The sequence below is a fragment of the Oncorhynchus keta genome, unplaced genomic scaffold (genome assembly GCF_023373465.1).
Source record: "Oncorhynchus keta strain PuntledgeMale-10-30-2019 unplaced genomic scaffold, Oket_V2 Un_contig_1414_pilon_pilon, whole genome shotgun sequence".
Taxonomy (NCBI): Eukaryota; Metazoa; Chordata; class Actinopteri; order Salmoniformes; family Salmonidae; genus Oncorhynchus; species Oncorhynchus keta.
Window position 1 is genome coordinate 1 of NW_026278573.1, and position 56,335 is coordinate 56,335.

General features: G+C 44.1%; 2 protein-coding genes and 2 non-coding genes across 10 annotated transcripts; all 4 read right to left on the reverse strand.

Annotated features, from left to right (window-relative positions):
- Window positions 1–23,320: 23,320 nt before the first annotated feature.
- Window positions 23,321–25,901, reverse strand: LOC127918418 (pleckstrin homology-like domain family A member 1). The gene is made up of 2 exons (XM_052501684.1): window positions 25,159–25,901; window positions 23,321–24,418 (listed from the first exon to the last, which is right to left on the reverse strand). Exon 1 carries the CDS (start codon window positions 25,884–25,886, stop codon window positions 25,185–25,187), a length of 702 nt encoding a protein of 233 aa, XP_052357644.1. The 5' UTR covers window positions 25,887–25,901; the 3' UTR covers window positions 23,321–24,418; window positions 25,159–25,184.
- A 3,662-nt stretch (window positions 25,902–29,563) lies between these two features.
- On the reverse strand, window positions 29,564–51,013 carry LOC127918419 (nucleosome assembly protein 1-like 1). Of its 7 annotated transcripts, XM_052501691.1 has the most exons (15): window positions 50,876–51,013; window positions 46,044–46,082; window positions 43,176–43,264; window positions 41,583–41,712; window positions 38,677–38,818; window positions 37,889–37,981; window positions 36,721–36,849; window positions 36,154–36,225; window positions 35,900–36,039; window positions 35,186–35,351; window positions 34,809–34,931; window positions 34,665–34,697; window positions 33,440–33,490; window positions 32,431–32,466; window positions 29,564–31,319 (listed from the first exon to the last, which is right to left on the reverse strand). In XM_052501691.1, exons 2-14 carry the CDS (start codon window positions 46,058–46,060, stop codon window positions 32,461–32,463), a joined length of 1,191 nt encoding a protein of 396 aa, XP_052357651.1. In that variant the 5' UTR covers window positions 46,061–46,082; window positions 50,876–51,013; the 3' UTR covers window positions 29,564–31,319; window positions 32,431–32,460. The 7 variants fall into 7 exon arrangements, with proteins under 7 accessions (XP_052357651.1, XP_052357646.1, XP_052357648.1 ...); XM_052501686.1 differs by lacking the exon at window positions 32,431–32,466 and having other exon boundaries at window positions 50,876–51,006; XM_052501688.1 differs by lacking the exon at window positions 32,431–32,466 and having other exon boundaries at window positions 37,901–37,981; window positions 50,876–51,004.
- Window positions 35,715–35,844, reverse strand: LOC127918422 (small nucleolar RNA SNORA14). Its single transcript, XR_008099936.1, has one exon. It is a non-coding gene; the product is annotated as a small nucleolar RNA SNORA14 (small nucleolar RNA).
- LOC118379090 (small nucleolar RNA SNORA57) lies at window positions 41,090–41,220 on the reverse strand. Its single transcript, XR_004824559.2, has one exon. It is a non-coding gene; the product is annotated as a small nucleolar RNA SNORA57 (small nucleolar RNA).
- Window positions 51,014–56,335: the final 5,322 nt, after the last annotated feature.

Consider the following 56,335-nt stretch of genomic DNA (forward strand, 5'->3'; position numbering starts at 1 on the left):
TGGTCCCTATGGGCCTTATTCCCCTATGGGCCTGGTCCCTAAGGGCCCTTTGTTCCCCTTGTGGTCCCTATGGGCCTGGTCCCTAGGGGGGCCTTGTTCCTATGGGCCCCTGGGCCTGTCCTATGAGCCCTGGTCCCTGGGGCCCTGGTCCAAAATGCAGTTATGTCATCTCATGGACACTGGAACATTTGAGTCACAAGCTCATTTGATTTGATGGTGTTCCCTTTATCATTTTTTACTAAAGTGGATTATAGATTTGTAATGGATCTTCATCTGACTGTGATCTGAATTCTTACTGGTATAGATCTTTGTGTACATTACGGATCCCCCTATGTAAGATACATCGACTGAATTAAAATGGTCTTTCGCGCTGAGAAGAAAGAGCTGTGTTGGTCTTACTCCGGGCGTGTAGAGAATCCTATCATGATTTATCAAGCTGCACTCATGTGACATTTCAAACTGAGAATTGATATCAGACCTTGTCTTTACCCCAGGTCATTTCCTCAAAGTAGTCAGCAGACGCTTTCTCAGATATACTTTCCTCTCTGGTCCACCAAAGCCTGCGTCCCAAATGGCACCCTTTTCCTTATTTAGTGCACTACTTTTGACCAGGATCCCATGGTGCTCAGGTAAAACGTGAGTGCACTATATAGGGAACAGGGTGCCATTTGGGACGCAGACAAAGACAAGCCCCCATCCACAAAGCAAACCTGTACTCCTGGTTAACATGATAGCCACAGACAGCTGCAGGACAAATACAATCTGCACACACACACACACACATACACACACACACACTTAAGCAAGCCATGCAGATACACACACACACACGTAACACAACCTCTAATATTTACAGAGCCAATGACCAGAGGCTGGTAGGCCTGAGTGAGGGTTCAAATTAAAGTCTTAATTTCCTAATTACCTGGTCAGCGGGGTAGGAAGTGGATCTTATAGATGTGGCGTGCCATGTTTTTGTTCTCTAATGCAATTGGGAAGCTGACATGCGCCCCGCCATGACAGCTGCCCGTAATCTGAGGACGTCACATGTTCCCTGCTCTTCCTGTACATGTTAAAGCACTTCAGAGAAAGGGTTGGTCTGTGTCCTGGGGATGGCACACTGTCAAAGCTGAGTGGATGAGACTGGTTAACAGCCGAGAGAGACAGACAGAGAGACAGAGAGAGACAGAGAGAGACAGAGAGAGACAGAGACACAGAGAGAGAGAGGGAGAGAGAAACAGAGACAGAGAGACAGGCCATGTGCAGCTCATCTGATTGACCCTACCTCCCCGGCAGAGCAAAGGTCACGTCCATTAGGAACTAAATGGGAGGAATAGTTTAAAATGGAAGAGCATTGTCCAATAAGAATTTATCTTTCCATTTTCGTTTGACAAATGCTTTTGCTCTGTTTGCATTGCTTTCAAGACCTATGCTTATAAATTTGAGCAGCTGGAAATCGGTGGCGTAGTCTCCAGTTTAGTAACAAACCACTCCCACCCAAAAAATCCAGAGCCCTTCTAAGGATCTTTGGATAGCGAGTAAATGGAAAACACATGAATAAATCTAAAAATGAAATTACAGTACCACTAAGGTTTGAGTACAGGTTTTCAACAGTGTGGGAGATATAGACTTTATGTAGAGATAAAACATGTGCTTATTATGCCTCATTCATTTCCATGTATCTCTCCCTCCCAGCCCTCTCCTTCCCCCTCTCTCTCTCACCCTCCCTCTCAGCCTCCCTCCTTCCCACTCTCTCTTTCCTCCCAGCCTCCCTACTTCCCTCTCCCTCCCAGCCTCCCTACTGCCCTCTCTCTCTCTCTCTCTCTCCCTCCCCTTCCCCTCCCTCCTTCCCTCTCTCTCTCCCTCCCAGCCTCCCTCCTGCCCCCTCTCACTCCCTCCCTCCCTCCCAGCCTCCAACCTTCCCTCTCTCTCTCCCCTTCCTTCCACTCCCTCCTTTCCTTTCCCTCCCTCCCTCCCTCCCTCCTCCCTCCCTCCCCTCCCTCCTTCCCTCCCTCCCTCCCTCCCTCCCTCCTCCTTCCCTCTCTCTCTCCCCACTCCCCTCTCAGCCTCCCTCTTTCCCTCTCTCTCCCTCCCTCCCAGCCTCCCTACTTCCCTCTCCCTCCCAGCCTCCCTACTACCCTCTCTTCCACTCTCACTTCCATCCTAGCCTCCCTACTCCCCTCCCTCTTCCTCTCAGCCTTCCTACTTCCCTCTCTCTCTCCCTCCCAACCTCCCTCCCTCCTTCCCTTCTCTCTCCCTCCCAGCCTCCCTCCTGCCCCCTCCCTCTGACCCTCCCCTCTCTCCCTCCCTCCCAGCCTCCCTCCTGCTCCCTCTCGCTCCCTCCCTCCCAGCCTCCCTCCCTCTCTTTCTCCCCAGCCTCCCCTCTCTCTCTCTCTCTCTCTCTCTCTCTCCCTCTCTCCCTCCCACCCTCCGTCCCAGCCTCCAATCCTCCCTCTCTCTTTCTCTCTCCCCTCCCTCCCTCCCTCCCAGCCTCCAACCTTCCCTCTCCCCCCTCTCTCCCTCCCTCCCACATGGGTATTCTCTCCCTCCAGCCTCCCTATCTCTCTCTCTCTCTCTCTCTCTCTCCCTCCCTCCTCCCTCCCTCTCTCTCCCCTCTCTCCCCTCCCTCCCAGCCTTCCTCCTTCCCTCTCTCTCCCTCCCAGCCTCCAGCCTCCCTCTCCCTCCCCTCCCAGCCTTCCTCCTTCCCTCTTTCTCTCCCTCCTCCAGCCTCCCTATCTCCCTCCAGTCTCCTGTCTTCCCTCTCCCCCTCTCTCCCTCCCTCCACATGGGTATTCTCTCCTCAGCCTCCCGTTATCTCCCTCAGTCTCTCCTGCCTTCCCTCTCCCCCTCTCTCCCTCCCTCCACATGGGTATTCTCTCCCTCCCAGCCTCCCTATCTCTCCCTCCCAGGTCTCTTTCCTGCCTCCCCTCTCCCCTCTCTCTCCCTCCCTCCTCCATATGGTATTCTCTCAGCCTCAGCCTCCCTATCTCCCTCCCAGTCTCCTGCCTTCCCTCCCCTTCTCTCCCTCCCTCCACATGGGTATTCTCTCCCTCCAGCCTCCCTATCTCCCTCCCAGTCTCCTGCCTTCCCTCTCCCCCTCTCTCCCTCCCTCCACATGGGTATTCTCTCCCTCCAGCCTCCCTATCTCCCTCCCAGTCTCCTGCCTTCCCCTCTCTCCCCCCTCTCTCCCTCCCTCCATGGGTATTCTCCCTCAGCCTCCTATCTCCTCCCAGTCTCCTGCCTTCCCTCTCCCCTCTCTCCCTCCCTCCACATGGGTATTCTCTCCCTCCAGCCTCCCCTATCTCCCTCCCAGTCTCCTGCCTTCCCTCTCCCCCTCTCTCCCTCCCTCCACATGGGTATTCTCTCCCTCCAGCCTCCCTATCTCCCTCCCAGTCTCCTGCCTTCCTCTCCCCCTCTCTCCCTCCCTCCACATGGGTATTCTCTCCCTCCAGCCTCCCTATCTCCCTCCCAGTCTCCTGCCTTCCCTCTCCCCCCTCTCCCTCCCTCCACATGGGTATTCTCTCCCTCCCTCCAGCCACCCCTGTGTGTGCTGCTGCCTGACAGCGCCTGTCAAACCTAGCCCTGTCTTCTTTCCTTAGTTTCATAGAAACGCCCAAGTGAACGGATAGCATGAAAAGAGCTCGGGCAACAATAATTAGTTTGGGGCTGTGCACGCCGCGATGCGAGATCTGCCAAAACGCCAGGTGGAGGAAAGGTTCTGGGGTGGTTTCACTTTACAGTGAAATGTTGTTGCGCTTTCAGACAGACTGTAACCAATGGATTATTTTGACCTTCCAGATTCAGTGATATTGTATTTAACATGGAGTTACAGCTATGAAATGACATGGTCATTTATGTCAGGGTTTTGTCTCATTCTTCATCTCAAAGACTTGGAAAAGACGGCTAAAAACAGTGCATGAGTTTACGATGTTACTATATGACTGTATTTAGGGCATCTTCAGAAGTCGGGAGGCACTAGGGACATAATCATTAATAATGAATTTCAAGGCCATATTTCAAAGCGTCCTGGAGAATTCTGATCAGACATTCACAGTGTTTATCCGCTGCCCAACTCTAAGGGATACAGGAGGCTGAATCGGTGGAGCGATACCTCTGTGATTAACTGGTTTGGTCTGGCCCTCAGCGGCCCTCTGGAACTCTGCTCGCAAATCTTCGGTGGTGCCTCGCTTGAGTGGCCGTGGCGGCAGGTGACGAAAAGCACTGTGAGGTGTGTGAGAGGCTGAATCGTGCTCCCTGGTCTCTCTGAGCGAGAGAGAGAGAGAGAGAGAGAGAGAGAGAGAGAGAGAGAGAGAGAGAGAGAGAGAGAGAGAGAGAGAGAGAGAGAGAGAGAGACATACAGAGGCACATATGGAGACTAAACGCTCCCACCCAGGGAGTGACATTGAGAGGATCTCTCTCTCTCTTCCCTCTCTCTTACTCTCTCTTACTCTGGCATCTCCCTCTCCCTTTTCTCTTATTTACTTTCTCTCCCTCTTGTATGCTCACCCCCACTCATCCCAAAGCGTCATCTCTCCATCTCTTTCCTCACCCTCCCTCTCTGTCTCTCTCCCCCTCTCCCTCCTCCTGCTGCTGTGTCCCCAACTGACAGCTCGCTCTGGGTATCACATGGGCAGCCATCAGCACTCTGAAGTCACACATTTTCCCAAAGCGGTGTGAATGAGATCATTGTCCTTCACCCCAATGCTGCAAGCGGAAGAAGACGCCTGGGAAGGGGTTGAGAGAAGAAGACAGGAAGGGGATGAGGGGATGAGAGAATAGAAAAGGAGGAGAGGGGTGCGGAGATCAGAGACGATGAGTGAAACAAAGGGAGTAGAGGACAAGGGAGAGGAGAAGGGGAGGACAGGAAAGAGAAGATAGGAAGGAAGGGATCGACAAAGAAAGAGGAGAAGGGAGGGGGAGGAAGAAGAGAGGAAGGGAGGGCACCCTGTTCACTACCTCCTGGCCACTGTTTAGAGCCCTGCTAATAGCAGACTGAATGTATTCATGAGGGAGGCTTGGACTGTAACCAATGGCATTATTGTCCCTATCTCGTGCATTACATAGGGAATAGGGTCAGTTTGTACAGCTGGTCCTCATGATAAGGTTTGCTGTGGACGTTGTTTCATGGCCCCTCATTAACAATGAGCAGTCTTATAATCTCCCAGGATTCAGACATGGTACGAGGGGACAAATACTTTATGTCCCTTTGATGAGGTCTTCACCCCACTTCCCACCCACTTCCTCTAGGCCACATGGACAGGTAACTGTAGCAATGTGTGTTTGAGAGGCAGACTGACAATGACAACTCAGAGAGAATCAAGGACAACTAGAGAGACACAAGGACAACTAGAGAGAAAAACAAGGACAACTAGGAGAAAAACAAGGCAACTAGAGAGAAACAAGGACAACTAGAGAGAAACAAGGACAACTAGAGAGAAACAAGGACAACTTCAGAAAAACAAGGACAACTAGAGAGAAACAACTAGAGAGAAACAAGGACAACTAGAGAAACAAGGACAACTAGAGAGAAACAAGGACAACTAGAGAGAAACAAGGACAACTAGAGAGAAAAAAGGCAACTAGAGAGAAACAAACAAGCGAAACAAGTAGAGAGAAACAATGGCAACTAGAGATAAACAAGACAACTAGAGAGAAACAATGACAACTAGAGAGAAACAAGGACAACTAGAGAGAAACAAGGACAACTAGAGAGAAACAAGGACAACTAGAGATAAACAAGGACAACTAGAGAAAACAAGGACAACTAGAGAGAGAAACTAGAGAGAAAACAAGGACAACTAGAGAGAAACAAGGACAACTAGAGAGAAACAAGGACAACTAGAGAGAAACAAGGGACAACTAGAGAAACAAAAACTCAAGGACAACTAGAGAGAAAACAAGGACAACTAGAGAGAAAACAAGGACAACTAGAGAGAAAAACAAGGACAACTAGAGAGAAAAAACAAGGACCAGTAGAGAACAACAAGGACAACTAGAGAGAAACAAGGACAACTAGAGAGAAACAAGGACAACTAGAGTAAAACAAGGACAACTAGAGAGAAACAAAAACTAGAGAGAAACAAGGACAACTAGAGAGAAACAAGGACAACTAGAGAGAAACAAGGACAACAGAGAGAAACAAGGACAACTAGAGAAAAACAAGAGAGAGAAACAAGGACAACTAGAGAGAAGACATACAACTAGAGAGAAACAAGGACAACTAGAGAGAAACAAGGACGCTAGAGAGAAACAAGGACACCCAGGGAGTGACACTAGAGATAAACAAGGATCAACTAGAGAGAAACAATGACAACTAGAGAGAAACTTCCTCTCTCTCTTACTCTCTCTTACTCTGGCATATCACTCTCTCCCCTTTTCTCTTATTTACTTTCTCTCCCTCTTGTATGCTCACCCCACTCATCCCAAGCGTCATGACAACTAGAGAGAAACAAGGACAACTAGAGAGAAACAAGGACAACTAGAGAGAAACAAGGACAACTAGAGAGAAACAATGACAACTAGAGAGAAACAAGGACAACTAGAGAGAAACAAGGACAACTAGAGAGAAACAAGGACAACTAGAGATAAACAAGGACAACTAGAGAGAAACAATGACAACTAGAGAGAAACAAGGACAACTAGAGAGAAACAAGGACAACTAGAGAGAAACAAGGACAACTAGAGAGAAACAAGGACAACTAGAGAGAAACAAGGACAAGTAGAGAGAAACAAGGACAACTAGAGAGAAACAAGGACAACTAGAGAGAAACAAGGACAACTAGAGAGAAAACAAGGACAACTAGAGAGAAACAAGGACAACTAGAGAGAAACAAGGACAACTAGAGAGAAACAAGGACAACTAGAGAGAAACAAGGACAACTAGAGAGAAACAAGGACAACTAGAGAGAAACAAGAACCAGTAGAGAGAAACAATGCCACACATTTTCCCAGCTTGGTGTGGAATGAGATCGTGTCCTTCACCCCAATGCTGCAGCGGACAAGGACAACAGAGAAACAAGGACAACTAGAGAGAGAAACAAGGACAACTAGGGAAGGGTTGAGAAAAACAAGGACAACTAGAAGACAAGGGAAGAAACAAGGATGGGAGGAAAAACAAGGACAACTAGAGAGAAAAAACAAAGGACAACTAGGGAGAAAAACAAGGACAACTAGAGAGGAGGAGAGAAACAATGACAACTAGAGAAAAACAATGACAACTAGGAGAAACAAGGACAACTAGAGAGAAACAAGGTGAAACAAGGACAAGTAGAGAAAAACAAGGACAAGAAAAACAAGGGAGAGAAAAACAAGGACAACTAGAGAGAAACAAAGGACAACTAGAGAGAAGGACAGAGACTAGAGAGAAACAAGGACAATAAGGAAGGACAAAGGGATCAAGGACAACAAAGAAAGAGGAGACAACTAGGGAAAAACAAGGGAAGGACAACTGAGAGAGCAAGGGAGGAAACAAGGACAACACGAGGACAACTAGAGAAACAATGACAACTAGAGAGAAAAACAATGACCTCAAGGACAACTGGCCAACTGTTTAGAGCCCTGCTAATAGAAACAGGACTGACAACTAGAGAGAAACGAGGACAACTAAGAAACAATCTCTATGAGGGACAACTAGAGAGCAAGGACCTCAGGACAATAGCAAGGACCCAAGGAAACTGAGAAACAAGGACCCTATTGTCCCTATCAATGACAACTAAGAGGAAAAACAATGACAACTAGAGAGAAACAAGGACAACTAGAGAGAAACAAGGACAACTAAGAAAAACAAGGACAACTAGAAAAACAAGGACAACTAGAGAGAAACCAAGGACAACTAGAGAAAAACAGGACAACTAGGACAACTAAGAGAAACAATGACATGAAAAATAAGGTTTGGTGGTGGACAAAGGTTGGAGCGAGGACACTGAGAAACAATGACAACTAGAGAGAAAAACATTAACAACTGAGCAGGGTCTTATAAACAATGACAACAGGAAATTCAGACTGCCAACTGACAACTGAAAAACAAGGAGGGAAACAAGGACAACTTTCAAGGACAACTAGAGAGAAACAAGGACAACTTTGACTAGAGAGTTTCAAGGACCCCAAGGACAACTAGAGAGAAACAAGGACCACGAGGACCACTTAGAGAGAAAAACCTCTAGGCAAGGACAACATGGAAACAAGGACAACTGTAGCAAGGACAACTGTGTTTGAGAAAAACAGACTAGAGAGAAAAACAAGGACAACTAGAGAGAATCAAGGACAACTAGAAACAATGACTAGAGAGAAAAACAAGGACAACTAGAGAGAAACACAAGGACAACTAGGGAGAAAAACAAAGGACAACTAGAGAAACAATGACAACAAGAAACAATGACAACAGAGAAAAACAAGGACAACTAGAGAAAAACAAGGACAACTAGAGAGAAACAAGGACAACTAGAGAAACAAGGACAAATAAAAAACAAGGACAACTAGAGAGAAACAATGACAACTAGAGAGAAACAATGACAACTAGAGAAAAGCAAGGACAACTAGAAAAACAAGGACAACTAGAAGAAACAAGGACAACTAGAAACAAGGACAAATAGAGAGAAACAATGGCAACTAGAGAGAAACAAGGACAACTAGAGAGAAAAACAAGGACAACTAGAGAAAAAAAGGACAACTAGAGAAAAACAAGGACAACTAGAGAGAAACAAGGACAACTAGAGATAAACAAGGACAACTAGAGGAAAACAATGACAACTAGAGAGAAACAAGGACAACTAGAGAAACAAGGACAACTAGAGAAACAGGACAACTAGAGAGAAACAATGACAACCAAGGACAACTAGAGAGAAACAAGGACAACTAGAAAAACAAGGACAACTAGAGAGAAACAAGGACAACTAGAAACAGGACCAAGAGAAAAACAAGGACAACTAGAGAGAAACAAGGACAACTAGAGAGAAACAAGGACCAGAGAGAAAAACAAGGACAACTAGAGAGAAAAACAAGGACAACTAGGGAGAAAACAAGGACAACTAGAAGAAACAATGACAACTAGAGAGAAAACAAGGACAACAAGGACAACTAGAGGAGAGAAAAACAAGGACAACTAGAGAGAAACAATGACAAAGAGAGAAACAAGGACAACTAGAGAGAAACAAGGACAACTAGAGAGAAACAAGGACAACTAGAGAAACAAGGACAACTAGAGAGAAACAATGAAACAAGAGAAACAAGGACAACTAGAGAGAAACAAGGACAACTAGACAACTAGAAAAACAAGGACAACTAGAGAGAAACAAGGACAAGTAGAGAGAAACAATGACAACTAGAGAGAAACAAGGACAACTAGAGAGAAACAAGGACAACTAGAGAAACAAGGACAACTAGAAGAAACAAGGACAACTAGAGAAAACAATGACAACTAGAGAGAAACAAGGACAACTAGAGAGAAACAAGGACAACTAGAGAGAAACAAGGACAACTAGAGAGAAACAAGGACAACTAGAGAAAACAAGGACAACTAGAGAGAAACAAGGACAACTAGAGAAAAACAAGGACAACTAGAGAGAAACAAGGACAAAAGAGAAACAAGGACCAGTAGAGAAAAACAAGGACAACTAAGAGAAACAAGGACAACTAGAGAGAAACAAGGACAACTAGAGAGAAAAACAAGGACAACTAGAGAGAAAAACAAGGACAACTAGAGAGAAAAAAGGACAACAGAGGACAACTAGAGAGAAAGGACAACTAGAGAGAAACAAGGACAACTAGAGAGAAACAAGGACAACTAGAGAAAAACAAGGACAACTAGAGAGAAACAAGGACAACTAGAGAGAAACAAGGACAACTAGAGAGAAAAACAAGGACAACTAGAGAGAAAAACAAGGACAACTAGAGAGAAACAAGGACAACTAGAGAAAAACAAGGACAACTAGAGAGAAACAAGGACAACTAGAGAGAAACAATGACAACTAGAGAGAAACAAGGACAACTAGAGAGAAACAAGGACAACTAGAGAGAAACAAGGACAACTAGAGAGAAACAAGGACAACTAGAGATAAACAAGGACAACTAGAGAGAAACAATGACAACTAGAGAGAAACAAGGACAACTAGAGAGAAACAAGGACAACTAGAGAGAAACAAGGACAACTAGAGAGAAACAAGGACAACTAGAGAAAATCAAGGACAACTAGAGAGAAACAAGGACAACTAGAGAGAAACAAGGACCAGTAGAGAAAAACAAGGACAACTAGAGAGAAACAAGGACAACTAGAGAGAAACAAGGACAACTAGAGAGAAACAAGGACAACTAGAGAGAAAAACAAGGACAACTAGAGAGAAACAAGGACAACTAGAGAGAAACAAGGACAACTAGAGAAAAACAAGGACAACTAGAGAGAAACAAGGACAACTAGAGAGAAACAAGGACAACTAGAGAAAACAAGGACAACTAGAGAGAAACAAGGACAACTAGAGAGAAAAACAAGGACAACTAGAGAAAAACAAGGACAACTAGAGAGAAACAAGGACAGTAGAGAAAAACAAGGACAACTAGAGAGAAACAAGGACAACTAGAGAGAAACAAGGACAACTAGAGAGAAAAACAAGGACAACTAGAGAGAAACAAGGACAACTAGAGAGAAAAACAAGGACAAGAAGAAACAATGACAACTAGAGAGAAACAAGGACAACTAGAGAGAAACAAGGACAACTAGAGAGAAACAAGGACAACTAGAGATAAACAAGGACAACTAGAGAGAAACAATGACAACAAGAAACAAGGACAACTAGAGAGAAACAAGGACAACTAGAGAGAAACAAGGACAACTAGAGAGAAACAAGGACAACTAGAGAAAAACAAGGACAACTAGAGAAAAACAAGGACAACTAGAGAGAAACAATGACAACTAGAGAGAAACAAGGACAACTAGAGAGAAACAAGGACAACTAGAGAGAAACAAGGACAACTAGAGAGAAACAAGGACAACTAGAGAGAAAAACAAGGACAACTAGAGAGAAACAAGGACAACTAGAGAGAAACAAGGACAACTAGAGAGAAACAAGGACAACTAGAGAGAAACAAGGACAACTAGAGAGAAACAAGGACAACTAGAGAGAAACAAGGACAACTAGAGAGAAACAAGGACAACTAGAGAGAAACAAGGACAACTAGAGAGAAACAAGGACAACTAGAGAGAAACAAGGACAACTAGAGAAAAACAAGGACAACTAAAGAGAAACAAGGACAACTAGAGAGAAACAAGGACAACTAGAGAAACCATGACAACTAGAGAGAAAAACAAGGACAACTAGAGAGAAACAAGGACAACTAGAGAGAAACAAGGACAACTAGAGAGAAACAAGGACAACTAGAGAGAAACAAGGACCAGTAGAGAGAAACAAGGACAACTAGAGAGAAACAAGGACCAGTAGAGAGAAACAAGGACCAGTAGAGAGAAACAAGGACCAGTAGAGAGAAACAAGGACCAGTAGAGAGAAACAAGGACCAGTAGAGAGAAACAAGGACAACTAGAGAGAAACAAGGACAACTAGAGAGAAACAAGGACCAGTAGAGAGAAACAAGGACCAGTAGAGAGAAACAAGGACAACTAGAGAGAAACAAGGACCAGTAGAGAGAAACACAAACACGTGTGTTTGAACACGGTTTAAACTCCTCTGAAATGTTTTATACGATTACATTTTTTTTTTTAAAAGCTCATTTTTGTTTTCATTCATTTTTACAATATAGTCAATTGCAGCTGTCCTTTCCAAGGGGAAATTGCTCAGTTCTGCCTTCAGGACAAGACTCAACCTGCATTCACGCTAGGCTAGCTACTAGCATCCACGCTGGGCTACATTATCTCCCACCCTATCACATACAGAGCAATATCAAACATGGCTAGCACCGCTAACCCTCTGTGCTGAGCCTCCGTTTATGACAAGCCTTCATTGTTCCCAAATGAGAGCTTATCAGATGACCGACAAAAAAGCCACATGACTCCTGTTGATTTCTGATTTCTCTGAGACGGGCTTTGAGTTTGTGTCAATGTTTCTTACTGTTACCGACTTAGCACGCCAAATAACATTAGTACTATACTTCCTCCTGATGGCATGCCTTACTTAGCAACAATCACTTTTAAGTCCCAGAACTAACCAATATCCACCCATAAATAAAACAGTATTTATTAACACTTCCTGGTATTTTTCACGAATGAAGCAGACAACAACGAAGCAAGAGGGACCAGAAGGCCTTGCCTCAGGCTGTCCTCTGTCCACTAAGTGTTTACCCTGAATACAGGACACAATGTCATTGGGAGGGACGTGTTACTCATTCCGCTATCATACACTCATAATGTATCTGTATACATTGACAAACCACAGAATTACTGTTGCATCCGCTCCTGTGCTGAGTCATAGCAGCCTAATGTTTATTGACTGTTCATTCAAATTCCTGTCCTGTGGCTCAAAAGTTCTAACACTGATTAGGGTTGATTATCTTGGGGGTCTGCAAAAGGAGAAAGCGATTACGCAGGAAAAGCAGGGCAGATTTAGCAGCAATGGGGTAGGATTACTTCCCAGCAAATACAGTATATCTGGTATTGTTCAAGGTCGAAGTTCATATATTGTCGCCGAATGTTATGAACCGTAGTTGCTAATCACAATACATGCACTGACTGTACTGGAGGTTGGTTTCGTGGTCAACACAGCCAAGCTACACCACGGGAGGTTGGTGGCACCTTATTGGGGAGGATGGGCTCGTGGTAATGGCTGGAGCGGAATAGGTGGAATGGCGTCAAATAAATTGAACATGGTTTCCAAGGGTTTGATGCCATTCCATTCACTTTGTTCCAGCCATTATTATGAGCCCTCCTCCCCTCAGCAGCCTCCTGTGGGCTACACATGCCCAAAGGCGGGGTTCGAATCCCCTATGTGCCAGTTTACAACTGTCTCCCCTACCTGACCACCTGTCCTCATTTCTGATCTGTCTAATAAAACCAAAAATACATATGCATACTGATAGATAGGGTTGAACAATTCTGGTAAATTCCCCAACATTTCCAGGTTTTCCAGAAATCCTGGTTGGAGGATTTCCTTCTTATTTCCTCAAGGACAGGTCATTTTTCTCTCAAAACCAGAAGCTGAGAGATGTGGAGGTGTATTTCCCAAGATGTTTAGGCCTACAGAGATGGGAGAGTCAATCATCTGAGAATCTGTTGATGTGGAGGACCAGTCAAGCCTGCCCTGACTGCTATCAGCACTGTCAGTAGCAACACTATGAGTTATAGCAGCTAGCTCTGTCATTAGAATTGTCAATCACAATGACAATAACTGACAGTCAATAGCTCTGACCAATCCCCGAGGTTTGTAAGACCATGGGTTTAATAATAATTAGTCAAAGACTCAGCTTATGCAAAAATATAGTAGTTTATTCATGAGAACGTTCTGAAGTCCATTACACAAAGACATCCATTTTATAGCTGCGCAAATACTTCCACACAAACAGTAGAAATCGTACCATAGGGAACCCTCTGTCTGTCTATGATGTTGATGATGTATTTCCATCATACCAAAAGACGGAACAATGAAGCATTGAGGTGCAAAACACTTGAGAGGTTTTTGAAAGGCAGTCGTGAATAAACAATCTAATTCATGCAGTTCCTGCTTCCACCACAGACACATTTTTTCCCGCAAAGTGCACAAATTTCCATATACACGCCATTGAGAGGACACAGTCATTACTCGGTCAGTGGGTGTGCTTGATAGATGTGATTTTACCACATGAATTCACAGGTGCGCTGGATTACTCTGCCGTCCCTTGCAGGTTTTCAAGTGGTTTATTAAAGCCCTCCGAAGGCTTCAATGTCAAGGATAATTTAATTGGGTATACATCCAAAATTGCACCCTATTCCCTATGTAGTACACTACTTTTGACCCTATGGGCCCTGGTCAAAAGTAGTGCACTAATAATGCTAAATTCCTGTATTTTTTCAGTTGTGACACAACCTGGGTAAGTTTAGTGTCTTTAATTACAGTGTGACTCTCCCTGCTTTAGGATGGAACAACTATTTATAATTAAAGTCAAATGTCAGCCGTGCCGAGTTATAGTGTTTGTCCCAAATGGCACCCTATTCCCTATGTAGTGCACTACTTTTGAACAGGGCCCACTAGAGATTCTGGGTTCGAGTCCAGGCTCTGTCGCAGCCGGGCCACAGCCGGGAGACCCGTGGGCGGCGTTTGTCCCATCACGCACTAGCCACTTCAATGGCGGCACAGTACACACTGACATGGTGTACAGTGTTTCCTCCGACACATTGGTACAGGTGGCTTCCGGGCTAAGTGGGTATTGTGTCAAGAAGCAGTGTGGCTCGGTTGTGTTTCGGAGGATGCACAGCTCTCGACCTTCGCCTCTCCTGAGTCCGTATGGGAGTTGCAGCGATGAGACAAGACTGTAACTACCAATTTAGATACCAAAAAAATTGGGGGTAAAAAAAATATATAATAATAATAATAATAATAATCTAATAGCTAAATGATCCATAGTATGACCATCATAAAACAACTCCATATGTTAACATAGTAACCCCTCCCCCAACAGTTTAGACCCCTAGAGGTTAAAGGAAAATCCCACCCCAAAACTATTATTCAATTGTTGACATAGTCCCAAAATGTGTTGCTTGTCAGCAATCAGGTTTTCAAGATATGTAACCTTCAAAATATAGAAATCCTCCCTGTATGATGCATTTAGCATCATATGATGCTTCGTTTTTGCATCATATAACGCAAAATGCATCGTACAGGGATGATTTCTGTATTTTGAAGGTTACATATCTTGAAATCTTGATTGCTGACAAGCAACACATTGAGACTAAATCAACAATGGAATAATGAAACAAATACCAAAAGATTGTTTTTAAGGTGGAGTTTTCCTTTAACGGGGAACAGTCAGCAGTTTGAATCCAGAAGTGACACAGTCTATATTCCACTGTGTTGTGAGCTCTTCGAGTCCCTTTTCCTTGAATGCAAATCGCAGCTAAAACGTTAGTTGCCAAAACACTCAACACATCACTGCATCATTTCCATCACAATTTGCCTTTGTGTTTCTCATTTGCTTGTTTTTAACGGATATATGGATGACAGGACAAGATAATTACAGTGTAAGGACAGCAAAAGAGGAAGTGTTTGGTTCAAAGACAGTAATTACGTCCCAAATGGCACCCTATTCCTTACACAGCGCACTACTGTTCACTAGAGCCATATGGGCCCCGGTCAAAAGCAGCACACTTTATAGGGAATAGGGTGGCATTTGGGACACAAGCTGGATCAGAGATAGGTTTGTTGGAAGCGCACTCCCAGGTGCAGCACTGACCTTGTGAGGGAAGTGAGGAGGAGGCTAAGTTTACTTTGGCAGACGAACTGAGCCACCCTACCTCTGTAATCAGAAGCAGACAGAATCCGCCAACTGCCTGTGTGTGTGTGTGTGTGTGTGTGTGTGTGTGTGTGTGTGTGTGTGTGTGTGTGTGTGTGTGTGTGTGTGTGTGTGTGTGTGTGTGTGTGTGTGTGTGTGTGTGTGTGTGTGTGTGTGTGTGTGTGTGTGTGTGTGTGTGTGTGTTGTGTCCTGATAAACCCTTATTTGTCCCCGCTTTGCTGAATCACCACTTTCCTACTTGCTGACAACAATGGAAATTTGAGGAGGAAAAAAGTCAAACATTGTCAGGTTTTCCTACGCGACCGTGGCTGTTGGTCTCCACAACAGCCTGGACAGAGCACACAAATATGCAGCCGCCACACATACAGTATATTTACACTATATATACACAAATGTATGTGGACACCTTTTCAAATTAGGGGATTCGGCTATTTCAGCCACACCGTTGCTGACAGGTGTATACAATCTCCATAGACAAACATTGGCAGAAGAATGGCCTTACTGAAGAGCTCAGTGACTTTCAACGTGGCACCGTCATTGGATGCCACTTTTCCAACAAGTCAAGTCGTCAAATTTCTGCCCTTCTAGAGCTGCACCGGTCAACTGTAAGTGTTGTTGTGAATTGGAAACGTCTAGGAGCAACAACGGCTCAACCGCAAAGTGGTAGGCCACACAAGTTCACAGAACGAGACCACCAAGTTCTGAAGGGCAGATCGCGTAAAAATTGTCTGTCCTCAGCTGCAACACTCACTACCGAATTCCAAAATACCTCTGGATGCAACGTCAGCACAATAACTGTTCTTTGGGAGAAGGAATAATGGTCTGGGGCTGTTTATCATGGTTCGGGCTAGGCCCCTTAGTTCCAGTGAAGGAACGCTACATTCTGTGCTTCCAACTTTGTGGCAACAGTTTGGGGAAGGCCCTTTCCTCTTTCAGCAGGACAATGCCCCCGTGCACAAAGCGAGGTGCATACAGAACTGGTTTGTCGAGATCGGAGTGGAAGAACAAGACTGGTCTGCACAGAGCCCTGACCTCAACCCCATGGAACACCTTTTGGAGGAATTGGACCGCGGACTGTGAGTCAGGCCTAATCGCCCAACATCAGTACCATCAGGGGGACCAACTCCGTATTAATGCCCACGATTTTGGAATGAGATGTTGGACAAGCAGATGTCCACATATTTAGGTCACGTAGTGTATATATGTTTGCACATAACATTTGAGGTTTTGTTTGACTATGGTTTGTATCACTGGTGATACTGGCACTGTTGAGTGCAGAACATGGGGGAATACAGTATTCTGTACATCACTGTGTTTATCACCATGCATCTTACATTCTAAAGAGCTCACAGGATGGAATTGAGAGAGATGTGCGGCCCCACATCAACCACATTAGGATCTCATCTCCCATGACCTACAACATAACCTGAGCCATCTTCATTGGAGAAGGATAATAAGCTGACGAGTAGAAATTCTACTATATCCTCTTGGCTCTTTGTCTCTTATCCTGTGGAGTTTCATGGAGTTGTCAGGGCAGCGGTGTATAGTCAAGGTGACATTCCTGCCCCATAGAGATAGATAGAGGACTTTTTAGTGCCCAAAATCCTGTTTTAGACGCCATAAAAGGGACAGATACAAAGATGCGATGTCTATCTAACTCTATGTCCTGCTCCTATCGCAGGCTTCCTGCCCTAATCAGTGAAAAGAGGCAACAGCTGAGCTGATTGACCTCCAGTGTTGCTGCTGCTGGGTGGTCTGGGAACAGGTGCCGGTGGGGTGGGGGGGCGGGGGGGTGACACAGGGTCAAAAGAACTCAGTTCACCCCAACATTCCTCAGGAATCCTGGGTCATGTTCATCTGGGCACATGACGGAAAAATATTTTAAAACATTTTGCAACAAATGAAAATGAGTGTTCCTTATTGGACAAGACCAAGTAGTCCCTCACTGTTTCAGTCCTTTCTTCTGTTTGGTGACTAATGAACACAACCCTGCCTTGAGATGGCAGAGGAGAAACGTTGGCTTTTTTTAAACAAGCTTTTACTCACCCTGTTAGTTAATATATATAATAATATATATATATATAATATATATATATATATATAAGACCCTTTGTACATCAGCAGTTGTCACAAAGTACTTTTGAATGATCCCAATCAAGCAGACAATGAGATGAATGACCAATCAATCAATCACACACATACACATATATATATATATATATATATATATAAGACCCTTTGTACATCAGCAGTTGTCTCAAAGTACTTTTCAGCACCCTACTTAGATCCCAGATCTCAAGCAGAAGCACAGTGGCTAGGAACAACTACCCATCAAGGAAGGAATGCACATACCCATCATTGTACAAATACACAATACCCATCTGTACAACAATGGCTAATTGTAATTCATTGGCTGAGCATTCCATCACCTGCATCTGTACCCACTGTGTCAATGGAATGATTAGTTAACATTCAGGTACAATACACTTACCCATACAATAATATGCATTACCCATCTGTACAATAATACACTCACTATTCCATCACCAATAATACACATTACCCATCTGTACAATAATACACATTACCCAGTCTAACATTACCCATCTGTACAATAATACACATTACCCATCTGTACAATACACATTACCCATCTGTACATAATACATTACCCATCTGTACTAAGCTCTACCCATCTGTACAATAATACACATTACCCATCTGTACAACAATGCACATACCCATCTGTACAATAATACAATCTGTACAATAATACACATTACCCATACACATTACCCATCTGTACAACAATACACACACCCATCTGTACAATAATACACATACCCATCTGTACAATAATACACATTACCCATCTGTACAATAATACACATTACCCATCTGTATGTACCCATCTGTACAAATACACATACCCATCTGTACAATAATACACATTACCCATCTGTACAACAATGCACATACCCATCTGTACAATAATACACATACCCATCTGTACAATTGTAACACATTACCCATCTGTACAATAATACACATTACCCATCTGTACACATTAATACACAATGCACATACCCATCTGTACAATAATATCACATAATACACATTACCCATCTGTACAATAATACACATACCCATCTGTACAATAATGCACACATGCACATACCCATCTGTACACATTACCCATCTGTACAACAATGCACATACCCATCTGTACAATAATACACATTACCCATCTGTACAATAATACACATTACCCATCTGTACAATAATACACATTACCCATCTGCACAATATAACACATTACCCATCTGCACAATACAACACATTACCCATCTGTACAATATAACACATACCCATCTGTACAATAATACACATTACCCATCTGTACAATAATAACACATTACCCATCTGCACAATGTAACACATTACCCATCTGCACAATAATACACATTACCCATCTGTACAATAATGCACATTACCCATCTGTACAATAATACACATTACCCATCTGTACAATATAACACATTACCCATCTGTACAATAATACACATTACCCATCTGTACAATAATACACATTACCCATCTGTACAATAATACACATTACCCATCTGTACAATAATACACATTACCCATCTGTACAACACATGCACCATACCCATCTGTACAATAATACACATTACCCATCTGTACAACCCAATACACATTACCCATCTGTACAATAATGCACATACCCATCTGTACAATAATACACAATATTACCCATCTGTACAATAATACACATTACCCATCTGTACAACAACAATACCCATCTGTACACATTACCCATCTGTACAATACCCATGTACAATAATACACATTACCCATCTGTACAATAATAACACATACCCATCTGTACAATAATACACATTACCCATCTGTACAATAATACACAATGCAATAATACACATTACCCATCTGTACAATACAATACCCACACATTACCCATCTGTACAATAAACACATTACCCATCTGTACAACAATGCACATTACCCATCTGTACAATAACAATAATACATCTGTACATTACCCATCTGTACAATAATACACATTACCCATCTGTACAATAATAACATCTGTACAATAATTACCCATCTGTCAATACACATTACCCATCTGCACAATATAACACATTACATCCATCATTACCCATCTGTACAATAATGCACATTACCCATCTGTACAACAATGCACAATATAACACATTACCCATCTGCACAATATAACACACATTACCCATCTGTACAACAATGCACATACCCATCTGTACAATAATACACATTACCCATCTGCACAATATAACACATTACCCATCTGCACAATATAACACATTACCCATCTGCACAATAATACACATTACCCATCTGTACAACAATGCACATTACCCATCTGTACAATAATACACATTACCCATCTGTACAATAATACACATTACCCATCTGCACAATACTACACATTACCCATCTGTACATCCATGCACATTACCCATCTGTACAATAATACACATTACCCATCTGTACAATAATACACATTACCCATCTGTACAATAATACACATTACCCATCTGCACAATATAACACATTACCCATCTGCACAATAATACACATTACCCATCTGGACAACAATGCACATACCCATCTGTACAATAATACACATTACCCATCTGCACAATATAACACATTACCCATCTGCACAATAATACACATTACCCATCTGTACATCCATGCACATTACCCATATGTACAATAATACACATTACCCATCTGTACAATAATACACATTACCCATCTGCACAATAATGCACATTACCCATCTGCACAATATAACACATTACCCATCTGTACAATAATGCACATCACCCATCTGCACAATATAACACATTACCCATCTGCACAATATAACACATTACCCATCTGCACAATATAACACATTACCCATCTGTACAATAATGCACATTACCCATCTGTACAATAATACACATTACCCATCTGCACAATATAACACATTACCCATCTGTACATCCATGCACATTACCCATCTGTACAATAATGCACATTACCCATCTGTACAATAATGCACATTACCCATCTGTACAATAATACACAGCTTGAAGACTCACTACCTCTCTCACTACTGTAAGTGGCTCTGGATAAGAGCGTCTGCTAAATGACTGGAGTAAATGTCATGTATTGATTACTGTACATATGCTATAATGGTATGTTAATGATAAATAATAGTGTAGCAACCAGAATATGTTATCCTAAACTTCCTGCTAATATGTCATTTTAATTAGCTTCTCTCCATTATATAACTGTGAGAGTTCCTGTATGGTTGAAATTCGCTTAGCAAAGTCCTTTCCTGTTTCAACACCTGTATCACCATCCACACAAAGAGAAAAGATAACGAACAAAACCCCTGAAGGTGATCTATCCCTCAGCCTCTCTAGCCACAGAGAGAGAGATAAAGAGAGAGGGATAAAGAGAGATGCTAATCTACAGTATCTACCTTCCTTCCACCTACGCAGAGCATTTCAAAGAGCAGGGAGAAAACAAAGTCATGAATAATCTGGGTTCCATTCACTAGACTGATGAGCAGGTCTATTGTCATAACGAGCACAAGGAAATTCACAGGACAGAAATTCTACATTGTATTTTTTAGATCCACATTGGGTTTTTAGGGAATCTTGAGAAGGCTAGATTTACACCGCCATTAAGTAAATATAAAATGAGACAATATGTGTTTAATCAGTGCAGAAATGAGGAAAGCTCTTTAAAAAAACTGTGTTGGCAATAACCTACATTATCCTTATTAAGAACTAAGTACTGAGTGTACTGAAAACATCACTGCAATAACCTACATTATCCTTATTAAGAACTAAGTACTGAGTGTACTGAAAACATCACTGCAATAACCTACATTATCCTTATTAAGAACTAAGTACTGAGTGTACTGAAAACATCACTGCAATAACCTACATTATCCTTATTAAGAGCTAAGTACTGAGTGTACTGAAAACATCACTGCAATAACCTACATTATCCTTATTAAGAACTAAGTACTGAGTGTACTGAAAACATCACTGCAATAACCTACATTATCCTTATTAAGAACTAAGTACTGAGTGTACTGAAAACATCACTGCAATAACCTACATTATCCTTATTAAGAACTAAGTACTGAGTGTACTGAAAACATCACTGCAGCTCATATGACAATCAATACTTATCTAGGCACCAATCTTGTTGGGAGTTATGTGAATGACATTCCAGACCTAACAAACCAATTAAAGTGAGGAAGAAGAGTGGGAGAGGGCAGAAGGGCTGGGGGAGGGGCTGTGTGAGAGGGGCTGGAGCTGGGTGAGAGGGGAGAAGGGCTGGGGGAGGGGCTGGGTGAGAGGAGCTGGAGCTGGGTGAGAGGGGCTGGAGCTGGGTGAGAGGGGAGAAGGGCTGGGGGGAGGGGCTGGGTGAGAGGGGCTGGAGCTGGGTGAGAGGGGCTGGAGCTGGGTGAGAGAGGAGAAGGGCTGGGGGTGGGGCTGTGTGAGAGGGCAGAAGGGCTGGGGGAGGGGCTGGGAGAGAGGGGCTGGAGATGGGTGAGGGGGGCTGGGGCTGGGTGAGAGGGGCTGGAGCTGGGTGAGAGGGCAGAAGGGCTGGGGGGAGGGGCTGTGTGAGAGGGGCTGGTGCTGGGTGAGAGGGGCTGGAGCTGGGTGAGAGGGGAGAAGGGCTGGGGGAGGGGCTGGGGGAGGGGAGAAAGGCTGGGGGAGGGGCTGGGGCTGGGTGGGAAGGGCGAAGGGGTGGGTGGATGGGGCTGGGGGTGGGTGGATGGGGCTGGGGATGGGTGGATGGGGCTGGGGATGGGTGGATGGGGCTGGGTGGGAGGGGCAGGGGGGTGTGGTGAAGGGTGGAGCTGGGTGGGAAGAGGAGCAGTGTAAGATGAAGTTGCCCCTTAACGCTGATCTTGGGTCAGTTTGGCATTTTCTCCACCAATGCTTGTGGTTAGGATTGGGGAGGCGAAGCTGATCCTAGATCTGTACCTAGATTAAACTTCACCTCTGAGCTGGAGGTAGGTGAGCCAAGTAAGCAAGCGGAGCTTGGAGTCAGCCAACTGTTTGTTGCTACCCAGACTTTTTAATTTTACCCAAGCTGCCCGAGTAGGGAGGAGGGTGGTATAGAGGGGAACTGTGGAATCCCAACAAAGTGCAGTGAGAGACCAAGAGTGGCCCATCGACACTCTCTTGTCTGTCAACATGACTTTATCCTCGGTGAACTCCAGCACCTGGCCCAGCCAGCGGCCACAGTGCTCAGGTGGTGTCAGCACACCATCAGAGGACGCCTGTCACAACTGGAGGCCTGCAGGGTGGATGGTGGGTGTCTTACACAGTGTCCCAGCCTAGCACCTCCTTCATGGCTTGATGTGGCTTTGAGCAGTCAAGAGGGCATGTGTGCGGTTAGTGCCGAGTGGTTATAGAGTCGTCTCCCTTTTTGGCAGCCCCCCCTTCACACCAACATGCCGTGCGGATGAGCAGAAATGGCACTGTCATCCACATTTTTCACCCCCTGTAGTATAAATGAGTTAGCTTAACCAAGAGAGGCAGGGAGACACGTGTGTTGTCGCGCCACGGATGGCAGTTTGTCTCAGTCTGAAGGCTGACGGTGAAATATTATTCTCAGAACAGCAACAGCTTCTAGATTTAGCCCAGGAAATAGGGGTGAGAAGTTCACTGGCTGTTGAAGGGTTGAGACAGGCAACACTACACACAGCTATTGAACACACATCTGCTGGTGATTTAAACGGCACATTTTCTCCCCACAAGTTGTTTCTATGCGCTACAGAGCAGGAAATCACACGAGGTGCTGTTCATTTGAAATGGAATGTATATTTCAGAAGTATGAAAATAGCTCTCACATCAAAATAAAACCCCAACTGAATAACAGTAAGTTTGTCCAAAAAAAGGACCCATGTGTTAACGTGAGGACACACTGACACACCTGGGGGTGGTGTGAGGGGCAACTCAACAGTCAGTCTCAGCATAGCTTCCTCAGGAAAGACGGTGATCAATGTTTAGCCTAATGACTTGCTCTTGGCAAAACTGGTTGAAATTATGTATTTTCAACCAGTTTTGCTCACGAGGATACCTTTCTATCAGTTGCCACTGAAAAGGACTGCAGTTTCTGATCTGTACAAATTGAAGACTCCCAAAAGAATATGCAGTGTTGACACATGTTGCTTCCTAAAGTCGAACCGTACTCCATAGTTGTAATGCAGATGTAACATGGGCACCATATCTGGCACGAGGATAATCACAAAAAGTGAGATTTATGGAGAAATCAAACAAATAAAAGATGTGTCAACATTTCCTTCATCATTGAAGCATCCTGACATGTTTACAGTCAACTATACCTTATGTCTTTGGTTCAATAAAAAAATGAGGATGTGTATCATGGCCACAGATTTACAATAGGATGTGCTACTCACAACTCTATAAATAATAGAAGTGAAAGGAAAGGACTCTAGTACATCCTTAAAGGTGTAACACAATCAACCATCCCACCAGGATCACAACGATACTGAGGCTTAGGAATCTCCAAGCATAGCTTTCAGTTTCAACTCCAGCAACAACCACACTGTACATTAGTCAATGACACTGTTATGATAAAAACATATATACACAATCTAATAAATAAGAAGGGATGGCAGAGAATCACCCATTAGAATACAGCTGTTTTCACTCGTGCTGTAGCAGAGGCCTAAGCTTTGTCCATCAGTGTCCATCTTTCTCAAATAAAGAGTCTCTAATGAAAAATAGGACTGGGAAAAGACTGCTGCTGTTGTCCGGACCGAACAACAGTTAAATTAAGAGATGTTTTCTGCTGGGTGTGACGCTCCTTTTGTGAGGCCGTGCAGATGCAGCCGGAGTCCATCGATCCCTCCTCTGAATGTCCAATTAACCTGCGGATACAATAAATTAGACCATCTCAGAGGTGGCAGTGCATGACACGAGGAGAAGAGGAACCTCTGTAGGCTACACCTGAACATAAATAGCGTTTCTTGAGCTGCGTTTAAACACGCAGCCCTATTCTGATCCTTTGCCCAATTAATGGGAAAAGATGAGAATTGGTCTGCCTGTGTAATCGCAGCCTAATGGCTCCAAAGCATGTTTAGAAGACAGTGACAGCACTGACCGTGTTTAAACCCTTACTCTAAAATTAATATAATATTAAACCATTTCATTAAATATTAGTTATTTTTAGGCTAAATTAAGTGCCGATGGTAACTGGACCATAATATGCCTGCCCATAATAATGAATTGTAGCCTAATAATAGTGAATAATAAAACATTTAAACGTAATTAGGCAAAAGTAAAGACCTATAATATTTGCAAGCTCTCTTTGTTGCATTGGCAAATGTAGTGTATTTTTATGTAAGAGACTGTAATTGAGGAGGCTACAAGCATCTGGAACAATGCATGCTGATTTAATAACAGCATCAAAGCTTCCCCTGCCGACATCGCCGCGCGTAAACCCATGTTTATGGGGTAGGTGAGCCTCATATCCTGAGCCTTGTGTCAAATATCAAACGTTGCCGGGGAGTGTATATCCAAGCAATTTCGCCCCAGAGGATGTCCACTCCTAAGCGGCTAAGTAGTAATTAGTAATCAAGCCTGCTAAGACCTCTCTCGGATGTCTTACCGCACGTCGAATGCCCGAGGCGCAGGTCACGCAACGTTTGGAGAGCTCCGAATAATTTTCTGTCCCGGGAGCTGAACAACGAGGAGCTGCTGTTTCTGTCTGGTAGACTTCACCGCCAGGATGGCCTGCCTGTTTTTGTATTGCACCATCTGCAAAGTTATCTCGGCATTCCAGCCCTCGTCCTGTGGACACCTGAAATCGATCTCCTTGCCCTCCGACATGACCACGGTGAAGTAGATGTATTTCCCTTTCCTCTCGACGCAGTCCACAGTTTTCATGTTGGAGAAGTGCAGCTCCTTGACTTTGCCAGTGTCTCCGCCGCCGTGGTGGTTGTAATGGTGCGGGTGGTCGTGCTGCTTCGGCGGGTGAAGCAGAACCCCGTCCTCCGTGAGGACGCAGTGCTTCTTCTTCCACAGCTGCAGCAAACCGTCGCTTCGCTTCTCCAGAAGCCCCTCTTTCAGCACCTTGCCGCCGTTCTCCAGCATCTTGAGAAAACGCCCCAATTTCCTCAGCAAATGCAAACACTTGTTCTTCTCCTTGCCCGTAAAGGTAAAGGCATCGGATGCTGAAATGGTCACTGCAGTGAGTGGGTTACTATGTGCTGTGGAACTCGTGGATGTGTGTGCAGGGTATTTGATACTAGTCCGTCGGCAGCGGTCGCTGGTGTGACTGATACACACAGTTTGATTGGGGTTTCTCGAGCTTGTGGACCGCCCCCTGAGTGACATCCAGCGGAAAGAGAACTCATGTGTCAGAGGGCCTCTCCAGCACAGTGCAGCGAGGATCAATGATATATTGATAGTATTTTGGAAATCAAATGGGCCTATACAATTGAATTAAGAACTCAAGGCGAGTGAATTTCTTGAGTCAAGTATACAATGCCTTCAGAAAGTTCTCCCACCCCTCGACTTAATCCACATGTTGTGTTACAGCTGAATTCAAAATGGATGAAATGTATATTTTCCCCTCACCCATCTCCACACAATACCCCATATTGACAAAGTGAAAACATGTTTTTAGCAAATACATTTATTAATAATGACCTACAGAAATATTGCATTTACATAAGTATTCACACCCCCAAGTCAATACTTTGTAATGCAGAAGCACCTTTGGCAGCGATTCCAGATTTCAGTTGTCTTGGGTATGTCTGTACCAGCTTGCACATCTGGATTTGGGGATTTTCTCCCATTCTTCCTTGCAGATTTTCACAAGCTCTTGAACTAGATAGGGGTGGCATTGAACAGCAATCTTCAAGTCTTTCCACAGATTTTCAACGGGATACAAGTCTGGGCCACTCAAGGACTTTCACATTCCTGTTCTGAAGCCGTTTCAGCATTACTTTGGCTGTATGATTGTGGTCACTGTCCTGTTGGAAAGTAAATCTTTGCCACAGTTTAAGGTCAGAGTGGTCATTGGATTTTTGGTCACCTCCCTGACCAAGGTCTTTCTTGCCCGGTTGCTCAGTTTGGTCGGGCAGCCAGCTCTAGACAGTCTGGGTAGTTCCACATTTTTTAAATTTCCTAATTATGGAGACCACTTTCCTCTTGGAAACATTCAACACTCTAGAAATTGTTTTATACTCTTCCCCAGATATATTCCTCATCACAATTCCATCTCAGAGATCTACAGACAGATCATTGGTCGGCATGGTATAGTTTCTGCTCTGATGCACTGTCAACTGTGGGACCTTATATAGACAGGTGTGTTTCAGGTTTCTTTCTAAATCATGTCCAAACTATTTAATTGGCCACAGGTGAACTCCAATCAAGTTGTGGTGACATCTCAAGGATGATCAAAGGAAATTGGATGCATCTGAGCTCAATTTAATGTCATAGCAAAGGAGCGTGAATACTTATGTAAATTCAATATTTCTGTATTTCATTTTCAATACATTTGCAAAAATGTCTACAGACATGTTTTCACTTTGTCATTATGGGATATTGTGTAGATGGGTGAGAGAAACTATTTAATCTACTTTTAATTCAGGCTAACAGGACATGTGGAATAAGCCAAGTGGTATGAATACTTTCTGAAGGCAGGAAGTAGCATAATGTATTTGTGACATGTTTCATACAACCTGTAGAATGCTTGGCTCTCACCTCTCCACGAGAAAACAATCTGTAGAACGCTTGGCTCTCACCTCTCCACGAGAATACAATCTGTAGAACGCTTGGCTCTCACCTCTCCACGAGAAAACAATCTGTAGAATGCTTGGCTCTCACCTCTCCACGAGAATACAATCTGTAGAACGCTTGGCTCTCACCTCTCCACGAGAAAACAATCTGTAGAACGCTTGGCTCTCACCTCTCCACGAGAATACAATCTGTAGAACGCTTGGCTCTCACCTCTCCACGAGAAAACAATCTGTAGAACGCTTGGCTCTCACCTCTCCACGAGAAAACAATCTGTAGAACGCTTGGCTCTCACCTCTCCACGAGAAAACAATCTGTAGAACGCTTGGCTCTCACCTCTCCACGAGAAAACAATCTGTAGAACGCTTGGCTCTCACCTCTCCACGAGAAAACAATCTGTAGAACGCTTGGCTCTCACCTCTCCACGAGAATACAATCTGTAGAACGCTTGGCTCTCACCTCTCCACGAGAAAACAATCTGTAGAACGCTTGGCTCTCACCTCTCCACGAGAAAACAATCTGTAGAACGCTTGGCTCTCACCTCTCCACGAGAAAACAATCTGTAGAACGCTTGGCTCTCACCTCTCCACGAGAATACAATCTGTAGAACGCTTGGCTCTCACCTCTCCACGAGAAAACAATCTGTAGAACGCTTGGCTCTCACCTCTCCAAGAGAAAACAATCTGTAGAACGCTTGGCTCTCACCTCTCCACGAGAAAACAATCTGTAGAACGCTTGGCTCTCACCTCTCCACGAGAATACAATCTGTAGAACGCTTGGCTCTCACCTCTCCACGAGAAAACAATCTGTAGAACGCTTGGCTCTCACCTCTCCACGAGAATACAATCTGTAGAACGCTTGGCTCTCACCTCTCCACGAGAATACAATCTGTAGAACGCTTGGCTCTCACCTCTCCACGAGAAAACAATCTGTAGAACGCTTGGCTCTCACCTCTCCACGAGAAAACAATCTGTAGAACACTTGGCTCTCACCTCTCCACGAGAAAACAATCTGTAGAACGCTTGGCTCTCACCTCTCCACGAGAAAACAATAAATGGGCACTTCCGTTGAGCTCTGTCATCTGGCCCTTCATTTCAGTGGTGAGACCGTAGATACTGTGTATGTATATGTATATGTGCTGAACAAAAATATAAACACAAAATCTAGTGTTGGTCCCATGTTTCATGAGCTGAAATAAAATAACCCAGAAATGTTCCATACTCACAAAAGCTGATTTCTCTCAAATGTTGTGAACAAATTTGTTTACATCCCTGCTAATGAACATTTCTCCTTTGCCAAGAAAATGAAATCCACCTGACAGGTGTAGCATATCAAGAAGCTGATTAAACGGCATGATCAGCACCTTGTGCTGGGGCAATAAAAGGCCCCCAAATGTGCAGTTCTGTCACAGCCACAGATGCCTCAAGTTGAGGGATCGTGCAATTGTCATGCTGACTGCATGAATGTCCAACAGAGCTGTATGTCCATTTCTCTACCGTCGTAATTTTACAGAATTTGGCAGTACGTCCAACTGGCCTCACAGACGTTGTGTAACCACATCAGCCCAGGACCTGCACATCTGGCTTCTTCACCTGCGGGATCGTCTGAGGGAAAGGGGTGCTGAGGAGTATTTATGTCTGTAATAAATCCCCTTTGTGGGGGAAAACTCAGATTGTCTCACCAGTGGGTGGTCCAATACCCCCCCCCCAGGCCCACCCATGGCTGCACCATTGCCCAGTCATGTGAGATCCATAGATTAGGGCCTAATGACTATTTCAATTTACTGATTTCCTATGAACTCTAAAATTGTTGCTTTTATATTTTTGTTCAATATACTGAGTATGATACATTAACACCTGCTCTTTCCATGACAGACTGACCAGATAAACGCTATGATCCCTTACTGATGTCACTTAAATCAGTGTAGATTAAGGGGAGGACACAGGTAAAAAGATTAAGCCTTGAGACAGTGTGAATGTGTAAGACAAAATATTTAACTGCCTTTCAGCGGGCTATGGTAGTAGGTGCACTAGTTTGAGTGTCAACTGCAACACTGCTGGGTTCTTCACTCAGTTCAGTGTGTACCAACGGTCAAATTTTAATAGATTTAATAGAGAACTTGTAATCAGTCCACTACACCTACTGTAGTCTGTACATATGACAAATGAACTGGTCACCTCAATGAGCTACACAAATGTTAGAGCTCAGTGTTTAAATATCAAGCAGCTCATGTTGAAGAGACACTGTAGAGACAAGGAACAAACGCAAAACACATTTAACCAATTTATTCATGAATATACATACAGTTATTGAGTACATTTAGTATTTGTAGCATAGCATTTAGCTTTGACAACAGCTGCTCAAGGAGTCAGACAGAATCCAGTCGTCCCTAGAACAGTCCAGACGTAATCTCCTACTGACTGCAGCAGTACTCCCTAGAGCTCCACTAGAGGCAGCAGCGAGGGCGCCACCACCCAACATACACCGACATGACTGTTTCCACTAAAGGACAAGGTGGGTGGGCTTAAGCTACTTCCTTTTATTTCCATTCCCTGACTAAGTATTGCTCTTACATGCTTCAGTGTGACCTGCTGGGTGGGGTTGGCTACAGAGGGCAGTCAGACAGGACTTCCACCAGAACTCATTGCCACCTTTCCTTCACAGTGATAAATTAGCCGTATGCTCAGGGACCAGACCGGCACGAGCTTAACCTCGAGAGTTACAAGGCTCAAAAGCCACAACCACATGCCAACACAAGCCTGAATTTGGTCGTTTTCTTCCTCCGAAGGGAACCCGTTGCGAACCTATTGCTATCAGAGTACACAAGTCAAGTGGGATTCCCAAATTAAAGAGTAATGCACTTGGGAGAATCATGTATTACAGGGAAATGTTTCATGGCGCAGGAGAAAGCCCATAGGGCATCGTATGACACGGCCACCTCCAAAGTACTGCTCACTTCGATTTGCACAAGGGCTACTGGACCGACAGCCAACCATAGAGGACACCACTGATACATGACTAAGTAGTACAAAGTGCTATAGAAAAAGACAAGTAAACTGTAGGCCTAACAAGAGCCTGAAGCAGATTGGGCATGGGGTGCCCCCTGCTGGCGAAACCTTGGAACTGTCCCGTCAAATCATCTGGAATGTTAAGGAGTGACTGGACAAGACCAAGCTGCGTGTTGGAGGAAAAACATTCCCTTAACGCAAATTAAAATTCAGAAAGAACAGTAATTATTTAATGGAAACCAATACGTTGCAGACTCGGCTCATTAAATTTAGCAGCTAACACATGGTTCTGTTTCTTTAACAAATCAGACCATGTAGTCGAGGTAATATTCATCCCAAGAGAGCATTCAAAACATCCAATGCCTGTCAGTCTGCAAACTGGAATGTTTTAGATTGACAACTTGATTCAGCCCAAACCAGTGGCCAATAAACCACTTTCCCTGCTCTAAATGGCATGCTTGAGTGACCAAATGTGCACAGCGATTCAAAGTATTTCATTAGCCATGACTAAATGCAGTGTTTTGCTCTGGCCGTGCTCTAGGCCCAGCCCACTAATACAATGACAACAAATTCCAACTCACAACCTGATCTGACCGGTAACTTAAGTAGCGCGAGGGAAAAGGAATAGGTTGACTTTCTCATCACCTGCCTCAATGCAGTCTAACCACAGCTGTTGTCCAAGAGCAATACAACAAAAACTTCACAAGAACCCAAACTAGTTTAGCAGTGAGAGAAACAAGATCATGCTTTCAGGGAGTTTGTGGCATTCTAACTATTTGTACAGGGGGGGTGGGGGTCTAGTAAAATACTATGCATATCGAGCCACTGCTCACATTATATTAGGAGGTTTTTGTAACAAAAATCTTGAAACCCTTTATTTTTTATTTCTACCAAGAAAAATACAAAACATTATAAGGCGTAAGTAAGTGTTTTATTTGAGAAGCTGTTACAGTGCAGTTGATCCTCAAAGCCACAGCCTTCACTGCTGCTTGCACTCGGCTGGGGGATTTGCGTCCTTCTGCAAGAGACCAAAAGAGAGGACGTTAGAGCTGAACTGAGATCCGAACATAACACACTAATCACCCTCTCACACACGTTTATGCTTCAGACATTTTTCTATGTCCATTTGAGACAAACATTGACAGGGTATAGGGCAATGTCATCCTGGCACTTAGGCTAGAGATTCCTGAACAGTGACCCAATAACAATCCATACTAGTATGTTCTTACAGTATGCAACTGACCAGTGTTGGGGGGGGTGAATTACTACCCATAACACCCAAATTCAAGGTCCAAAGACACCAATGGAGATGGGAATGTGGAGGTGAATATTCAAACATAACTGTATAATAACTACTTTGAGAGCCTTCACTACTGCTGCATAGAACCTCCATAGTGTAAATGCACTAACCCGTAGTGCTCGTAACAGTAATGGGGAGGGGGGGGGGGTGCACCACTGATATCCTACAGATGCCTTTCTTTCACAGGGGAGGAAAACTAATGAAGTCTATTGGCAGCAATGCAGGGAGAGGGCCATAAACAGACCTACAGGGGTCAACAGCTCTCCAGGACAGAGGGGTGAAGCTGAACTTCAACTCTAGTCAAACTTTCACTTAGTCGTGCATCGATGTCAGTGGGAGACCAAGTGAAAATACAACTGAAGTGGAAGTTTGGATTCACGCCACGCAGACAATTCAGGCATGTCCAATGGGAGAAAGACAATTAACAAGCATCCTTCCAGATGTAGACTACAGTCTCTGGAGTACAAAAGTGAAGAATGAGAGAATGAACAGAGCGATGGCTTAAGACTCAAAAACATAAAAATCCACAAAACAGGTGTGGCAAACGATCTATTCTTCTCCAAACAAATGGAAATATTGGTGCCACAATTTTTTTGTATAAAGACAAATAGGGTCAAATTGGAGGAAAGTTTAACTGGCTTCAACATACAGAAGAGAACTCAAACGCATCACCCACTACAGTTAAAGGGAAAAAGAAAAAAGCCACTATGTTAGTTGTAAGTGCAGGTGGAAGGGGGTGCAAGGAGATTGAGGAATGGAGGTGTCAAAATGAAAAGGTGCAGGAGGGAGGCGGGGTGCAGTAAGCTGACAATTCACAAGCTGTACCTACCAGGAGAGGGTTATTTTCTACAGACATCACTTAAACCTAGTGAGGAAAAATTTAAAGAGTATAGCTGACAAAAGGTGCCAAGTGATTGGAGATGAACATTAATGAATTAAAGGCAAAAAATAGGCAGAATACAGAATTCAAGAGGCTTTATACAGCAAAGAGAAGTACTGTTCCCATTCACCCAAACAAAATCAAATAAAGCTTTGGCATGCAGAGCTATGAAACTAAAAGTCAAAACCTGAATTGATTTAGTATCCGATTCCAATTTCCATGCAGTCTCAGTTTAGCAAGGATGTAGACAGCAAGTAGAAACATGCTTTCAAGGCATTCCATTGAAAAGAAAACGTGGGAAAACACATTCCCCATGACCAGACGCTCACAAAAGGGTATTTGATTATGTTCTTGAAGTGATATTTTGAGACCATTTCGAAATACCACTCTTTACTATCACTCTCATTCTAGAAGTTTCCAGGACACAGAATGAGACGAGTCCTGGACTAACGCCTCGATCACACCGATAGCATCATTGAGCAAAATGTTATGCAGCATCATTTTGATGTAACAAAAGTTCCAACATTCACCTTCTGCTACCAGTTCTGTCAAGCCATCTAACATACATTCCACAAATCCAACGTATCCACCACACAGAAAGCACTGCAACAGTGCTGCAAGGCCAATGCAGCGTGCCACTGGAAATAAAATGTACTTTGGTGTACCAAAACACAAATGTAGACTGCTTTATAGTCCAGGACAAGGCTTAATGTGCGTCTGGGAATCCAGCCCTTACACAAGAGGCAAGGGGACAGGGAAACGGTTCCGAAGGCTGTGTGTTCTGAGGCGACGTGGGATGCAGTAGTATATAGACAGAAAAATCCATCATGGCGGCTGGTGTTCATGATGCATTTGGAGTAGCGGTACACATTCAATTCTGTATGTTGAAATCTGATACTTCTGATCGTTGGTCTCACATTAGGTCATGACAACATTAACAGTAAGCTCTCCTACCCACCTTGGGGTCATAGTCAGGGTCATTCTCCTCCTCTCCCTCCTCCTCACCCTCCTAGGAGAACACAAGAGGAAACTGTTAAACACTGAGACAGACAAACTAGCTAAGGTCAATAACAGGAGTGGGTTATAGTGAGGACCAGGGCTAAGGTCAATAACAGGAGTGGGTTAGTGAGGACCAGGGCTAAGGTCAATAACAGGAGTGGGTTAGTGAGGACCAGGGCTAAGGTCAATAACAGGAGTGGGTTAGTGAGGACCAGGGCTAAGGTCAATAACAGGAGTGGGTTAGTGAGGACCAGGGCTAAGGTCAATAACAGGAGTGGGTTAGTGAGGACCAGGGCTAAGGTCAATAACAGGAGTGGGTTAGTGAGGACCAGGGCTAAGGTCAATAACAGGAGTGGGTTAGTGAGGACCAGGGCTAAGGTCAATAACAGGAGTGGGTTAGTGAGGACCAGGGCTAAGGTCAATAACAGGAGTGGGTTATGAGGACCAGGGCTAAGGTCAATAACAGGAGTGGGTTAGTGAGGACCACCAGGGCTAAGGTCAATAACAGGAGTGGGTTAGTGAGGACCAGGGCTAAGGTCAATAACAGGAGTGGGTTAGTGAGGACCACGGCTAAGGTCAATAACAGGAGTGGGTTAGTGAGGACCACGGCTAAGGTCAATAACAGGAGTGGGTTAGTGAGGACCAGGGCAGGGCTAAGGACCACGGCTAAGGTCAATAACAGGAGTGGGTTAGTGAGGACCAGGGGGCTAAGTGGGGTGAGGACCAATAACAGGAGTGGGTTAGTGAGGACCAGGGCTAAGGTCAATAACAGGAGTGGGTTAGTGAGGACCAGGGCTAAGGTCAATAACAGGAGTGGGTTAGTGAGGACCAGGGGGCTAAAGGTCAATAAGGGCACAGGAGTGGGTTAGTGAGGACCAGGGCTAAGGTCAATAACAGGAGTGGGTTAGTGAGGACCACGGCTAAGGTCAATCAATAACAAGGAGTGGGTTAGTGAGGACCACGGCTAAGGTCAATAACAGGAGTGGGTTAGTGAGGACCACTGCTAAGGTCAATAACAGGAGTGGGTTAGTGAGGACCAATAAGGTCAATAGAGTGGGTTAGTGAGGACCACTGCTAAGGTCAATAACAGGAGTGGGTTAGTGAGGACCACGGCTAAGGTCAATAACAGGCTAAGGTGGGTTAGTGAGGACCAGGTGAAGAGACCTAGTTAGCTAAGGCCTTACCTCGTCATCAGCCTCCTCTCCCTCCTCATCGTACTGCAACAAGAGGGGACACCAGTGTTAGGAACACATGTGAAGGCCAGTGGCTTGGTCAGAGGTCTAGGACAGGGATGAGGCCATTACACACAGGCTGTGGTGGGTACTCACATCATCATCGTCATCCTCGATGGCCTCCCCCGTGAAGTACAGCACAGCCCTGGGGACGATACGCTCGCGGATGAAGTGGCCGATCTCAAAGTCAGCGGCGAGGACAGCCTCAGTGTCCTCGTCCTGGAGGGGCAAGAGTCACCGGCACGTCAGTCAGAGCTACGAGACTCACCATTCGGCCACACCAACTTTAAATCGAAAGACCACACTGTACCAGTGGTTGAATTGGAACACAGCCAAAATGTTCTACTACTCGAGTTACGGCAAAATTATATTGCATAAAGAGAAATACTGAGTTACGGCAACAAAAATAAATACCTGACCTCACTTCAGTCCACTTCAAGCACTGCAGTAGACTACGGAAAGCATTTACTTACCATATCTCCACTTTCAGGGACATCAGGCGGGGTGAAGAAGTTGAAGAAAGAGTCGTTGGGGACTGTCTTGGTGACCGTCCTGACTGTGCCACGCCCCTTGTGCTTCTGCTTCTTCTTGATCGTCTTCAGGGTGATGTTCTTGCCCTTCGTCCAGTCGATCGTACAACTGTGGGGCGAGAGCGGTGGACACCAGGGTTACCAGGAGACCAGACGCAGGACTAAACACGCCAACCAATGACTACAGTGTAGATGTTGCTTTGAGCCCTAAAGGTTAAGATAAGCCAAAGGTTTTAATAGAACCCCGTGAACATGCTGCATTGTTAGAAAGGACCACTTTTGACAAACTGGGTCATTCCTCACCCATGTCTTGGTGTTAAAAAAGAAGGCATTCTGTTGTAACTGACCAAACAAGCAGACAACAGAAGAGTGCATAAACCTGAGTATCATATATTAATTTAAAAGGAGAGATTTTTTTAATAAACTCCATCTACTGACATGACCCTTACACTCCAGCGTTAGTGCCTGCAATGACTGTCCCAGAGCTGAAATAACCAAGAGACACGGACAAGACTCTCAGCTTTGGATCTCTAGTTTGATCTAGCATCCTTCCTTGTCCCAGAGGCTACGATGAGCAACTAGGGGGTTTACTAAGGATGCGCCATAGGATTAAGATCTCTATGGGACGACAAGGAGCAGTTTGACAGAGCGTCTTACCCTGTGCAGCCCATGATCTCAGGCCCATCGAAGGAGAAGGGGTCGTTCTCATCAGGCTCAGACCTCATCTTGTAGGTTTTTGTCAACAAAGTGTTTGTGAAGAACTCATTGGGCTCAAAGTTAAATTCTAAAGAAAAGCTCTGGAGAAAAAGAGCAAGAGAGAGTTGAATATTGGGAACAGTGGGAATACCCAAGATACATTGATAGAACGGTAGAGAATTGCATCAGCAGAGCAGTGCGGCGCACAGACCTACCATGGGCTGGCCAGGGTCAGAGAATTTGACTTTGACATCTTGTAACTGCTTGAGGATGGGTTCATCATGTTCCTGTAAAACATGAACAGCAGCTTGAACATTGGTATGGTATCTAGACAGAAACACTTTATCGTTGTACTGGTCTTTCTGGCACAAACACCAACTTCTCTTTTCTTACGAGTACCGATTTAGCCGACAGCTGTTCATTGAGGAACGTTTAATACCTGTGATGTGGTCTCACCTACCTCAAATACACTGACGAAGTCGCTCTGATAAGAGCGCAATTAAAATCTGTGTTTCCCAATCCACCCCCCCAAAACATCACATTCTTGCTGTCGACCGGGACAAAGTGACCTGCTTCAACTCATTGAGGGCTTGTCCAGGACTACAAGTGTGCTGTATGTACACACCATCTATTTTTAGGGGTGAAGTTGCCTCATCAAGCCTGTAGGTGGTGATGAAGCCTCATATTTAGGGAGCTGCAGCAGCTGACCTACTTTCCTCTACTGCTCTAGTCTCTTTTCCTGCTGACAGTCCTCCACTCCCTCCAACACTCTGCCCGCCTACCTGCACCATGTCGCTAAGCAAGTCAACGTTCTTGAAAACCGTTAGCCAGAACTCGGGAACGCCTTTGGGGTCCTCCTTCTCCTCATCCTTCTTCTCCTCTTCCACCTTGGCCTTCTCCTTCATCTCCTCCTGGAAGAAACAGGCAGGAGGAAGATCAACAAAAGGAGACTTAATGCACCATTTCACAGATGCCTATAAACAGAAAAGATACGAGTCCCTGGTTAAAACCTCTAAATAGTCTATATATAATAATCTAGCACATCCACCATTACTGGAACCAAAACAGTCAGAAACCAATAAGTCAATCATGGGTACACCCTCCTGGTCCTGTCATCATGACCAGACAGGTAAGACCCGCTGTCCCCAGGTTAGATTAATAAGACCCGCTGAGGCACCAGACAGGTAGAGGTCCCCAGGTTAGATTAATAAGACCTGCTGAGGCAGGTCCCCAGCACAGACAGTAGAGGTCCCCAGGTTAGATTAATAAGACCTGCTGAGGCACCAGACAGGAGAGGTCCCCAGGTTAGATTAATAAGAGAGGCACCAGACAGTAGAGGTCCCCAGGGCACCAGTAGAGGTCCCCAGGTTAGATTAATGCTGAGGCACCAGACCCAGGTTAGATTAATAAGACCTGCTGAGGCACCAGACAGTAGAGGTCCCCAGGCTAGATTAATAAGACCTGCTGAGGCACCAGACAGTAGAGGTCCCCAGGTTAGCACCAGACAGTAGAGGTCCCCAGGTTAGCACCAGACAGTAGAGGTCCCCAGGTTAGATTAATAAGACCTGCTGAGGTCCCCAGTTAGATTAATAAGACCCGCTGAGGCACCAGACAGTAGAGGTCCCCAGGTTAGATTAATAAGACCCGCTGAGGCACCAGACAGTAGAGGTCCCCAGGTTAGATTAATAAGACCTGCTGAGGCACCAGACAGTAGAGGTCCCCAGGTTAGATTAATAAGACCTGCTGAGGCACCAGACAGTAGAGGTCCCCAGGTTAGATTAATAAGACCTGCTGAGGCACCAGACAGTAGAGGTCCCCAGGTTAGATTAATAGCACCAGACAGGTTAGATTAATAAGAGTGAGGCACCAGACAGTAAGGTCCCCAGGTTAGCACCAGACAGTAGAAGTCCCCAGGTTAGATAAGACATGCAGGCATGGAGTCACCTGTACCTGCTTACTTACTGTCAACTCTTCCTCCTCATCAGCCTTCCACTCACACTCCTCCTCTGTGGGCTCATAGGCTGCTTTAACTATGTCACTTCGCTGGAGGGAGAGAGGGGGAGGAAAACAGTCAGTCCCTGTAAAGCCAACAGCCAGGAGGCCAGAGCAAAACATTTAACAAAAAGCCCAGAACAGTCATGTGTTTAAACCAAGATAATGGACTAGGGGCTGAGGTGCCAAGCCAGCGCATTATTTACACAAGACAGCAGTTTGGTCACACCGTCTGCATGTGTGAGCATCCCAGCTTGACCCCACCCCCATTTTCTCAGCTCCATCTGCATCCCTGGAACAGGCTGCAGCTCTTTAGTCAGAGGATTCTGCTAAATCCCAGTCCGCTCCAAAGAGGGGACAGGGGGGTAAAAGCAGCAGGAACCACATATGGGCAGAGGAGTGACTGATCAACACTAGATTGAGAATACTGGGGTGTATTCATTAATAACAACAATTTGGTGGGTGCTTACATTTGTACTATTTCACAAGTGAATTAATATGCGTGTGAATTGGAAATGATGTCCTTTGGAAACCCCGCCCACGGAGTCCGGTCACAGCAAATAACGTTTTGGGACGAAACATGGAGGGACCGAACTGGATTTGGTCAAAAAGAGGCTCATTTGACTAAGGTTTGCACCAATGAAAACAACCCAAGCACAAAGTGCCCAGTCAAATGCAGCTTAGTTATAAGGTACAATGAATGGGAGATCATATTGATACGAGGAACATAACAGGGGTGTTCCTACCTTGTCGAAGAGGGGTTGGTAGAGAGCGGCGTACTTTCTCTCCAGTTCATGGACCTCTTCGTAGAACTTGGCCTCAATGTGGGCGCATTTCACTTGTAGGTTCTTTAGGGCGTTGACCCGTCTCTTCACTACCTTTGGTAAGCTGGACACGGGGAGAGAAAACCGTCAGAATTCCACACGGTGAAAGAGTACATCTTGACTGTCCAAAGATGGTGGTGTATATAACAAGATACTGGAGCCCCAACTCTGACAACGGGAATAAACATCAACGAAAGACAAACACTTACGCATGCAGACTTATGCATACAGACGCTTTTATGCAGAGCAACACAGTGCCGGGGAGAATGACTGCAGGACCTAGTTTCCTCCGCTAGGAATTCAACCATAGGACCAGGAAGTAGAGGACTACTTCCACTGACATTGGAAAAACGACGTTTTACGTAATGGCCTGGTCACCTCAGCCCTGGCGTTACGCAACCACAGCCAAGCCCCTCTGGCACAGCACCCCACTGAGGGGACGCTAGGAGATCTGAAGTACTGGCATCCACTGACAGGAAAAAAAAACATTAAGGGACCAGATCCACGATAACTAAACAAAAAAAATGCAGAAGTGCGCGCTCATCACAGCCACACGCTCCAATTGTGAGGAGGGCACAATTAATCTGTTGAGGACAGAAAAACCACAGCCACTTCCATTAATCAAGATGGCAGAATATCCCGCGCGGCAATGCTTTGGTACGACATTGGGCCAAGAATCCCATGCCAAGAGCAGTTTAAAAAGGCATGTTTCTACACAGATTTTAGGGTGTCCACCCACTCTTTCCCGAGTGGGTGAAAACATGCTCTGGTGGTGATAAGATGTCCCTTATGTTATAAAATACATTGTACCAAAAAAATTATTCTTCATGTTCTGAATCCTTGTGTGGGGTATTTTTATAACGCATCATATTCAGAAAGTCAGGTGTGGAAAGCATTCCACAGGGATGCTGACATATTGACGCCAATGCTTCTCACAGTCGTCAAGTTGGTTGGATGTCTTTCAGGTGGTGGACCATCGCCGATACACAAATGGTGTGAAAAACCCAGCAGCGTTGCAGTTCTTGACAAACCGGTGCGCCTGGCACCTACCATACCCCGTGTCACCTTGTCAGGCTGTCATTTAGCCTCTGAATGGCACACAGGTGTTCTTAATGTTTTGTACTCAGAGCTCTGTTGACACTTCACAGTGTTCTTAATGTTTTTCAGAGGGGAAAAATGAAACTTCAAATAAGAGTATACTAAAATACTACATGTCATGTCTCAACATCGATCTTACCTCCATTGTTTTATGTCCTGTGGATTTGAGAAGATGGCAAGTTCAATGGGAAAGTGAGCCTGTCAAGTACTCATGTAGCCTTAATTCTTACACAGCTGAGTGCGATTCCAAGGTTTTACCCTTGGGCTTCCATTGATTTAGTCACCCTAACTCTGGCCACCCTATAAACTAAAATAACTTCAACAGGTTATGATAGACAAGGTTAGGACCACAATTAACATGTTACCCATTGGTCAAAAAGTGTGTTTTTGATTGGACAACCTACAGATTTGTTTCATCATATGAAGCGCGTGGAATGGTGGAAGGAGGGAGCCATTATACCATCTGCATTGGGTCAGATCAGGGGTATGTATCAAGCGTCTGAGTAAGAGCGCTGATTTTGGATCCGTTTTGCCTTTTAGATAAGGAATAAGAATACATGGACAGGGAGACCTGATCCTAGATCAGCAACGCTACTCCGAGAATGATACATAGGGCATCGGTTCACGTTTTAGGACGCTGGTTTGAGACTGATGCGGAGACCACTTAAAAACACATTTCACTGCAACACCAAAACAAGAGGTACACAACTGGGTCCAGAACACCTAGTGCCGAGGCATCGTGTCTGTGTGCCATAGCTCTTTCGTGAAGTCATTGGCCAAGGAGTCAACTCCAACTCACCATGGCCAAATCATTTGCATACTAAAGGACAACCCAGCACAGAGCAGACCTAGAGGACTACAGTTATGGGACATTGCTTTAAAGGGGAATGCAGCAGCTTCTCATCACTGTAGCAGTGGCCTTCTTTGAATAATGTAACTAGGCAACCTTCCTTGAGGAAATCCCTGAATGAAAAGCATTACCTTCACATACCCAATCAAGCACAGATAAGTGATTACCTCAAGGATGCGAGAACCAGAGGATGAGCCTTTATTGCATCATTTTGTCAACCTATACTATAAATAGTTGCTTTAGTTTTGGTCAGTCGACCTTAAAATCAGAGCAACGGAGTGTGCAGAAACGTTCCGTTTTCCCTCTAGCACCTTCAAAAATAGGTTTTGGGTGTAGGTTAGAGTCAGCCTAAACTACCAGTACTCATTTTCCACAGACATGTCACAGGGATGTACCAGCGAATTGAGGACAGAACCAGAAGACAAGGAACATTCTGGCACTGAAGACACAGCACTGGCCTTGTTATCCCTCCATAACATACATACACAGGTACAAAGCATGCATGCCAAGAATGGAAGTTTTGAAAGTATTATTTATAAATAACAAGACAACTACCTCAGTGAGAAGAAATTCTGTTGTGGCCTTAACATCTAAAGCAGGGCTGCATAACTAGGCTAGTCCCCCAGAGCTGCAGAGTGGGACAGAGTCAGGCTATGGCCAGTCACAGGAACACTGAGGAAATTGTTGATTGCATTCAGCCACTGTCCGTCACCTCAAGTCAACTATTTTGGACGAGTACATACAGGACCCAAAACAGAGTGGGGTTTTCTGATGGACAATCTGTTGTCCATCCAACCGTTAACACCCATTGAAAAAGGACCGTCTCCATCCAGAATCTGTATGGCTGAAGCCTGTGTCTCTCCTGGTTGGGGGTTCTCACCTCTCCATGTATCCTGACGGCGAGCCCACCAGCCCGTCCAGCCTCTCCTGCAACGCGGCCAGAATCTGTGGGTTCTGCATCATCTGCACGGTGAGCTGACGAGCTGAGGGGAGACGGACAAAGCCAGGCACTACCATCAGACAGACAACCATTCATAGTATCAGACACCATACGGACAGATACATTGACAGAAGGAGGGAGTTCTGCATAAGAAATTCTAGGGGGGCTACTCCAAGTATTTTCAGGTCAACTAAGGACAGACAAAGCTACAACAATAAATCTAAATCAAATAGAGGGCTGGGTTGCTGGTCAACAGGTTGCTCCCTTCACTTGTCTCCTTTCCTTCATCTTCACCGATCTGAGTATTGAACAGGTGGAAGAATGCTACTGCCAAAACGCTGCCACCCGTCAAGCCTCTTCAGATTGGTGCAGACGAATGAGAGGACACAAGGAAATGAAGTCACTTCACACTATTGACAGAGCCCGGTGTTTCCTCCACAGAACATCTGAGAAACTAGGATGCAATGTTCCCAGAGACGAACCAGGGAGACCGCAAAGGGCATACGGTTTCTTCCAACCCTGAACCAGTTCCAAAATAATGACATTTCTAGCCGAGAAAGACTGATAAAAATGTGCTTCGTGATAAACAGTGTCCGAGCCTCTGCTTGAAGACTCAGGTTCGACTCGAGCCCATAGAGGGAGCATTATAATCAAAGTATTCCCTTCCACCTTACAGGAGTAAACTTATTCCTAAAAGCTGTTCGAGACATTTCCAAAGCGGATAACAAATGCTTTGCCCATGGGACAAGTCAGAGGGCTGCTGCATAATTTATAATCAGCAGGTATACTCTCCCTGCATTGATTTACCTATACCACGCTTCAACTCCTTACGCCTTGGATTTGAGGGCCCTGCTGTGCCCGTCCCAATACCCACCATTTCCCTAAAGTGCTTTACTGTTGAGCAGGGTCTATAGTCAAATGTAGTGCACTATAGAGGGAATAGGGTGCCGTTAAGGACGAAATGGCCAACTCCTCAGCTGAGTGACAACTCAAAGTGCTGCAGCGGAGCGGGGACAGGGATGAGTGGGACGGCAAAATGTTCTGAATCCGTTCTAGACAAGGGACGTTTCTACTGATGACGAATGTCATTACAGATATCGGACGATAATTAGGATATTTGTTAGGCTCTGGCCGCATGAAAGCCTCTGTCAAGTGTGTGAGATCTTTGTGACATATCACTGTGGTGGGAGACGATAAGCATTGCGGGGCTATAAATACCTGGGGCAGAGAGAGACATCTAATTCAGTCTACAAAGGACTGCCAGTTAAACCTCTAAACAAAGCAGGATTCTTAAAATCATGGTCAGGTAAAAACATTCAGATTTCAAACCTAGACAGTGTGGACACAAGGATTTTAATTCAGCTGTCAACCTAACATTAACAACTGACCAGCAAGCAGAGGCTCATGACACTCATGTCAAACTGATTCAGATTTCACTGTTGGTTGTTCAGTTGAAGTCAAATCCACAGTGGGCACAGACATTAACGGTTAACAATCCCAGTCTCTTCCTCGGCGGGTGGTGCTGAGCCTTACCTTTGCTGTTGACGTCCTCTCCAGTCTCCTCCTCTTCCACGTCCTCCACGTCCTCCAAATCTGCCGGGTCCAGCTCAGCCTGGTCCTTACTGCACACACACAGAGACCAAGAAAAATCAGTCAAAACAGACACCTGGAGCTTATTCAGGAATGGAATTTTACAAAAGCAATGTACTGTTTAGACGGTATGTGATTATATCGATTGTGTAGAAAAAGGAAACTCAACTCTAATCATTACTTCGATACAAAAGGAGGGGTGTGTCAGACAATACTAATACATAGAGGCCTCCACACAGTACATCTGACAGACTAGGAGGCAATGTTCCCAGAGAGTGAACAGGGACACAGCCCAAAGGGTATACTGCTCCCCTGCCTCACTGAAGTTTCATCTAACACTGGATTTAAACACCGTTCATACTGATCCATGAACCAGGTTCCGAACCAGTGCAAAAATAATTACATTTGTATCTGAATAAGCCCCTGATCAACATAATGTCAAACATGTGGCGTCAGGCTACAATGCTAGCATCTGCCCTGCAGTTAGTCATGGAGTAAAATAGGATGATGCTACCCCTAGACACTGATCTTGGGTCAGCTTTGCATTTCTCCCCACTAGTGGTTAACTTCATTGTGATAGGGGGCAGTATTTTCACATCCGGATGAAAAGCATGCCCAAAGTAAACTGCATGTTCTCAGGCCCAGAAGCTAGGACATGCATACAATTTGGTAGATTAAGATAATTTTAACAGTTTTAGAAAACTCTTAATTTATGTCTGTGTCGATAACAGAAATTATTTGGCAGGCGAAACCCAAAGGACAAACCACCAGGGAAAAATTGAGGTCACTGTTTTCAATTTGTTTTCTATATGAAACTATATTTATGAGGAACCTGGTTGCAGTTTTTATGGCTTCCACTAGATGTCAACAGTCTTGAGAAATTGGTTGAGGTTTTCCTTTTGAGAAATGAAGTAGTGCTGTTCATTGTGAGTGTCAAGCTAAGTGGACTCTTGTGTGACGACCGTGAACTGGAGCTCACCCCACATTGTTTTTATCCGCTATTGAACACACTATATTCTGTCTTAAATTTGATCTATTATTTACGTCTTTGGATATCTAAGGTTGGATTAGGAAAGTTGTTTGAAATGTTTGGACCAAGATTACAGGTAATTTATTAGATAATGTGTAGACATGTTGGGCGAGTTGGAACCGGGGTATTTCTGAATCAAACGCACCAAATAAATGAACATTTTGGGGATACAAAGAACGACATTATCAAACAAAAGGACCATTTGTGATGTTTCTGGGGCATTTGAGTGCCAACAGAAGATCTTCAAAGGTAAGGCATGAATTATATCGTTATTTCTGACTTTTGTCGCACCCGCCTTGTTGAAATGTTTTTCATGTGTTGGTATGCGGGGCGCTGTCCTCGGATAATCTAATGGTTTACTTTCGCTGTAAAGCCGTGTAAGAATCTGACATGGTGGCTGGATTAACAACAATTTAAGCTTTATTTCGACGTATTGCACTTGTGATTTTATGAAAGTTAAATATTTATAGTAATTTAACATGAATTTGGCGCTCTGCAAATTCACCGGATGTTGTCGAGGTGGGACAATCCGAAAGAAGTTAAGGTTAAGATTGGGTGAGGGAAGTTGATGCTAGACCTGTATATAGGAAAAACTTCACCCAGAGACTCCTGCAGTCAGTCAGGACTATATATAATAAGGCAGATGAAGGGATAAACAGTTGACTGTCTGCCTGTTCCCTGTGGTTTGCGACAGCCACAGGCCTGCTGGACCAGGGTCAAGGCCCATTACTCAAACTCAGGGAGGTGTTTTGAGTGGCTGGAGGGAGCCGGCGTAACCCAAGCCCAGTCATGGCATCCCAAGCAGCCCAGGCTGAGTAAACAGCCACAGCCCAGCGAGGAAACGTCTCCACAGTGAGATCGACAGCTGGCCATCCTCCTCTGCATCAGATACCAGGGGAAGAGGACTGACTCAGCTCTGCAGACGTATGGACCAGGGATCTCAGAGTAAGAGTGCTGATCTAGGATCAGGACCCCCATGTTTTTAATATTAACTGTGCTCTAAAATGTAAACACTACTCAGACGCTTGATATATACACCCACTAGTGTCTAATATTTGACGGCTACTAGAAGCCAAATTGATAATGGCATTCCTAAACTATGTGCATTGGACTAATGTCATGATTTCACCCAACACTCCTGTGCCATTATCTAAATAGTTTTTGGTACATGGATGTCTGGGGTGAACAAATCAGACTGCTTGGCTGCAGACATAAGGGGAAATCACCAAAATTCAAACATTTATTTAAATGAGATGGGAATCAACTAAATTAATTGAAAATGAATTTGCAGAAGTTTATCATAAGACATGAACAGAATGCATCTGAACTTTCTTCAAGGCAATGAGAATTTCCCTTCTCAGTATGTGCGGTTCGCGCATCTACCACTTTGTAGCTGTTAGCAATGATGATAATTAGAAGTACTCTAGTATACAGGGAAAGGCTTCCCCAAGAATATTCTAAATTAAATGCTAACCACAAAGTAGCATATGCTGACCTGGCAGAATTATATTATATATTATATCCAGTGGGTACTTGTTTTGCGAACTACCATCACGTGTGTGACACAAACAAACACAGCTAATCAGCCTTTCGGCTCGAGGAACATTGGACTTAAAGGCTAACACCAAGATATGTAAAGAAATCAATCTGAATTGATAAGGCCCTAGGTAACGATGCAGAGGTGGGATTGTTTTAGTATAGGACACTTGTGCAATAAGTATCTTTCCTTGCTGCACAGAACTCAGGCTGCACAGCCAAGCAAATGGAGAGGATGCACTTACTTGTCCATGTCTGCCATCTTAGCCAAGTCTCGAGTGATGCTGCTGGAGGGAAGGGAAGAGAGTTAGACAATGTATGATACATGCTACTTTTGACACAATTGTTAATTCACAGCAGGAAATATGTTTATGTTCAATAAACAAAGGGCTTCTGGGAAAATAGTATTTATTGAAATAGGCACTAATGGACTTATTTACAAGACTAGCATTACATAGTCTTTACAACAGGCAAATAATATCATACCCTTAAATTCAATACAGTTGAGGACATCTCCATCCCAGTGTGTAGCAAACTGACATTAGGAGCTTGTGAACTAAAGCATCCACAGGAGGGCTGAACATCTGATTCCAAGCACTCTGCTTGCTTAGAGCAAAATGGCCACCAACCGTAATCCTACCCCAGTTTCTCCTCCCACTCCCAGATAAAACAAAAAAGGGCTGCTTTTGGCTCCCTGTCATGTTGGTTAGTGAAATGTGCATGAAAGAACTCCCAAGCGCCCAGCTCACTGACAGCCCTGTTTGCTGTGCTGAGGCATTAAGTAACATAAGCCTTAGTTAAATCGTCCTACATATCTTAACCTCTTGCCCATCTCATTTGGTTTGGGCAGAGATAATCTGTGCTCCGCAGTGTGCCATGGGTTGGGGCTTTGGATGCCAGCGACACTGGGGCTGCCATCTGATAACAGCACCAAAGCAAGGCCCTGTTTAGACATGTACCCCCCTATAGACCTCCTGGCATGGAGGAGAGCGCAGAGGGGGACTGGAGCTATGTAAAGCACCTAATCCTAGAGGGGGCAGAGACCGCAGCTAGTAGTTCACCCATCGGTCCAACAGGACTTTCACACAGGGCCAGTGACCCTTGACACAATTGAAGAGGTACACAGCTGGACCCACTCAGACTTGCACTTTGACCATACAGGCTGTTATAGAGGCTATCACATGAAGGTTGACAATTGAAAGCCATTAGTCACATCACATTAGGCATTGAATTAGGCTCCAGACCCCCCCAGGGTTACCACAGGGTTAGTACACAGGAGAAACACAGGAGCCAGACACCTCACACCAGTGTCTGATGCAACCACAGCAGTGACCGAACCTCCAAAGACATAAGGCATTAGGCGATGATTTGCTGGAGGGCTCTCCTTACCACTGTGGTATTAGGTTGACGGTGGTCTTCAAATGGGCTTTTAAAAAAGTGGTGAGTTAAATAGAAAGTGGCTGGTATCCCCAAAATGTGGTGAACTCGACAAATTACAAAATTATACCACATCTTAATAGCTGCCAGGTAGACATCATTTCTGAATCCATGGAATGAGTGAAAACTAATATTCTATTGGGCAAGCTCTGTCTCCAGCAGAGATTTCCAAGCAGCTCAATCAAAGCCAATGTGGAGGCAAAGTCTCTCAATTGAAAGATACTTGAGAGAAAAAGACCCCTTCAATGTTTACTACATAACCTTCACTGTACTTAGAGAGTGAAGTATGGCAAAATCACATGTTATAGTGCCAAATTCATCGCAGACCAAGGCTGTTGTGCGATAAATCAGTATAGAAGGTTTACTGGACTGGTTGGAGAAAAGTGCTACAAAATTAATAAGTGTCAGGGAAACTTAGCAACAGTTAACAGTGCTGATGTAGACCTGGCCTGCAATGTCTGAAATGCACGACTGTCTCCATCTTTCAGCAGCTCCTCTTCTCTCCCTCAAGTTCTAATGGCCTGTGCCCATTGGTTAAGAAGCGCACAGGCTGCCCACCACCCACCTGCACAGTTTAAATAGGCCAACAAAAGCTGTCCATAAATCAAATGTTAAGCAGCTGAAAGGGAGATTACCAGGCAGAGGGACCAAAAAGAGGATAATTCCAGGCCAAAACTTTGGTAATTGAAATTCCAAAACACACTGCACTACCGTAATTATATTTTTGAAAATGTGAACCAATACCATTTGGATCGACCTGTAAAACACCATGAGATTCACATGACGACGTCTGGCCAGCGAACAGATCAAACGTTCCCACCAATAGCCAATGTGAGAGCTCTTAATAGCCATAAAAGCTTGAGAATAGCAAAAGCACCACTCAAATACAGACACAATGACTGCATTTCAGTCTAACATTGATAAAGTGGATTTCCTCTGATGAAATAGATTAAGGACGATCCAAACTGCATCTGAAACAGTCAACTAGGCATCCCACTAATGCTTTAGACATGTTGATACATCGACGTGTAAAGAACGCACCACTGTCAGAGGGCACTAGAATCATAACTCGAGATAGTGTTGGGAACTAGTGAACTACATGTATACTGAACAAAAAAAGCAACAATTAACGATTTTGCTGCGTTACAGTTCATAAGGAAATCAGTCAATTGAAATAAATTATTAGGCCCTAATCTATGGATTTCACAGGGGTGCAGCCATGGTGAGCCAGGCCCAGACAATCAGATTGAGTTTGTCCCCCACAAAAAGGATTTGTTACAGACAGAATAACTCAGTTTCAGCTGTCCAGGTCTCATCCAATCCTGAAGGTGAAGAAGCCAGATGTGGAGTTCCTGGGCTGGCCTGGTTACATGGTCTGCTGTTGTGAGGGTGGGTGGACATACTTCCAAATTCTTTAAAAATGACCATGAGGTGGCTTAAGGTAGAGAAATTAACAGTAAATTCTGGCAACAGCTCTGGTGGACATTCCTGCAGTCAGCATGCCAATTGCACACCCCTCAACTTGAAACATCTATAGCATTGTGTTGCACATTTTAGTGGCCTTTTATTGTCCCCCGCATTTAATCAGCTTCTTGACAAGACACCTGTCAGTTGGATAGATTATCTAGGCTACCTGGGGCAGCAGGTGGCCAAAGCGTTGGGCCAGTAACCGAAAGGTTGCAAGAGAGAATCCCTGAGCTGACAAGGTAAAGAAAACTGGTGGTTCTGCCCCTGAACAAGACAGTTAAACAGTTAACCCACTGTTCCAAGGCAGTCATTGTAAATAAGAATGTGTTAACTGTCTAGCCCAGCTAAATAGATACAAATCTAGGCAAAGGAGAAATGCTTACTAACAGGGATGTAAACAAATCTGTGTATTTGAGTGAAATAAGCCTTGTGTATTTCTGGGATATTTTATTTCAGCTCATTAAACATGGGGCCGAAACTGTACAGGTGTTTATATATTTTTGTTCAACTAGTAACTTAGCATTTTGCAGTAAACTTCCAGTGTTAAGTAATTGATAGCATGGAAACTACTCTTAAAATAGTTGCCCAACACTGTCAGCTGAGTTTTGTTTCAGCAACAGTTCCAGGAATACCTTTCAATCAATTGATTGCCAGTTTCACAAAGGGGTCATTAGTACTCAAATTGAATGAGTCATAAATGCCATGTGTTAATGAGTAGCAGATGAATAATAATAATTCTAACTTATACCATTAGGGCCTTTTCTCGCAAACAAAACAATGTAATGTCGCCTTAGCAGGAGTCATCAGGACCAATATCCATTCTATAGGTTGCGACAATAGTTGGTTCATCTTAATTTCTTGACAAAAGTTAGCCATACAAAACACAGCCAGGTAGGATGTAGTAGTCAAAAATACAGTCTAGCTATAGTCAAAAGCAAGCTGAAACTGTGGCTAGAATGTCTAACGAATCATTTAGTTATGTTGCATTGATAAGCATTGGAAGAAACAAAGGCAGCTTTAGATGTGATATCAGGTGAAACATTATTATTGTATGAGAGTCGTTCAATGCATTTCACTAAAAGTGAAAATAGCAGATCTTCAGTGACTGAAATCCCCCAATGGTAGTTACACATACATCCCTTCAACGAGCCTTTCAAACCCAGCGACCACGTGTTGCATGCTCAAGGCAAGCTATGAGCAATGGCTCTCACCCACAAAGAAAGCCGGCCAGCTAGCTAGCTGTGAAGTAGCATATACATTTAACTAACCTACCACTGAAACGTACAAATGACACAATTCCGTGGAATCTAGCTAGTTAACTACCACATGCACTATAATGGATACATGTGCGGTAACGTTAGCTAACTGGTTGTGCATGTTTCCAGCTAGCTAACTACTTCGCCAGCAAGTCAACTAACATTAGCTAGTTACAGCTACCTAGCTAACGTTAGTTTGGCATACGCACTTTTATTGGGCAAGTACTCAAGTGACAGTCCATATTTGATTGGCAAAGTGACCTGCTGGGCAAATATTGGAACCCTCAAATAATATTACAGACCAAAATAAGAACCATTAGCTAACTATGTGGCTATCGAAATTAGCCAGCAAACTACAAACATGTCAAAAGTCAGGTGAAAAGACGGAGACATACGCGTCCCATTTTAGTGTGTAGCCTGAATAGCGGTATAGCTCGAACAGTGATCAGACACAACTTGTACCCACCACATCTCCCTCCCATCACTTGACTACCCTCCATAAGACTAGTCAATAAATAAGGTCAAGTCTAAATTAAAAAGACACGACATCCGATAAAACCAATAACTGAATGATGCAAATTCTGATGATTTGTCACTAACGTTATGGCGTTTGTATTTACAATACAACGTCTCGAAAGGGCGGAAAATTAGCCATTTTCGTCATCGTGCATGTAACGTTAGCTAGCTAACGCATCATGGTGGAGCCTCTCGTCTCTCAATGGCTGCTACTAGCCATCCGACTTAGTTAGCTGGCAAGCTACCGTCCTATTCTTCCCGACTACATCCACGCAAATATTTAGTTCAAGACGATAAGAACAACCCCATATTCGTACCCATCTAGGAGTACAATATATATATGCGCCACTTTGTTGTATTGCTAAAGACCAAGCTAAGGTGATTTCAAGTCATTCTCTTACCTTTAGCTGGCGGCTTGACTATGTGAATCTACGCAGTGAAGCGGTCCCAAAGCAAAAGACTCCGCTCTTATGGCGGTAAAAGAGAGAACCATCCCGCCGCTTGCGCTCATATACATCTTGCGTCATCACGTAAACCAGGGTAACGTTAAGCCTATGGGAGGGGCCGGTCAAGAATATTTGATGAAGTGTTCTGTCACCATCGTCATCAGATATGTCTAGTCATTCCACTCTAAAACAATTTCTTCTGCAAGATGCATATTTGCATCATATCTTATGTCACCATGCCAACCAGACCATAGCAACGTGCAATTTCCCTGGGTCCCAGACAGTATGGTCCAATTAGAACAGTGATTGTCTTGGGGGATTAAAGCAAACCATGACATGTATTCACCTAGACTTGTCTTGAATGCTGGTACCATGAGTTGATATGAATCAGAAAGAGCCTTTGGTCATAGAATTGATCCTCAAAAGACTTCATTTTGATCACGGTTAAGCCAGGCCCAAAGGCTACCTGTTTAACCGATGTGAGCGTTCTCCTGCCCAGAGGCCCAGGCTTTTGTGATACTGTCAATTAGAAGCTTATTTCTGTAGCACATGCTCCACGGTTCGAGTCCCCAATGCAGCTTCACGCTGCCTGCTATACTGGTGTCAGCAGTGGGATTTGTCGTTCTCTTACACATCGGAGAAGCTGCTCTGTACGCGAGGTGGACACTTCACTATAGAGTGAATACTGACTGCCCACAGACTGTGAGGAAGGATAGTCCGTGGTGATGATTTTATCATCCTAACCCTAGCAACACCATAAGAGTTGTTAACTCATGTAGAAAACTAATATTGCATCGTTTGCTCGTTTGACTCCAGACTCAGATTTAGGCAAGCATGTGAGGATTACAGTGTGAATCATACATCAACAAGAGGCCTACAGACTGACTATTCACTCACTAGGCCCAACAAAGATTCTACACTGAGAGCCAGTTTAGATAAGTCATAAGTGTGATCCAAATCTTCCAATTGGCGGAAGTCTTTTTTCCCACATGTGGGTTCCTGTCAAAAACACTTCCATTCATACTCACTTACGCCTGTTGCGCAATACAGCATAACAGATGGTTGTGCATTCATTAGTTATTACTCAATAATTGTTTTGAGTGTTTTAGCTCCAACAACAGATATTGTATATGAATATTTCTGACTATTGCACCCATAGAGATCCTATAATTCATGAATTATATCATCTCTATGGTTGTACCTGACTGTAGTTGTTGTCAAGTGATCCTGCTTCCTTATGTTTAAGAAGAGGATCATAGCTCTTTAGTATTAATAGAATGATCCCTTGGAGCATACACTTTACTCTGACATTTATGTTTTATGTTGTGCACAGTTGGTAGCATCATGGCTCATGATCATGATAAAAACTGCCATGGCCCCAAGACAAGGGGCTCCTGATGTGGATATTCACTTTCAGTGAATGCCATTGATGCCAATACCCACGGCAGGTAGCCTAGCGGTTAGAGCGTTGGGACAGTGACTGAAAGGTCACTAGTGGAGCAAACAAGGGGGGGGGGAAAATCAATCGGTGCCCTTGTGCAAGACATTTAACCCTAATGGCTGGCTGTGACACCATTATCCGAGGGTGTCTCAGGGGGCGTTTGAATTTGAAAAATAAAACACATTTCCTGAAACAGGACAAAAATAAGCACCGACCAAATCATTTATTTGTATGATACAAATCATTACTGGTGCCCATTAATCAATTGTAGAGAATCAGAGAAGTGTTGGAGACTTGCCTAGTTAAATAAAGGTTCAATAAAAGTAAATAAATACCAGGACCCCTTCAGTGTTTAATAAGTCTATTTATTATTTCAAAGTCACAAAATAGAGCTTTATTCAAGTGTATTGTATATCATGTTATTGAGTTAAGTAAATTTGATCTTTACAATTCCTGGGTAGTGTTCATTACGGCATACAACAGAAAACGTTTCAAAATGTTTTGACACGGAAAACGGAAATCAGAGTTTCCTATTGATCAAGTCCAGGTTGTCCCTCCCTGTTTCAGTCCATTAAGTTGAGAACATTTTATCTTTAAAACTCATGGGTAGTGTTCATTAGTGCATGCAACAAAATGTTTTGACACATTAAAAAAACAGAAATCGTGTGACACTTCTGGTATGCTATTTACCACATTGTCTCAGCAGATAGTCTTCATAGACAACCTCTCATAAGTAAATAGGGTAATAAACACGCTGTTCAAGTCCCCCTATTGCTCATCTTGATGTTGTTTATTTATTTTTTCATTTATACAGGTAAGGCACAGAACATATCATTTTCACAATGAAAAGTTGTAGCTTTTCTATTATGTAAATCAGGTACAGCATTCGAACAGATGACAATAGTTTCAAAACACAAATATAGAAAGGGATATTAAATATTGCCACATTCAAGTGCTAATCGGAACCCTGACTTGCTAACTGGTTATAGTTATCCCCCTCAACCAGTTGCTCATCTTGATGTTGTCATTATTTATCCTTCCTGTTTGGCCCTTTTTCGGATCAGTGTCTCCTGACCCCTCCTGTCTCAGCCTCCAGTATTTATGCTGCAGTAGTTTATGTCGGGGGCTAGGGTCAGTTTGTTTATCTGGAGTACTTCTCCTGTCCCTATTCGGTGTCCTGTGTGAATCTAAGTGTGCGTTCTCTAATTCTCTCCTTCTCTCTTTCTTTCTCTCTCGGAGGACCCTGAGCCCTAGGAATGCCCCAGGACTACCTGACATGATGACTCCTTGCTGTCCCCAGTCCACCTGGCCATGCTGCTGCTCCAGTTTCAACTGGCCTGGGCCCTAGGACCATGTCCCAGGACTACCTGACATGAGGACTCCTTGCTGTCCCCAGACCTGGCCATGCTCCTGCTCCAGTTTCAACTGTTCTGCCTTACTATTATTCAACCATGCTGGTCATTTATGAACATTTGAACATCTTGTCCACGTTCTGTTATAATCTCCACCCGGCACAGCCAGAGGACTGGCCACCCCACATATGCTCTCTCTAATTCTCTCTTTCTTTCTCTCTCTCGGAACCTGAGCCCTAGGACCGTGCCCCAGGACTACCTGACATGATGGCTCCTTTGTCCCAGTCCACCTGACTGTGCTGCTGCTCCAGTTTCAACTGTTCTGCCTTATTATTTGACCATGCTGGTCATTTATGAACATTTGAACATCTTGGTCATGTTCTGTTATAATCTCTACCGGTTGCCACCCCGCTTGGTTCCTCTCTAGGTTTCTTCCTAGGTTTTGGCCTTTCTAGGGAGTTTTTTTTTTAGCCACTGTGCTTTTACACCTGCATTGTTTGCTGTTTGGGGTTTTAGGCTGGGTTTCTGTACAGCACTTTGAGATATCAGCTGATGTACGAAGGGCTATATAAATAAATTTGATTTGATTTGATTTGAGTTAGCAAGTCGGAAATTTCAGAGTTTCCTAGTTCCGACTTAGACATAACGAGTATCCAATCCATTGTGTCGTAGTCAATGCATGACATTCACTCCCTCTGGGCAAAAACAAGTGGAATCAATGTTGTTTCCACATCATTTCAACAACAAAATTCCAATGTGACAACATTGAATCAATGTGGAAAACTGATAGAACTTTTTTCACCCATTTTGTTTTACCTTAATCCAAAGACATGGCCATTTTTGTTGTTATTGAATTAACGTTAGTTCACAACTCAACCAAATGAAAACAAGACGTTGAACTGATGTATGTGCACAGTGGGATGGCCATGGGTGGGTGTCCATTTTGCTTTAATAAATGTGAATTTCAGAGTAGGCTAGGCCTGTAATATTAATTGGGATTTTAAGCAACATGAAAAAAAAAGTTTGACAAAAAGGAAGTAATGTGTATAAAAAAACTAATTGATTTTGTGTAATTTGGAGAACAAATGTGGTATATGTTGGGTGAATGAAAAAACAAGTTTGATAATGCATCAATACCCATATAAATGAAGGAGGTCTTGTAAATGCTATTCCAAATGTCTCAGTTCTATCGAAGCATAGTATTTCTGGCAACTGCTCACACTACTGATACCTGGTACAGGTAACTCACACTACCTATCAGGTTAGAAGTGTATTCATAGGCCCACTTTGTTCCCAACACAGTGACACTGACCTGGATGAGAGGGAGAGGGAAATACACACAGGGTAGTTAGTGCAAATGCATTCAAGTCGAACATTTACGTTTCACCGCGACTATGCATTATTAACAAAGAGACTTGAAAAGGGGAAGAGATAAGCGAGGTAAGTTTTGAAGCAAATTATGTATCGCAAAAGGATAACGCCAAGACACTCAAATACGACTGCTTCAGTGGTGACGTGATTTTCAGTCGTACTTACGGAACTATGATAAAATTGAGGTTTTATTCCAAGTATTTTGACATCCACATTTTAGCTGAGTGGATGAAAGTTCAAGCGTCAGTGGGTGGAGCTTACAATGGGATTCCCAAACACAATATTGCTAGTTCGAATCGGTGTGGTTTAATTTGTTTTCTAATCTTACTCCAACCCTTAACCTGGTTTCTAATTTTTTTCTTACCCAAACTTGATCCAACCCATATAACCTTACCCAATTGTAATTACTTGTCTAAACTTATAACATTTATTGCCTAAACTCAACCAATCACAAGATGGAAAATTCCAATCTGCAACATTTTATAGAAAAAGAGTATTCACCTAAATGGGAGGACCCATGACATAACCTCTGACCCGCCAATGAGCTCGTACCCCCATGGACGATTCTGGTCATTGTTGGTTGCACACACAAATGCTGTGGAAAAGCACATACCTGGAAACATAGAAGTGAACACATGATTAGTGATGGTGCCTTGGAGTCTGGGGGATCTGACAAGATCCACCACATTTAAAAGGTTGAGAGCTCTCTTCATCTTCGAGAGGGAAACTATTTCCTTGTACAGTATGTTTCCTAAAATCCCCTCACCTGGAAGTCTAATGGTACCAATATACAGCACCTTCCAGCTGTTAGTTCCATTCAAACCTTCCATTCCAACCTCCCATCATCCCAACCTTCAAACCTTCCGGTCAGTTCCATTCCAACCTTCCAGTCAGTTTCATTCCAACCTTCAGTTCCACTCAAACCTTCCATTTCAACCTTCTAACATCCCAACATTCTAACCTTCCAACATCCCAACCTTCCCGTCAGATCCATTCCAACCCTCCATTCCAATCTTCCAACACTCCGACCTTCTAACATCCCCCCCTGTAGTTGTGACAGAGAGGAAGTTCCAACCTGACAACCCTTTGCACTGTAACACAACATACTCAAGAAGCACTGTTAATACCACTGGCACAAAAAAAGCCCAGGCATTTCTGGATCCATGGCTAAATGACTTGGTTTTAGGAAGGCAGCAGTGATGCATAGCCATCCACTGCCATATTATCACCGTATGCTCAGAGTAGTATCAG

Excerpts from the sequence above, each read along its gene's own strand:
- LOC127918418 (XM_052501684.1), bottom strand. The coding sequence starts at position 25,886 with ATGTCACTCAGGGGGCGGTCCACAAGCTCGAGAAACCCCAATCAAACT.
- LOC127918419 (XM_052501686.1), bottom strand. Across the intron at positions 38,819-41,582 it reads CCGTCAGGATACATGGAGAG|CTTACCAAAGGTAGTGAAGA; the intron begins GTGAGAACCCCC and ends CCCCGTGTCCAG. Across the intron at positions 34,698-34,808 it reads TCGAGGATGACGATGATGAT|TACGATGAGGAGGGAGAGGA; the intron begins GTGAGTACCCAC and ends CTCTTGTTGCAG.